Source organism: Parasteatoda tepidariorum, chromosome 5, assembly GCF_982258835.1.
Source record: "Parasteatoda tepidariorum strain Cologne lab strain chromosome 5, Ptep-v5.0, whole genome shotgun sequence".
Classification (NCBI taxonomy): domain Eukaryota; kingdom Metazoa; phylum Arthropoda; class Arachnida; order Araneae; family Theridiidae; genus Parasteatoda; species Parasteatoda tepidariorum.
This window is the reverse complement of record NC_141759.1, coordinates 102,136,458-102,190,559: the sequence shown is the minus strand read 5'-3', so window position 1 is coordinate 102,190,559 and position 54,102 is coordinate 102,136,458. Positions and strand designations below refer to the sequence as shown.

At 30.0% G+C, this 54,102-nt stretch overlaps 1 protein-coding gene across 2 annotated transcripts; it reads left to right on the top strand.

Annotated features, from left to right (window-relative positions):
* The first annotated feature begins 9,418 nt into the window (after nt 1–9,418).
* Nucleotides 9,419–42,974, top strand: LOC107451375 (uncharacterized). Of its 2 annotated transcripts, XM_087164656.1 has the most exons (13): nt 9,424–9,698; nt 12,858–12,899; nt 18,090–21,579; nt 22,750–22,841; nt 24,892–24,956; nt 26,158–26,222; nt 27,162–27,225; nt 28,511–28,646; nt 30,908–31,025; nt 32,411–32,456; nt 35,604–35,732; nt 38,443–38,538; nt 41,134–42,974. In XM_087164656.1, exons 3-13 carry the CDS (start codon nt 18,098–18,100, stop codon nt 41,254–41,256), a joined length of 4,416 nt encoding a protein of 1,471 aa, XP_087020782.1. In that variant the 5' UTR covers nt 9,424–9,698; nt 12,858–12,899; nt 18,090–18,097; the 3' UTR covers nt 41,257–42,974. The 2 variants fall into 2 exon arrangements, with proteins under 2 accessions (XP_087020781.1, XP_087020782.1); XM_087164655.1 differs by lacking the exon at nt 12,858–12,899 and having other exon boundaries at nt 9,419–9,698.
* The last annotated feature ends 11,128 nt before the right edge of the window (nt 42,975–54,102 follow it).

Below are 54,102 nucleotides of genomic sequence, written 5' to 3'. Positions count from 1 at the left end.
GATTTTATAAGATACATGATCATTAAATTGATTCCTAAATGTTTTGATTAAGATTATTAAATACACTGAATGTTTCTAGAACATCATCCTCTCTAACACATCATGATTTGAAGTGTTTTCTATTACTTTTCTGGCTGATTTTAACTATTGGACTGACACTACCTACGATACTTTAATGTTTTATATAACTATCATTGAAATTTATGAAATGGGCCAAAAAATAACTAAATTATAAATACCTTTGAAATTGAAGCGATTCATTCTAGCTGCACTAAGGTATCGTAAAAAAATTGAATGAGAATAAAAAATAGCAATGAATTTAAAACTTTTTTTGTGGAATCATAAAGATTAATAATAAAGATTATAATAAGAGAATAATCCAGATTCTCTCGGTACTGCAGCATATCCTTGCCGTTTGATGATTTAATAAAATTAAAAAGAGCTGTCGTTTTTCTGTCGGAACTTGCAAATAAATCTCTGTGCATGTGAACGAACGTCGACGTTAAGGGAGATATGGTAGGTAGGTTGGAAATTATTATTATTATTTTACGTCGCAATAGAGCTGCACAATGGGTAATTGGCGACGATCTGGGAAACATCCCTGAAGATGCCATCGAAGACATGCTATCGCAATTTTGATCCTCTGCACAGGAGATGGCTTCTCTGCTAAAGTAGTCTGATGACCTGCGCGCGAAGTTGGGCACTTTATGATAGAACACTTTATCAAGGACCGATCCCGCGCAACCTCGGTCCCTACGCAGGCTGATCAAAGTGGTAACCGCCCGCTTACTGACCGCGACCGGTGATGCTTGACTTCGGTGTTCTACTGGGTCTTTACGATTAGTCCACTGCTAGACTAAGGGGAAAAAAGGTGAGTTTAAGAGAAGATGAGTTCTAAAATGTTGTTGTGTTTAAATTGGGTATACTATAGCCTACGTCACAGATCGTGTTATTCCTACTAAATTTAACTAGTAAACATCATTTTCTGCGAACCTGATTTCTAGCAACAAGTAAAAGCATCAAACGAAGTGTCTTGTTATAAGTCGCTACTCGCCAGGTTGGAATTGTATTAGTCTAGTTCCTTTGGAAATAATTTATATTGTTGTTTTACCGAAGTTTATGAATTTAGTAAGCATATTTAAAACTCAGTTTATTAATTAAACTAAAAGGTAAATGTTATTCCTAGTAAGTGGAAGTAGTTGTGCTTTTTTCATATTATACCCAATTGTATTCCTTGTTCTCGATAAAATCATGCGTAGAATATTTTAGCTGGTATGCTACACGCGCATATGCGGAGCAATGCTCTTGATGCCTTTTGTGCATTAACCTAATAAAATACGCGTACAAATCCAGTAATAAACCCTTGATAAATTAACGTGTGTGCATAATCACAAGTATGAAAGCAGCATTAGAATTTTGTATGCTTCAATTTATTCATTTTTTTTTTAAAAATAGTTTAATATTATAAACCTTTATACAATAGAACTCCGAGATCCAGAATTAGTCTGAAGGTGCGACGAAATAAAAATTGTAAAACCCGATTAATATGTGTCGAAGGTTCATAGTCCGACAATTACAAGATGAGCTCTCTGCCACGATATATATATATAGTGAATTCGCGATAACTCGAATCTGATAGGACTGACGAAAAACTTCGACATATCGGAAGTTCGACTTACCGTTAGTTTCGGTTTTGGACTTTCAAAATATTGTCGGATTATTTAATTAATGCTTATTTACAAATCTTCTAAATGCTTACAATATTTAAGATCATTTTTCTGACAAGCCATTTACGATAAGACTGTTTGAAGCACTTTAAGATACCCTGGTCCATCGGCTGCAACTTTGCTGTTGTGTTTGGCGGGAGAAACTGCAAGTTTACTGCTTTCAAATTAGGTAGATCACTATGCGCTGAGCATTTATCCATAAAGAGTATCAGTTTTCTTTTCTTAGCGAAGAATTTCCGATCCAATTTTCTTACATAGTCTTCAAATAATACTGATGTCATCCAAAACTTTTTGTTAGACTTGTAATCCAAAGGATACGTTTTTACATTCTTGAAACATCGGGGATTTCGGTATTTTCCGATAGCAAGTAAGGGCAATTTCTCTGTCCCAGACGCATTTCCTCCAACTAGGAGAGTCAAACGTTCCTTGCTCATTTTACCGCCTGAGCAGTTTTCATCCTTAAACATCATAGTCTTATTTGGAAGACATTTAAAGAATAAACCCATTTCATCAATATTGAGAACATCATTTTCACTGTATCCTTGAAGTAAATTTGGTAACGTTTCATTTAACCACTGTTCACATACTTCAAGAGGGACAGCTTTAGCTTCTCCATGAAGAGTGCGAAAGACATTGTGTGTGAGTTGCAAAGGAAGGGACAAGATATCAGCTCCTAGGTTTTTTTCTTGCTTCAAAAGATCCAACAAAAAAAAACGAGTTAAAGGGAGTAAAATTTGAGTAATCGAGAATAATTAACATGAAATTGAAGATAAAAGGGTCGGGACCTCATAAAAAAAATCGAGTTATAGTAATATTCGAGTTATCGTACTTCGAGTTATAGTGAATTGACTGTATATATATATATATATATATATATATATATATATATATATATATATATATATATATATATATATATATATATATATATATATATATATATATATATATAGATATATATATATATATAGATATATATAGATAGATAGATAGATAGATAGATTTGAGCTAAATTGCTAATTAATTAGTGATGAGGATATTTTAAGTAACTAAATTATACACAAAAACTTATTTTCTCTGAATATGCATATCTTTTTTTTTTGACGGATTCAGGCTTCTGACCCCCAAAATATAGTGGTTGGCCGCACTCTAGGAAATATGGTACCCATAGGCTGGTCAGGAAAGCGGCTCAAAGATTGGACCATCAATGTTAATTTTACTTTTTACATATTTCGTTATATCTCGAGATTTTAGAATGAAAAAATGTTGTGCATAATTATAAAATTCGTTTATTCAAAAATAATTCCATGCCGAAAAAAAATTCTTTATTTTGATATGTAAAAATGTAAAATTATATTCTTTAAAATAGCGTAAAAAAATTTTATACCTTACAATTTAAAATTTCTTCGAATATTATTAAATAAAATAATATAAAATGAAATAAAGATTTATTCTACTAATCAAGTTATTATATCGAATTTTTATAACTTCTGCATTTGGAGGTAAGAATAGGTAATTAATTCGACAGTAGACACCAGAAAGATAAGAAAAAATAAGCAAAAATATCGCTCAAATGATGAAATTCTCGTTTATTCTTAACTCAAAATGTATTCATGGAATCTCTCTGGTCCCATATCTCAAAAATAAGCTCACCAACTTAATGCATAACAAAATTAAAAGTGAAAAAAAAAAAAAAGAATTCTAAAATAATTATCAATCAGCAGCGGTTGTCATAGCAACGCATGCAATGACGATCCATGCGCACTGTTTACTATTACTCTTGATTATTGTAGTTAAAAGCGGGAGGACGCCATCAAGTCTAAACCAAAACCCATTTTGCCACTGGGTAATAAAAAATAATAAATATTTAGTAAGGTGATTACGTGAAATAAGGAAAATATTTCTCGTCTGTGAACTTTTTATACTGGACACAGCTCGAGCTGCTTGCTTAAGTAAATGGATACAGCTGAAAATACATATTTATGAAAATCGACATATGAATGGAACGGAAAAGGGAGATAAATTTTCCACGGAACTAAAAGCTCAGAAAGCATTAAACCTTACGGCAATCTTGCGTCGGAGTTTTCTTTTTACTATCACGATAATGTTTGCCCCAAAACCTCGTTTCAATAACTCAAAAATATTGCAATTACGAACAGTAAAATTATTTTTAAGTTGAAAATTATTTTTAAAAAGTCACTTAGGTGAGAAAAAAAAGTGAATGATAAATCTTTTTATCATAGTTGTCATTATAAGGTAAACAGAAATACATCCAGATAGCAAAATAAGGTTTCTTTTAACTCAGCTAAAACCTTTTAATGTAAACCTAGAAAGGTTTGTTAAGCGGTTTGCGTGTAAACCTTTTAATCTTAAAACGAGATCGGTCACAATTTGATCTATGTCCCGCAGTGGACTGATCGTTAAGACGCGGTTCCCAGCAGATCACCGAAGTCAAGCATCACTGGCTGCGGTCAGTGTGCGGGTGGGTGACCACTTGGATCAGTCTGCGTAGGGACCGAGGGTATGCGGTATGGGTCCTCGTTAAACTGTTCTACCGTAAAGTGCTCGACTTCGCGTGCAGGTCGTCGGGCTACCGAAGCAGGGGTACCATCCCCTCTGCATAGGATCAAAACTGTGATGGCATGTCTTCGGATCATCCTCAGGGATGTTTCCCAGACCGTCGCCAATAGCCCATTGTGCAGCTCTAGTATGACGTAAATGAACAAATCAAATCAATCACAATTTGCTCTATTCTACGCACATTACCCTCATCCAAAACCTTGGAAAACAACCTTCTATATTAAAACCCTGGGCCGGGATAGCCTGGTCGGTAGGGCACTGGGCCCATATCCAAGAGGTCGTGGGTTCGATCCTCGCCGGCCGAAGACTCCCCGTGTAGTAAATGATGACTGATGCACGTTAAATCTGTCGAGTCTCAAAGTCCTCCATGTTCCCACAACAAATCAATACTTCTGGGGGTACTGATCCAGGAGTTTCCTTGTCTTCTGGATTGGTTCGAAATTACAAGGCTACGGAGTTGAACGTAAGTAGTCGTAAACCCATGAAATTGGGTCGGCTGTCCAACGACGGTTATAAAATAAAATATATTAAAACCCTAAATCCTTTAATAAAACTAGTCTCAAGATGAAAATAATCTTAAATCAAAGAAATTATAAGTTTTTTTTCCCCGCGAAGTCTTGTATGCTTACCTAAAATTCACCTAGTCTTGAAATTTTAATGAACAATGCAATTTGATCCTATTGCAATTGATCCTAGTGTGACGTCAGCTAAGACGTCATTTTGGACCTAAGTGGCCATTTTACCTAAGTAACAATACTTTTTAAAAAAAGGCATTAAAAAATATTTTTTAACCCTTTAAGGATGAAAGGTTTGAAACTGCAATATTTTTGCTTGATTGAAAAAAAGGGTTTGGTTTTAGAACAAACATTTTCATGACTATAAAAAAAAAAAATTCCGGGGCAAGGTTGCCGTAATGTTACATGCTTTCTGAGCAATGCGAAAAGTTTTTTTCCAAAGGAACGAAATAATGCAAATACAAACCATTTAAGCAAAAATATTAATAAATGTTAAAAAAAATTTCGAAAGAACCTCACTCAAGGGAAGGTAAATAAACGAACAAAATACCTTATTCTTTTATTGTTTTCTAATGTCCTGTAAAATATAGTTTTATAGTATGCGAAAACCTTCTTTCAAGGTTTTTACGTAATCACCAATTGGATTTGAAAGGTAAGAAAAATATTTCCTGTCAATGAACTTTTTATTCTGGACACAGCTCAAATTGCGTGTTTAAGAAAATGGACACAGCATTAAGTTGGTGAGTTTATTTTTGAGATATGGGACCAGAGAGGTCCCCTAAATACTTCTTGAGTTGTGAATAAAAGAGAATTTCATCGAACGATATTTTTGTTTTAATTAAGAATCAGAAATTCTAACCTACAGTTCAAACTGGATCGTTTTCAATACTAGTTCAGATCAATATTGCAAACAAAGAGGGTCCAAACTTATTGACACGGTCCCAAAAGTTAGAGTTGAAGCAAGAAAAAAAAACGATGCCAAGGCCTAAACTTACAGAGGCTGAAAAAGTCAAAGCCAAAGAACGGAGACGGAAATACCCTAAGCGTTACACACAAACGGGAAAACGAAAAGATTCCGTTTGCAAACGCAAGCATGAAGCCCGTCCCTCACAAAAGTACCAAAGTGGTTGAGAGAATTGAACCCTTCTGAAGTGCGAATGGTGGCTCTCCGAACCCCTTTCATGCAAATACTGGAACTGGATGTTGATCACCAGTTAGAGATAAAAGGATCCATTGTCAACTTACAAAATAACTTGCACAAGACCGTAGACTGTCTTCCATGCAATGTAAGTGATTCATTCACTATTCATGTAAAACTGAGAAAAAAAGCCAAGCTATCAAATCATATTTCATATATGAACTTGTGAATCCGAAACGGATATATGATACAGCTTACAATCTCTTGCAGCTTACAAGACCATTGCACCAATCTGAAAATGTTAATATTGATCTCGATTGGCTGTTCAGTGTCTATTAAGTCATCAAAAGAATTTACACAGAATCAGGGTCAGAATACCAGACTAGCCATGGCCTGAGACCCCCAATGATTAGGGTCCCCCTTAAAATGGACTTTTTGAAAATAAATTTTAAAAAGTTACGAAAAACAGTGATTTTTCAAAATGTTACGATTATTTTTTAGTTCTAATTTAATAAAATAAAGTAAAATTTAATTTATTATTATTTATTTTTATTTTACACGCGCTTTCTTAAATGAAAAGATTCATAAATACTTTTATATTTGAATAAATAAAAAATATACGAGAAAAAAATGCAATATGAGGCACCAAAAATTTGAATGGCCTAGGGCCCCGTGTACGCCTTATCCGCCCCGGCACAGAATGTGTCTGAACTGCATTCAAATATGTCTGCGAAATTGTTCAAGATTAAAACACAAGGTTGCTTTTCAAAAAAAAATTAATTAGACAACAACCATTTTGTAGTGAATCGTATTTTTATTTTTACCTGGTGGTAAATTTCTTTAAATTATCAAATTCAACCTCACGAAAAGTGTTAAATAACAGATATTGGTTTAAAAATTCAAATAGCAGAAATTTTGAATTGAAAAATAATTCCTTGCAAATGAATTAATAAACGAAGGGATTGATTGTCTTACAAGCATGTACAAGGCTGTCAACTACCACACTTTTTACAAATTATTTTATTTATTTCCGTTTCGTTTTCATCATTCAGGTATTGATTTCTTGAAAATAAATATGATGTTGCAGCACTCAGAATATGTCGACTTTTATCGATTTTAGTAATTAAAGATAAGTTTTTGTTAACGGATAAATTAATACTTTAATTTCTCTAAATTTTTTATTATAAGATTTCGTTTTAATTCACTTGACAAATTATAAAAACCCTAAACTAAACTTTGAATATAAATATTGTTAGATTGTGAGTGTGGGGAAAATAGATATCGACAATGTCAACCTTCATCTATGATAAGGTACTCAATCATAGAAGCGAATTAATATGTCTTATGTACTAGTAAATTGGAATTTTATTATTGTAATGGTCGACACACTACAGTACTTCCCCACCAGAATTATATATGCTATAGAATTCAAAGAACGGATATCACTAGCAGATTCATTGCTGTTTTGTGAAAAGCCATGAGAGCTGTATTAAGATCACCGTACTTTTGCTGATCGTGATAGCTGTATAAAGTTCACGGTCGTGCTTGCTCCTCTGTTGCTATTAGAAGTCAAGTATATGCAGGACGATAGAGTGTGATAGAGACTGAGTCGCAAGAGCACGAGGAGGTGGTTAATGTCGCAGTCACAAGTAACAAGTCAACTGTTCAATGTGGACAATCCATCGAAGTAAGCGTGTTCACATAACGCCAGAAAGTTACCAATGTGGGGAGAGAAGCTATGTCAGCCTTCTATGTAAAGGTACCCCATCGTGAAATCTAGTTAACAAGTCTTATATACTAGAAAATTGGAATTGTATTTTTGTTGTGGTAGACGCATTAACAGTGGTTTATTTTCTTATATTAAGATGAATTTTATTTCAATGTGGTAAGTTTGGTGTTTGCAATGCTCCAATTTAATATTCTTCTAAATTCCGCCTCTGCACTGCAATTGTTTATTCCTTATTAAATAAAATTGAAATAATTTAAATTGAAATAATTTAAATTGAAATTAGCTATCGCTACGCTCGAATATCCCATCTGGGAAGTAGACCGGTTCCATGCCGTGACCCTTCACCTGTCCCTCTCCTCCTCTTCTCAGTTGTGTAGGAAGTTACTAACGATATTTTCCCTTTTCTATATATTTTTCGTTTTTAATTGTCAGAAATATTTTTTTTTAATTTTCACGACGCTTTCTTTTAGAACTACATCCCATATAGTTTTCAGTTCCATATAGTTTCCTAACTTAAAAGTTTTTAATCTATTTGAAAATCAACAGGGAAACTGACGTATTTCCTTCTCCAATGACTCTTCCCACGCTATAAGTAAAAGCATGCGAAGTTGTGCCATAGGTAGAGAGTTCTGCTCTACGCCACCTGTAGCCGATTAAGATCCCTAATAGTATCCTAACTTAAAAAGATTTAACTCATTTGAAAATCGAAACAGAAACTAACTTATTTCCTGCTCCTAGGACATCCACACGCTAATAGTGAAAGCATGCAAAATATTGCCATAGGTAGACAGTTCTGCTCTACACCACCTACAGCCCATTCCGATTGCAAATATCTAAATTAATCTATAATTAGTGTCACACAATGAACTGATCGTTAAGACTCGGTTCCCAGCAGATCACTGAAGTCAAACATCACTGGTTGCATGAAACATCACTGTGCAAGTGGGTGACCAATTGGATCAGTCTGCGTAAAGACCGATGGTGTGCGGTATTGGTCCTCGTTTAATTGTTCTACCGTAAATTGCTCGACTTCGCGAGCAGGTCGTCAGGCTACCGAAGCGGGGGTCCCATCCCCTCTGCAAAGGATCAAAATTGTGATGGCATGTCTTCGGATCATCCTCAAGGATGTTTCCCGAACCGTCGCCAATAGCCCATTTTGCAGCTCTAGTGCGACGTAAATTAACAAACAAACAAACAAACATTGCGCAGCTCCAGTGTGACGTAAATGAACTACAGCAACAACAACTGTAATTAATATAAAACGAATGATTAAAAATACCCGAATGTATCCTTTTAGTATTTTTGTTTCAGATTATAATCCTTAAAAAATGAATTAATTTTAAGAACTTGTAGGGGGCTGCTCCTAAGTTTATGAACCCCGCTGTTCGTAAATGCTGTTTTAGTTCATTTACGTCGCACTAGAGCTGCACAATGGACTATTGGCGACGGTCTGGGAAACATCCCTGAGGATGATCCGAAGACATGCCATCACAATTTCCTGTTCGTAAATGACTTTCATGCATTACGGACAAAGGGGCCATTTTCTCTACTTAAGATATGCTGAATTCGATTTCGGAGATGAAGCTCTAATTGAAGGAATCTCATTCGCACCTCCTTGTACCATATTTCAGCAGTGAGAATGGCCCTATAATTGTTTGCGTGCAAAGCTTCCCAGTCTGGATTTCGCATTATTGCTTCTGTGCTAATTACAAATTTATTAAAAAATGAGTGGCAACAGTTTTCTATCAACAATGTTATTTATCATCAACAGTGGTTAGGACGTAGAAATATTCAGTATATATCTGAAAATTTAATATTTTTATAAAGTTAAGTATGTTTAATTCATGTACATTAAAGTTTCTGATTTAAACTTTAAGAAAGATTTACCAGAAGCTGGTTAAATTTTTTCTACAAAAACATGATCGTCATGAGGAATTATATAAACTCTTAAACAAATCTCATCTACCCTTGCAGTTACATGAAAAATTCTCATTATTGGAGATTTTAAGGTAAGAATTTAACTGTGCTCAAATGTCACTATCAGTTTTTATTTTTTCCTGAAATGAACTAATGTTATGAAATATATTTACCTTATAATTGTCCTCATGAAAGTGTTTACTTGTTGATCATGAATACCATCCTGCATAAGGTTGTAATTTTTATGATTTCACATTAATTAACTGGTTTTTTAAAATAATTTGCATCGCAGTGCTGCTGGATTACATAATCAAGACATGCAGACACTATTATCGATTCAGCAGTAATTGCACAATCTATTAAAAAAAATGAAAATTTATGGTAAGAAAGGTAATAATTTTTTTTTCTTCCTTGTAGCTGTTAGACATCCTGATTGTATAAAATTCCTGCATCTAAAATACAAAGTTGTTACACAAAGCTGAAGGTTTAAAATACATAGTGCAATTTTATTGCTTTAAAAATTCCTCTTTAGAGCATTTATTTTATAGTAAATCTTATCACTTCCAAATGTTTATAAAGTTATTGTTTTTAAATTCGGTATGGAATAATAACCTGCTTGGCTTACTCTTGTGACAACTATTCCTGTTTTGTGTTATATTTAATATATATTACAAAGTTTATTTCTCTTCCACTATTGCAGTATAGGAAAATATTGTACCCATTCCTATTTTTTACATAAAAAGATGTTTTAATTCCCTCAAGATAAAGTATTGAGAAAGAAGTTTATTGCTTGTTATGCCAGTTGTGGGGATATTTCCATATCGTGAGATGTCGTGCCAACTACAATTGCCAAGGTGCTAAATAGACTTTTAACTTGCAAATTTTTTGGAAAAAAAAAACATGTAAGTGTTTGTCTGAAGGTGGCTACAAGTTATATCTTTCAAATTGATCCCTTTCTGTGATCTTTTATTTAGTTTCTCGCATGCCGCTGCCCGGAAAGTTGCCAAGACTTGGCTATTATTCTGCCACAGATCACAATATGGAAATCCCCACCCCCCAAGATCGTTACCATAATTTGCTCATTTCCTAAACAAATTTGTGTGAAATAATGCAACCTAGTGTTATTGGGGTTCATTAAAATATTTTTTTTAAAATCTAAATCCATGGCTTTTAAAGTTCAAAATATAACATTGTGTGTAATTAAGAAAAGTAAAAAAAAAAAAAAAAAAAAACACTTACAATGTCAAGATATTAGAACCACATAATATGTGTCCATTTAATTTGTCACTTATTATTGCAAACTTTAATAAAAAAAATTATTAAATGTAGTTCTTTAATCTTCACTGATGGGCAAAATTAAAAGATGTAAAACATTCCTCCTTAAAAATCACAGAAAACTAGCACAATTAGGTGCCATATAATATCAGCGTTGCGCTGGTATCACCTACACCAGCGGAAGGCATAAAAGTCTGCATCCAGTTGTTCTGCTAATTCCACTCTGCATTACAATTGTGTCTTTTATCGTTTTGCTGTTTTTTTTAAAATATTTATTTTATTTTATTTTACTGTTCTTGTGTAATTGAGTTCCAGAATTGTGTTTTAGACTTCAAAACTTGTCGAAAACTTCCAAAAACCTGTTTCTTTTATAAATTGGTGACATTTTATTAGATACTAAATCATGCAATATATTTGCATTACATGCTACTATAATTATAGTTTATATTATATATTACATGTAAAAAATGTAGTTAAAATTATTGAAACTGTATTGGTTTTTCTAATGGAAATCTTAATACTTTAAGGCACATATTATAACTACTCAGTTTATTTTACATATAATAACTATGAGTTATTAATTAATTTTAATCTAAATACTTATTTATTTTAATTTTTCCATGTTAAAATTTAGACAAACTCTTAAGTTAAGTAAAATTAAAGTGTTCACCAATAATTCTGATTCAAGGTTTAATTTTTTTATTTTATTGATTCTTAAAATATATGTTGTTATTAATTCTAACCTTGGAAGCATCTGACCATGCAATAAGACTTTGGAGGACATTCAAGTAGCCTTGGAGAAATTTTTGGTCTAAAAAAATTTAAACAGAATTTTTTATTAAAAAATAAGTGGCTTTTCAAAAGTTTACCCTGTAAAAAAAAAAAAAAAAAAAAAACATCTATGTCAATTTGTGTATTTATTAGTTCAAATTCCTGAAGTTTATAAGTGAGACCTTGTATTTAGTAGATTATTACTATTTCACTATTACTATTTGATTATTTTATAATGCATATGCTCATTCAAAATTGGATGAAATTAAATAAAAAAATTCTATTTATAAACTTCGTTTTTCAAAAATATTTCGAAAAGATTGTTGTACTGAAAGAAAAAAGCTAAAATGTTTGGAAAATTTTTTTTGCCACCCTGATTGCATGGACCACCCAGAGTAACTTTTAATGTAATGATTGGATCTTCTAGCATTCGTTCTAAATGATTCTAGGAGGATCTAAAATATACTAATTAATTAGTGTAGACGATATTCTAAGTTACGAAATCAGATGTAAAATTGTACTTTCCCTGAATAAACATACTTTTTTTCCCGATGGATTAATAACCCCGAAAAGTATGATGTACCGAAAAGTATGATGTATTTCCTCTACTTATGACCTATTTCTAACAAATTATTAAATCATGGTTTGAGAAGAAATTAATAAATTGATAGTTAAAAATTATTGTTTAAATTGATTGTTTTAATCATTTACACCCTAATATAGAAAAACCCAAATTTTTTTTTTCCTTTTTTTTATTTCTTCCTAAAAAAATCACTCTCATTTGCTCGTGCTATAATATATTGTTCGGTGCAAAAACATTTTCCTAAATTTTCTTTTTCAACTAAGCATATAGCATTAAGACTCTATTTATTTATTTATTTTTGGTTTTTCTAGATATCAGATAATTTAGAGTTATTCTAGATAAGCATGTCAGATTGAGACTCTTTTGAGTTATTCAGGATATGAGATCATTTTGGAATTATTCTGAAAAAGGCATCTAAGATCAAGACTTTTTTTTTTTTTTTTTTTTTTTTTTTAGTTATTCTAAAATTTTAAGTTCCTTAATCCTTTGCAGTTTAATTTTAACGTATTTTCTATTGAAAATGGGAATACATAATTTTCTTATGATCTGAACATTATGAAAAAAAAACAGCCTTATGAAGCCTGAAACCTAAAGGTAAATTTTTTTTCTTCTAAATTTCTAGACAATGTGAAGAATATATGTATCCTATCCAGTAAACAAAAAGGTGAGTTGACTGAAAAAAAGTTATCTCTCTTTTTTGAAATTTATATGTATATATATCGTTAATTTATGTGTCGTTGTATGCACATACATGATTAGTACACATTATATCAGTACAGTACAGAACCCGTTATCCGGAAATCAAAAAACCGGAACGAAATTCGATAAATTTTCCCGCCATTTAAAAAAAAAAATTGTTTTTCTTCATAAGATTTTAGGATTTTTCTTTCTTTTTTGAAAGATGTTCACCTTACCATCATTTTGGAAATAATCGTTAGTGTATTACTTCATCGTTTTTTCTTATTTTCAAGATTATTTCCAAAATTTTTTTTTTTTAGTTGGTTTTAACAATAAAAAAACGGCTTTTTGTAGCGATACCGAAAACCGGATAATCGGTTCCCTACTGTACATGCCCAAGCACACGTGAGTACATTGTATATACAGAAGTAGAATGAATAAATTTTACTTCTACTTATGTACGTTGATACATGTATTTTTTATTTTCTATTTTTTGCTTAGTATGTTTTATTTTGCATTTTTTGGTTAATTTGTTCTATTTTCTTTTTTAAAAAAAATACCCAAAAAATGCTTTTTTAATGCTCTTTACACTAATTCATGAATTTTTTTTTGCTTTAGCTATATTAATACAATATTAGAAAGCTCTCCTTTTAGCAGATATAATCTTTTGAGCTTTTGACAAGATTATATCTTTTCCTTATTTTGCTTTTCAGCTTTTTACTTTTTTTTTTTTAAATTTTAAATTTATTTTTTATTTTCTTTACTAATATTTTATTTATTAATAAATTTTTCTTCTTCTCTCTTATTTCTTCCTTGTATTTCTTTTCCTTGCACATGTGTGTGTGTCTATATATATATATATATATATATATATATATTGTATATATATATATATTGTATATATATATATATTGTATATATATATATATTGTATATATATATATTGTATATATATATATATATATATATATATATATATATATATATATATATATATATATACATACACAGTAGGGAACCGATTATCCGGAATGATTGGGACCATCGCTATTCCGGATAACTGATTTTTCCGGTTTTCTGAATCGCTACAAAAAGCCGTTTTTCTTATCGTTACTTACTTACTTACTTGATGAAGTAATACACTAATGATTATTTCCAAAATGATGGTAAGGTAATCTTTCAAAAAAGAAAGAAAAATCCGAAAATCTTATGAGGAAAAAAAAAATTATTTTTTTTAAATGGCGAGAAAATTTATCGAATTTCGTTCCGGTTTTTTGGTTTTCTGATTTACGAATAACGGGTTCTGTACTGTATATATAAGTTCAAATTGTAGAATAAAACAAAGAAAAATTATAGACATATGAAAAAAAAGGGGGGAAATAATAAGTAAAAAAAATGACAAACAACAGTTAAAAAAAAAGAAAATGAAATGAAACTTATTGTTTTTCTTAACTTTCTTCGTGTTTTCTTGTATTTATTTATTATATATATATATATATATACATATATATATATATACAGGTTCAAAATAATCAAATGTATAAAAATTACAGAACTATGAAAAAGCGAAAAAGAAAAGTAATAAAATCCGGAGAAGAAAAAAAAATTGTATCAATATAGCCAAAGCAAAATATATCAATACAATAGTGTGAGGAGCACTCAAAAAATTTTACAACAAATATAATGGAACTCAATAAGTAAAAATACACGTAAAAATAAAATTTAAAGAATAAAAATCAGAAGAAAGCATAAAATATAATCTGTAAAGTGACTCGCAAATTCAAATGAGCTTATATAAACGGAAATTTTTCAAGAATAATTTAAAATAGCACAATTGAGAAGCACAAATTCGGGTAAAAGCGTAAATAGAGGGGTTTTGTTTTAAATTGCGTTCTTACTGTAGTACCTACTGAAGTGCGTTTGATTTGTTAGTACTAATTTTGTTAATAGTATGGTCCCGAAAATGGGTGTGCGCAAGGTTATATTATACTGGATAATTTAAAGTAATTGACAGTTAATAATTTTAGAAAATTAACTTTTATTTAAGAAAAAAATAAAATAGAAAAGCGAAAGAAACATGAATTTGCACCAGGGTTCGTGATTTTTTTTTTTTAAAAATTGAAAAAAATCAAAAAATTTTTTATTTAAATCGGATTTTTTTTATTTAAATCCGAATTTTTTTATTCAAATACAAATTGCTTATTCAAATTAATTTTTTACTAAAAAAACTTTGTAAATGTTTAATCAAAATTAAGTTAATATTAAAACTACATTATAATAATATTTTAGAAGCTCTAACTACCTGAAACAATTTTTCATTATAATACATAACTTTAAATGCATAACAACTATTTTGAAACAAATGCATGATTCAAATTTAAAGACTAGATGAAATGGAGAATTTAAAGAATACCATTTAAACAAAGTTTCAATTACCAAACCCTAATTTTAATTTAAAATTGTGATTTCTTTTTTTTTTCTCTTGATTTTTGGAATGACAAAATAAATATAACAGATTGTGTTTATAAATGTAGTCATTCATCAAAAAATAAATAAATATTTAATCTATATTTTTTTATATTAAAATATTCATTTTTAATCCTGTATCAAAATAGATAAGTTAAACTAAAAAAAAAAATTTATTTTTAAATTTTTTCATAGAAAATCTGATATTGTTAAAGATACTGTAAACATATTGAGGAGAAAAAAAATACTTAAATGTTTACTTTAATCTGTACTTTCAATCTCAAAAATCAAAAGATTTTTAAAAATGTAATTTCAAATTTGTTGGAATTTAACACATACCAAGAAAAAAAGTAATTTCGTTAACTAAAATTAATTAATGCAGCATTTTATTTAAAATAAATTTTAAAACTAGGAAAGGAAATAATAAAAGTAGGGGAGAGTCGGTTAGCCCTGCCAAGAAGGTACCCTCGCCCACTGTCAATTTCATATGTCAGAATATTTTTTCAAGTCAATGGGCCATCGGACATTAATTGTTATATTAAAAAAATATTATTTTCAAAGTTTCACATATTTATGATAAAATTTGTGGTACACTCAAGTATTTGATATACTCAAGTATGTGTGATAAAAATGATAAATTAGGTTTATCTATTGTGAATAAATTGGTCATTTTCATTTACACCTGAAAAAACAGTCAAAAAACATAATTTTTGTAACTGGGCAGGGCTACCCGACACATTTTGAAAAGAACTGAAAAACATGTTTTTTTTTAAATTTCTGTTTTTTTAAGTTGAACTATTCTTTTTCTGGTTTATTCTTTTTGCATTATTTAATTAGATGATAAAACAATAGAAACATACAAAAATATTGATTATTACTCAATATTATACAGAAATATAACCAATACTCCTTAAGTGGGCGGGGCTACCCGACTCTCCCCTATCAATAATTTAAAACACTACTTTTTAACTTTTTAAGTAAATATATGTATATAAAAAAATCAGGTGATTTAAATCAATGATTTTTTTAAAAAAATAATTTTATTTAGATCAAGCTGATTTTCCGCAGGGCTTTTAAAATTTCGATATTTTAGCACGATATTATTACGAATCGCAAGCAAAGAATCACTCATTTAGATAACCATTTTTGACGTGGTTTATTTGTGCGGATTTCATTGCAAATCCAATTATTTTTCTATCATTATTTTGGTAATTATTACTACACATTTCTACAAGTCCCGACTTTTTTTATTCGCTGTTGCGATACTTTTAATTTCGAATCCCGCAACTAAATACATCACTCTTTGACGGGCTTTATTTTCCCATGATTTAAAAAAAATTCTGATATTTTTTATTCTATAGTTTAACCGAACGCGAGTTTAAATCGCGCATTAAAATAATTACTTTTTAACTGCTCTATCTGTGCCAATTTTAACATAAATATAAGAGGTTTTTTGGACGTGTTTTTTCATTCTTTCCTGTAATTGACGCATTTTCACTTGTGATTTTGAATATCCTGATATTTTAACACAATATTACAACTCGTGAAATTCAAATCTGTTTGAAATTTTTTTTATAACTTCAAGTAATTGTGTATCTTAGCAAAATCAACACCTTTCCGAAAAGGATAAATGAAAAATCATACGTTTTTATTCTTCTCACAATTTGAAAAGCACACATCACATTTTCTATTTATGTAATTTAAAAGTCGCACTCAGCTATGTGTATTCAAACAATTTTAAAATAACACATCGCTATTTGTTGATGTAAAAATCAGAAAAGGAAGAACACCGCTTGGGTGATTCAAAACTGATAGTTATTTTCCCTAAGTTTAATACTGCCCAGAACAGCAACTTCTGTCGAAAGACTGTTTTCTAGAGTGAATTTGGCCTGTTCAAAATTACAGAGCAGTCTTTGAACAAAATCAATAGATTTTTCATTTAATGGCTTGAAAAAGCTATCACATGATCAGGTAGATAAAATTATCACAATAATTAAAAATTTTGCAAATTGCAGGATGGATACCCTTAAGAAATTTTTTTAACTATTTTCTACCTACTTCAACTATTTCATGTCATTTATGATTATATGCTGGGAAATAATTTGTATATCATTAAATCATTGAAAGAATTAACTCCTGTCCATCTTTTGAAAACATTTACTATTTAAACAAAAACGTAACAGACAAGATTAAGCGAAACATTAATGTTTTGAAAATGAACAGAACATTTAAACCTCTTCACTCGGAAGAGATCATTCAACTTCTGCTTACATATAATATAAACTACAGTTATGTCACTGTTACGGTTAAATTTTAAAGTCTAATAGTTTATCGACAGTTATTGCATACGTAAAAAAAGCTTTATTTTATGTATGTAAATTTTTTTTCTTCCAGTTTTAAACAGTTTGACATGTTACTGGGGCCCAAAACATTTCTGCACCCAGGGGCCCTGCTTGATGTTTAGACGGTCCTGTAAATATGTATTATTAACATTATAAAAATAACAATTGTGACATAATAAGACAATACAAATGAGAAAACAAAAGATGCAGGAATTATAGATCAAGCTTTAAATTTGTTATATTCTACCTCTTAATCTGTTCATGAGTTATTAATTTTTTTCTAATTAAATTACTTGTAATATTGATAAGGTTAGATTAAATGAATTACACTATTCATAGTTTATTAAATCATTTTTACATCTTTTCAGGTTAAACTATGGATCCTGATGAAAACTTTAAAGGAAGTGAAGTAAAAGGATGTTCAAATATTGATGAGCAAGAAAATAATGATGAAGGGCAAGGTGAAAACCCCCCAGAAGAGATGAACGTTGAAGCTATAGATGACACTAATTATGTTACCATAGCAGTGCGCGATGAGGATGATCAAAATGGAGAGCAAGTTTATGGTTATCTGGACACTAGAAGTGCCACACTATTTGTACAGAATCATCTTGAAGGTGGCTCTCCACAACTCTTTCTAACGCAAAATGAAGATGGCAATGAAATTTTTGTTGTCATGAACGAAAACGGTCACGCAGTGCTACAGCAAGATGTAGTTTTAGAATCAGTACAGAACCTAAGGAGTGGTGATGGCACTGGAATAAATTGTCCAGCTCTGGAGTTGGGTGAATGTTCTGGTGAAAATTCAGGTGCTACTGGTGTAGATATTAAATCAAAAACTGATTGTGCTGGGGAAGATAGTGACATTTCTGAAACTGCTGTATGGGCTATAAGAGACAATGTTCCTGGACAAGAGAACGCAACCGAAATGGTCTTCATCCCCGCACAATCAATTATTTCATCTCAACTCATAGCTGATAATGACCCTAATCATCGATTGCATTTATCTGCTAATGAACCTTCTACTAGTAACAATGCACTTCTGTTGAACCAACCTCCAGACGTTGCCAGGAGTATTTCGGAAAATTCGGTTATCGTGTCGAAGCATTTTTCCGATGTCGAATCCCCTTCCGAAATAGAAGAAAGAGGGAATGAGGAAGATTTAGATAATCCTCTATCTGTTGATGACGATACTAATGATCGCCTTACACAAGATTCAGACCAAACCGGCTCTCAATATTCATTATATTCTGGTTCCCGAACTATCGACAATGCGGTATCTGTTATACATTCTCCTTCTTCTTACAATAGCTTAAACGGCAATGGTTTCACCTCTCTAAAAGGTAGGGAATTTGATGACAGAAAAGAATTTAATCATGAAGAGGCATCTCATCTTGAAGATTCTTATACTGGAAATAGCTCCCCGGAGCAGTCTTTCCATTTGACATCTGATAATAAATTATTAATTGATGAGGATAGTAATACTATGTCTTCTCAGACGAGTGGCCTTGATCTTAGCAAAGATTCTAAAGTACGGTATTCTATACCTGCCTGTGATACTCAATTTCCTAATGAAGAACTTAAAAGTGTTCCAGAATCACCAGTGCCAAAAGATAGAATAGAAGAAGATTCAGATGTTTCCATTGACCGTATTTCTAGCAAAGCGTCATCTGTTATTGTTGCAATGGATGAAGAATCTAAAGGAAGAATTGATGGGCATGATGACGACTCGACATTGGAGAAAGACGATTCATCGAATGCAGAAACCACAGAAATAGATGTTTCTGAGAAAGAAATGCCGTTGAATGAAGTATTAGCGCATCCTGGTGAAAAAGAATCTGACAAGGATGAATGTGCAATTGAAATTGATGCTTTATCAGAAGACATCTTTGAGTCAAATTCTGAAGAAATGCAGAGGTGCTCTGAAGAGGCTAATTTTCTTTATAATAATGATCCTTTGGGTGAAAAGAAGGCTTATAATCGCCGCAAAAGGGATATTCCTTCTGCCTTCAACCAAGAGTGTTTGCTCCCCAAAAAGAAATTTAGAATACAGCCGGATATCGAGCAGGAGATAGCTGAAATTTGTGAATCTGGAAATAATTTTCATAACATCGTAAAGGGAATGGATTATGATTCTCTGCCCTCTAAAAAAAGTCAAAACGAAAGTAACGGAGGATTATCCAGCGTGCAAGCGAATGTAGAATCGAACATTGTATTGAAGGAAATAGATTGTAATTATCTCTCTGTGAAAAGATTCCAAAATAAAATGGAAAATGGCAATGAACAAGATGAATTATCTGATTCACTTGCAGAGAATGCAGAGTCAGGCATTATGTTAAAGGAAATTGATGAAGAGCATATTTCTGTTAAAAATTGCCAAAATGAGATTGAAAATGGAGATGTTTCTAATGAAGTATCTGAAGAACTGAACACAGAATTGAGTGAAAGTTCAGATACTGGTGATAGCACTGAATCACCTTCTGTGAGAAAATCAAGTGCATCTGAAGTTCCTTCTGAACAAAATAGTGTTACACAAGCTCCGCAAGTTAGCTCCCTGCAGCAAAATGGCGAAGAAGATGAAATAGAAAAATCTGTTGCTCAAAGTAATCATGAGAAGGTGACCAGCACTCCAATTAATGAAAAAAGGAACCTGGATGTTTTTGACTTGTCCCCCGACGACACCTTCGTCCTTCCCCCAAAAATTACTTACACTTCTAGAAAGAGAAAAAGAAGTCCCTCTCCTGAAGAAGAAGAACTCAATGTCCAAAAAATCAATAGTGAACTCTTCTCCAACAGTGGAGAAATTAGTGACAGCTCTAAAGATCTTAGTGTCGTAAATAGTGACACTTCTGAGATAGCAAATGAGAGTGAGCAAAGCGTGCAAATTGACGATGATGATTTTATATCTCCTGTAAATATTAAAATTTCTGCGAATTATACTCGTAAAAGAAAAAGCATGCCCCCTGTGGTGCGGGAAGTGAGGACTCGCAGTTTAAGACCTCGTCATTCTGCTGCCAGTGATTCTTCAGAGATCGATTCTCAAACCGAATCTGTGTCGGCTGTGGGTAAGACAAACAGTGAAAATGAAGCTAACAATGAAGAGCTTAACTGGGGTAATATATTATTGAGCACTTCATTTCGAACGCCATCAGATTCTAATAGTTCGTTAGACCCTAAATCTCCTAAAAGGAAATCTAGTGCTAAACTTAAGAAGGAAAGGGTGACCAAATCTCCAGCATCAAAAAGTGAAGAACAGTGGGAAAAATTTATAAAAAGCTCTTCCCCTAAAAAGGTAAAAAGCATAGAAAAGAAGATCAGGGATAAGGTAAAGAAGCAAGTTCGAACTTTGTGTAATTCTGAAAAGTTTATCTCCCAGTTCGATTTGTCTTCGACGACCGAGATTCCTAGTCCTCCTCCCAGAAAGAGAAAAAGTTCTAAAAAGGAGCCGGTAAATAACAATAAAAAGCAGACACCGGTGAGTTCCTCTAAATCACGGCGAAGCGCCCGAGTGGATGAGAATGAAGAGCTCTCTTCTAAAGTTTCAGGAACTAAGTTCGTGAATGATAAACAACCTACCACAATAATGACAGCTTCTAATAACAGCCCTAACACCAGTAATAGTAGCATAAATTCAAGGGTGAGTTCAGGTGAAATAAAAGATTTCAACTGTTCTAACTGCTCTTTCTCTACGAATAAAGTGAACAATCTGATAATGCACATGAAATTTTGTGCTCATAAAGAGCCACCCGGTCGATTGTTGGATTATAGCGTCAATGATATGGATCGCCGACAAAGGATTCGAGGGGAAGATGGGATAGAAAATTGTCGAGACAGGAGCAAGAGTTACTTATCGAATGGGTCTGTTGATTAATAATGCTGTTTACTTGCTGGTCTGAAAAGTTTAATTGAGGAACATGATAAGGAGGCACTGGAGAAACTTTTCATCTCAAAGTTTATCTCCATTAGTGTATTAAAGTTTAAGAGATAAGTGAGTTTAGCTAAACCATAAAGTTTTAAATGCTGAAACAAAAATGTTTTCAACCTTGTAGCGGAATTTTTTCGGGCTGTCAGCAACTAAACTCTCTAGCCAAAATATCTTTCTGCAAGATACTTTTAAATATAACAAACATATATGTTACTAATTTAAAATAACAAATACGCTGTGTTTTAAAAAAATAACTGTATAATTGTTTTTAATTGAACATGTAATAATTCTTTATTTTAATATTATGGATGATATTCTCGCATTGTACAAATTATTTGTGTGTTTTTTCCAAATTATTAAATTTTGTAAATAATCATCACAGTAAAAAAAGTAATTAAAAATCATGAATTCCGTAGTAGTAATAACCGTAAAAAATATCGACGATGAAATCGTGCAAATCGGACTCCTCAAACGAGTGTTTCATTTCGATATTAGGTTGTTGTAATAAATAATATTGTATTAAAAGATTATCGGATTTAAAAACTATGCATTAGCAATAGGAATAACAGCCAAAAATCCGATAGCATTATAGCCTTTAAAAGGAAATACTCAAATGCCGGATTCGAATTTTCCATATTGGTTTGAAATATATCGGGATATTTAAAAACCACGGGAGAATCGATATCAATAACTGCCGAAATGCAATCAAAACATTGCGTTGATTTACAATGCTATCGGCGTAAATTGAGTGTGTCAAAAAGTGAGATTCAAAACGCATGATTCAAATATGTGTACATTTTTGTAGAAGAGAATTTTTGTGAATTTTTTTACTTTTCAAAAGAAAAATCTTTCTGCTTTTCAAAATGCAAACAAGTTATGGCAAGCAGTGGGGAAGTAATCCTGCAATAATTTCTTTGCACTTTGATATTTTGAAAACATTTTTTCAGCATTTGACACTTCATAGTTCCCCTGAACTCACTTTTGTCTGAACTTTTAACTTTCTCACTTCACAAATTCTTCATTTAAGCTTTTCGACTGTCATGCTTTTACAAATTAAATAATTGTGAATTTATCTTTTTCAAACTTGCGTTTACTTCTTACAGAGACAGTAATGAGGCATCTTGTTCCACTGCTCGAGAACATGTCCTAGAGGATTCTGATGATGACACTGATAAAGATGATCGGCTACAAAAAAGTAAGTGTATTTGGCACACATATTTTTACAATGGTGCATAAAAGTTTATAATATACATTAAATTTCTATTGGGTTAGTAAGAAAATAATTTCAGTTTTTATACTGTGAAATAAAGTTCAAATTTTTTTTACACAAAAATCAAACTTCTATTTTATGGTCTTTTGCCTTCTTTCTGTTAGCTTTATGATCTTTGGCTCATGAAACGGTCCTTATGAACAGAAAACTCTACCAAGTGTATTCAATGTCTTCTTTATTCAAGAAAGTTTAACCATTTGTAAATGTTTTTACTTAGTTTCAAAAAAGTTTTGTAAATCAATGATGGTGCAAGTTTGGGGCTATGTGGAGTAATCATGCTCCACCATGATAATTCAAGATTATTTTGTAAACTTTGAAGTAAATGTTAATGGAATAATGAGAGTCACCAAGCTCCAGTGATTTCATAAGTGTTGCTCAAAATGTGAGAAATCATTGTGATATGTGTGTCTCCCATTTAACCCTGATCTTGTACTATCATTTATTTTGAAACTTTCAAAACTTTTTAACCTCAAATCACACTTTGTATAGTTTTTTTTTTCTGATTAAGACCAGACGTTCTATGAGTATGGCATTCTCAAAAAGATGGAATCAGTAGGTCATCAAACAAAATGGAAAATATGTGACTGATTAAAGTAAATTTGTGTAGAAAAAATTGAGTTTTACTTAGCATTGAAACTACTTTCATGCAAACCCAATGTTTTACAAAACTTATTTTCATAGCTGCCAACTCTACTGGATTTTCCAGTGAACTACTGGATTTTACTAGTTTCTACTGGTTTTAAAAATAACTTAATAATTCAATGTACTTATATTAAATTCATTTTTTTTTTAAAAATTTGATAGGTTTTGATACTAATTTTAATGAAAATAACTCACGTGAAACTCTAAAGAACACAGTGCCATACAATTTTTAAATCCTGAAATGGGTATTAAAGTATTTTCTTATGAAAAGCATTTCTCTTAAAGATTAACAATTTTAATTACAAATACATAGCTGCCAACTCTACTGGATTTTGCCAGTTTCTCCTAATCTACTGGTTTAATTAAAATTCTCTTGGTTCTTTTATGTTTAAGAAAATTCCCTAAAATTGAGAATGTTTCCTAAAAAAATCCCTATTGAAATAGAATTGTTGTACAGATTATTGCTTGCTTGAATATTTAACTAAGTATTACTGATACATAATGACGCGAACCCCACTTATACAAATCAGTTCAATACTTTTTTTGTTCTAAAATGTTTAGTTTATTGTTATTTAGAACTCTCTTTTTAAATTAATTAAAAAAATCTTATGACTATCTTTGATGAATTAAATGCCTATTAATATTCAAAATTATGAGTTAACATAATACATAACATTTCAAGTATGTTTAATGTCTATCATAACTGGAAAATATTGCAGTTTTTCTATTTTGGTGACTATAAAAATCCCTAGAATTACCTATGTGTAAAATATTTAGTACATTTTATGCAACAATTATCATGGAATTTATATTATCTCGTAAAATCTACTGGATTTTTTCCTATCCATGTTTGCAGCTATGCATGGTTGCTATGAATAGCATAACATAACACAGCTATATCGGTTCCATACTATTTTCAATATAATTCCAATCTTGATCTGTCTTATTTAAACAAACATATTTCTAATATCCAATCTGAAACACTTGCATAATGATAATAAAAAGAATATTAAATGGAACTGCACTTATAATTGATGTGTAATATATTTCTAAATGTCTGAAATAAGCTTACAAAATAAAGAAATAAACAGTCCAGAAAAGGAAGAAAAAACACATCTTTTTGCAGAGCATTAAAACTTGAACTTTCCCTTCTGAATCATTTTCATTTTTCATCCTCTTTTAAACTTGTAGTCAGACACATTTCAATACTTGCAATTCATTTTAGTTATCACACTTGCATGATAAATTTTTTTTTCTTACTTGTTTCTTTCAGTAACATATTTACAATTGTTCACTTTTGAATTTCAAAACTTATTATTTTCTTTTTCTCCAGGATTTGGTTATAAAGAGAAGGCTGTTGTATGGGTTCAAATCAAAGACCGCTATTGGCCAGCAGTGGTGAGTTATTATATTCATAATAATATTTTTTTTTGTTACTAGGTTGTAATTACAATGGGCCAAAACTAGGACTGGCATTACATCCATAAGAAACCTGTACTGCCAGGACACTAAAAAAAAAACAAAAGAAACTGTATAGTTTGTCTAAGCTAAGAACTCCTCTTGCCACAAAGTCTGAGACCGTCTGGTGCTATGGAAACAAGAATGGCACATTTTATGGAGGGTAGCTTCTTTCTAGGACTAAAACAATAGACCGAAGAAAGAGATTCCCTTTCTCTTGCCGATCTTAGCCGAAATCACTCCAAAACAGTGACCCGGTACCCCTACTTAAAATAATCATACCTCGTAAATAGGAACTCAACCAGATGAATGTCTGGGGGAGTTCTTATTTTAGACAAACTATATGAAATGGAAGAAAATGAAAAGTAACCAATATAATTTTACAAAAAGTATTATAAGAATAACTTAAATTTAAATAAATTACATTTAATGTAGAACTAGAAAGTTAAAAGCTTTACATATCTAAACAAAAAAATGAAATTATTGTTTCTTTATTCATTTTATTTTATTAATATATTTATTTCAGTTTTATACAGAATTCAAAATCTATACTAAAGTAGTGATTTTTAAACTATTTTCATGTTTATTTCAGAATCGGTTTGAACATTTATACTTAACAGTATTTAATTATCAAAAGTATATGTTTAGGTTGTAATTTATTAACATTGATTAAATTTGTTTATGATGTTTTTACAGACTTTTATATAGTTATAAAATTAGTTTTACTATGCTGATTTATGTAAAATATTGAAGAGTTACGGTTATTTTAAGTTAATAAATTCATTAATTTTGTTACTCTTTTCAATTGTTTGAAAAGAAAAATTGAGTATTTGTAAAAGAGGTTGTTTGTTTGTACATTTTTGACTCTTTTTAGTCATAAATTATCAGATTCGTGTTGTTTATTAATGAACTTTAGGTATTTATGCATTAATAAATCACCTTAAAATATGTAACATGTATTTATAATTACATGTTGGAAGTTAAACTTTGTCCAATATGACTATGTTGTTATTCAGCTCTACCATTTTCGGCAGACTGGGTGGTGAGAAGGAATTCAATTTGTTAATGAATAAATAATGCATTCAAAGTTATAATTTTTTTGTATATTGTACCTGGATCTCATAAAGAATTTTCATTATAGATATGGCGATTCAGTAGGCGCAAGGCTCATGTCTTTTTAATCACTTCATCATTAACTTATGAAAAGTAAGAGATACTTATTTATAATACAGTGGAGCATCGTTTATACGACGATCACTTATACGACGTTTACATTTATACGACGTTTTAGTGTGGTCCCAAATCATTTCTATTCATTTTAATGTAGAAATATATCGTTTATACGACACACAGAATCGGTTATACGTCGGTTTTTAGATTTTGTTCACGTTTATTTAATTTTTTTCTTGTGTATTTTAAAAAAGGGCGTAATTTGCCAACATGAATGATACAGAAAAGGGTGCCAACAAGAATGCTTGGATGACGACCGTAATTTTTACTAGATGACTGAAAAAACTAAACAATGTTATGAAGAGGCAAAAACGAAAAATTTTGCTATTCATCAACCAATGTCCAGCGCACCCATCGATACTAATTATTTTGGAAAATGTTAAAGCTCTCTTTTTTCCTGCAAATTGCACAAGTGCACTTCAGCCATTAGATTTGGTCGTGATTAGAAATCTACAATTGCATCATACAAGTTGAAAGCAATAAGTTCAACTCGCTATTCAAAGCATTGTAGAGACTAATAGCAAGAAAATATAATTAAAGCTAAAGTACATTCAAATTGCTCACTGCAATTTTTCTTCTTTGGTTATTTGTTTGTTTTGCTTTGTCTAATTTAGAAATTTATGTAAATCAACACGTTAAACATTAAAATTAACTGAAAACAGAGTAAGTTTCAGTTTTAGAAGTAAAAATCGATTATACGACGTTATCGTTTATACGACGTTTTTCGGTGGTCCCTTCGGCGTCATATAAACGATGTTCCGCTGTATATTTAATGTGTCATTTGTATTCCAATTCCATCTGATAAACTTGTTTGACTATTCATTTATACATACTGGTTAAAATCAAAAGTCTTATTAATAAATCCATCTAACCAATTCTATTCAATCTTACATATTTTATTTCTTTTTATTGCAGATTAAAAGTGACTATTGATAGGCTACATTCCTTTGATGATGCGAAATATAATAATAAATTATTAGTAAGTACATTTCACTTGTTTTTTAAACTTTCTGCTGTAACAAATGAATGAACTTTTTTAAAATAAAATTAACCCAGTCCTTCTGCAGAAAAGCAGAAATTCGCTTTATTCTCTCAATTTTTAAGATTTCCGACAATATTCCTGAAATGTACTTTTTTAAGGGTCTAATTATTATGCCCCCCCCCCCCCCGCCATAGCTGCGGAAACCCAAGTCTCCCTAATGATAGCTGTGCTTGGAACAAGCTTTTTTCCCTTCACTAATCTCCCGAGAAAGAATGGTATGAGGAAGGAAATGGTTGGAGCTTCGACAGGTGCACCATTGCCTTGACAACTGCAACTTCCACTGTAGAGCAGAAAGGATGTGGTTCTTGGTTGTTAAGTTCTAAGTAGTTTAATTTCAGCCGTCGATATTTGATCTGGGTGTATTATAGTTCTCTTTACTCCGTTAGTTCTTTTTTTTGACTGTGCACATACAGGGGTCTGTCCAGGCTTTATTTACTACTGTTTAGCGGTACCTTCACAAATTCAACGTTAGGAAAAACGGTAGTTTCACAAATTCAATTTTAGGAAAAACGGTAGTTTCACAAAATACTTTTTCTTAAAATTTTATTTTTGCGTCTCTAAACAATAAATCCATATTTTTGTGTTGATTTTTTAATATAATTTTTCACAAACTATGTCTAAATTTTCACAAAATAGGTACCTCTCAGAAAAACCTAGACAAACCCTTGACATATTATCCGTGCACATATTTGTTTTTCATTTACTTGTGTCCTTTTCACGTATTGCACCATAAGATGAGTATATTTTAACTTCTCCACTTTCATGCCTGTTACCCAGAACCAAAAATTCCCCCCATAATCAAAATGTTAACTTCAGACTCTTGTCACATGAAATAACGCTTTTTTTATGAATAACATGCTATTCTCCTGTAAGTTTGCAACTGACTGAAGTTAAGCTTATCTTTAGCCAGCACCCTCTCTGTCAATAACAATAAGTCAAAATGGAGCAAATTACAGTGTTATAAAAATAAAACTCATTTTCTTAATGTTTAAAAAGTTACTCCAACGCTGTTTTATCTGGGCTCATAAAAATGTGCAAAAATTAGGAATTAATTGTTGATTTTTATCTAAATGGAAAAATCTCGTCAAGTTAGGGATTTTCAAAAATGTCTGTTGGAGACGGACCAATTAAAATGTGCAGAGACAAGTAATATCTTTCATTTACTCACCCTTTGGACCAGTGACTAAATTTTCCCCTGATTATATATTTTTCTCTCTGTTAGAAAGAAGCTGGCAGTTTTCCTGACAAAGACAACTTCCTGAAAGCAGTCCAGAAATGTCAATCATACCTCAATAAAGTTTGCATACGAGGTCAAAGAGGAATCAACATTAGAAATTTCTTCAAAATTCCTGAAAATGGTAAATAATTTTTTCATTTATTTGGGTTATTTGAAATTCGGCTTGTCTGAAACTCTACCAGTATTTGAAAAACAATATTTACCATTTATTTTTCAGTCTAGCTTTCATCCAGTCATTTTATAATCTGACACAACATACACTCCGGCCAAGCACCTAGCTTTGTTTTTCAGAGCTCTATCTTTTAACAGCCATGACAGGAATGCCACTCAATTTTTGGCCCGGTCAAATGTCAAAAACAGCACCCGAGCTGCTATGATTCTCTCTGAACTTCCACACCCTAACTAGCTAAAAGACTTTCAGTTACAGCAGATTTAACATATACACGCCAGTATATATGTTGAAACTGTGCGTTTGTATATACACCAGTTGTTTGATCAACTACCAGGATCAAACCCCTGGCTTTCTGCTAGAGAAGTGAGCAATGGCTTAACCGACTGCCGACTATTGTCGGAGTCTCATTTGCTACTGGAATGTCATTTGCTAGTCCTATACTTGTTTGTCTTGCATACAAAGTTTCTGTTGCAACAGTTATAGTTGTATCTTTAAAATGAAATGAGGAAATGTATCTTCATATCTCTCCATTGATTAATTAATTATTGTCATTATTACTTACTTAATTAATAATAACAGCCCATTTCATTATTTATTACTTGATATACATATGTTTATTTACATTGCATATTTTTCCATCATAGAGTGTTTCAAAATCACTGGGAATTTAATAATATATAGAAATACCAGGTTACTCGTTTTTTATTTTATTTATTTACTTTTTAATTTTCCGAATATCAAATTTGTTTCCTAGATTTCCTTGTGCAAAATAAAAATCAGACCATCCAGAATAACTTTTGATTTAATGATCGGATCTTCACGATTTAGGACCCACTCTTAATGGTTCAAAAGGGTAAGCTGGCATATGCTAATTAATTAATGCAGACGATATTTTAAATTACAGAATCAGACACAAAAACTTACTTTTTCTGAACAAACATGCCTTTTTTTCAACGGATTTGGATTTCTGACCCCAAAATATTCAAAAGGTTCTCGAGGTATGGCAAAACACGCAATAAGTAAACTTAACATTAAGAGGTTCAACCTTTGGATCGCTCTCCTGACCAAATTATGGTGTCCCTATTTCCCAGATTGCTGCTGTCCCCGAAACTTTGAAGATTAAGAATCCAACTATGTAAAAAAAAAAATTATGTTTATTTGTAGAAAGTGCCGACTGGGTGGCCGTGTGGTTAGCATGCCTGACTGCGGAGCTGGTGGTTGCGGGTTTGAAACCTGCTTAGGGCATGGATGCTTCTTTCTCTCTCTCTCTCTGTTCTATGTCCTTTCTCCTTTGTGTGCGTGAATGTGTCCCGCCCTATAAACGTGTGTTCTGGCATTCCTGGCCATTGGGACAATGCATCCCAAGTGTCTGCCATAAGCTAATTCAATGCAAAAATTAAATTTTAATGAATATTTATTTTATTTAATAAAAATTTTGAACTGTAAGGTATACAATTTTTTGTGTCATTTTAAGGAATATAATTTTACATGATAAATTTGAACAAAGTCAGTAGAATAGTTACTGATAAATTAAAATTTAAGAAGAAAAAAGACAACTTTTTAAAATTCGATTTCTTAGGAACTATTCAACTGATTTTATTCAAATTTTGCCATTTAAAATAATGCTCGTTAAGAGATGTTAGAAATTCTGTACCTTACAATTCAAAACTTTTTCGCCTTCAGTAAATAAAATAATAAATATTTACAGAAAGTTATTTTTTACATGGAATTATCTTTGGAAAAATGAATTTTATAATTGGGTGGAAAAATTTTCAAAGTTCTTCAGATATAGTTAAATACGCAAAATAAAAAGTAAAATTTACATTAAGGGGGTCCAAACTTAGGGGCGCTCTCCTTATCAAACAATGGGGACCCTAATTCCCAGATTGCTGTTACCCCACATATTTTGGGGGTCAGAAATCCAAATCCATTGAAAAAAGGGTATGTTTATTCAGAGAAAGTACATTACTGTGTCTGAATTTGTTGCTAAAAATGATGTCTGCATTAATTAATTAGCATACTCGAGGTTATCATACCCTCAAACCATTAAGAATTAGTCCTAGAATGTGAAGTTCCGATCATTAGATCATAAATTATTCAGGGTGGTTCCTTTTTTTTAAAATTCCACACTGTTGATATACAAGACACACAGAATTCAAATGCTAAACTAATCATAATGCTGTCTAAAAGTTTAATATATTTCTTTCCAGTGGAATTCTCAGACAGTGATAGTGAGTGTAAAGATGATGATGTTATTATAGAGGAGCATGTTTATCTTGATTTAGATACATCTTCGGAGGAAGATTCTGCAAAAGACTATTTGAATATGTGAGTTCATCCAATTTTATTTCTTTAGATGAAACCATCATAGATTATATAAATTATAATTATTGCATAATGGTTGAATAAATTTGCTGAAATGGAAATGCACATCTTGACAAAAATCAAATGATTGCATGCATTTTTACTAAATAGAAAGGAAATGTGAGCAATTCCATGATACAAAAAACATGACTAACAGCATTTCTGCATAAATTTTTTTTTAGTAATTATTTTAGATGTAAAATTAACATTTTTATTTCTTAAGTATTTTGTTATAATAAAAAAAATTTTGTTTCAGTTTTAATATAGCCTGTATTTGTAACATCAGACATACAAAAATTGTATCATCAGTCAAAAGAACTTTTTCTCTGTTAGCCATTTTCTATGTATCATTTCATGTGTAGCACTATTGTCTGGTTAATGTGGAGTTTTTTTTTTTAAAAATTTTTCTTGAAAAAATATAATCCCATTATTGGTTATAAAAGATGTAGAATTTCAAAATAAAAATATGTTTTGCTACATTTCTTTTCTATGTAACATCAGTCTCATTTTTTATTTTTATCAAACATCAGTCAAACATATTTTTTTCCCCTTTTTTCTTTTATCCGTAATAATTGGCTATTTAGAAACATCCCATTAAAAAAAAAAATTTAAAAAAAAAAGAAATTAATATTTATCATTATAAAGAGCTTTAAAAAATAAAAACTATCAAAATGTAATATCGGTCACCATGGAATTGTATTAAATTTTATCTCATATTTGTTTAAAAACAGATTTCTTTTACTTTAAAAGCTCACATAATAAACATACAGTTTCTACATAACTACAATTTGGAAAAATGTCATCTAATTATTTCACTCGTGAAAAGTCAGTATACTCATTTAAGTAATAATTTCAAATTTGTGATACAAACACTGCACAAAGAAAACGGGGAACCTTATAAGAAAAAGAAGAAACAAGTCATTAAAACATGTTTTTTTAATGGGTCTAATAAAAGAATTGTTCCTGGCTTTCTATACATTCGTAAAAGTGTTTAAATTTTCCACAAAATTTAAAAAGTAATAAATTTAAAATGTAACTAAATGAAGAAGAAAGGTGTCACAAGAAATAAGTAAAAAAAAATCATAATAAAATTAGTTACAGAATGCTTAATTGTTTTTGAACTCAAATGATATTTTTTAAATGTAACGATAAAGATATTTAAATTTTTCTAACTTGTAAAATTTATTTTTTTTAAAAATAAATTTGTTATACTTTTATAAACTGTGTAATATTTTCATTAATTTATTTATTTTTAAATTTAAAATTACCTTCAATTTAATTTGTTTTTTAAAGAATATGAATCCTGTCATGTGATTATTAAAAAATATGCAACTTATTGTTATTTTTAGGAAACCCAAAGAATGTGCTGAGTACATATTGCAAGGCAAACTAGATGTAAGTCTCATACTACCTAATTTATTTCAAAAATAAAAATTTTTAGTATTTCACTATTTTTATAAACTGTTTTATTTCTAATATCTTCCTTGAAAAAAAGAAATTCGATATTCCTGTGTTAATAATACTTTTCTGTTATTTTTATTATGTTATTCTGAGTTAAAGCTTGTCTCATTAATTCAATTTACAGAAAATTCGTGTTATCCTCAATCATCATTTTCCAGAGCCCTCAAAAAACTTTATTCAGTGCATTTCTGACAAATCTTGTATTGTACAATACACACACAAAGAAAAAGAGAAAACACTGTATAAATTTTGATCTAATGATTGAATTATCACATACTTGTTGTGATGTCATAATAGGCATTACATATTTCTTAGCTTTTAAAATTTCTTTGATTTCCTAAATTCATTTTTTTAAAAATCATTCTTAATCAAATTTTAATAGACTTAAACCAATTATTTAACTTTTACACCCCTTTATATTTATATATGATGAATTAACCTAGTGTTTTGAAAACACATATGTAATTGATTTAATTCTTTTATGATTATTGATAAAAAAAATAACTGAGGGAAAAAAAACTGGTACCAGACTCTAGCATTTGAATAAAACTTGTAAATTAATCTTGTTTAACTTATTGAACTATCTAACTCTAATATTTACTGGTATTTAGACATTACTCCCATAATTAAAATGCTCTTTATTAAAATGTACTTTGTTAATGGCCTACACATGGTAAGCATTAATCTTAAGACAAAAAGACAGAGAATAATACAATTTTAGGCTGAAAGCTGAAGGAAAAAACCTATTCATAATTGACAATAGCAATATGTAGCCATTGTAAATAAAGTTCTAGCTTCTATATTATAATAATTCTATTGTAACATGGTTAAAGTTTTTGAAAAATACTCTTTACTTAAAAAATTTTGTTTCCAATTTTGTCTTTCTCGATATCATATTTGTTGTTCAATTTTTTACAAAAGTTTCAGTTCAAATATTTATAGTTTTTTATTACTATGATTTCTGTGTAAATTAGTTTCAGTTTTTAATTACCATATTAGATTGTTAATGTATGACTAATATGACTGATTCTTAATAAGCCATGTTTTCTTGAAACTTCCTATTTTCTTGCAAAATATTGATTTAATGTACTTGAATGTTATAAAACCTGCATGATAAACCTTTGCCTGATAAAATTTTGTCTTTTGCATAATTTAATACTTGACACATTTTTTGTATATATATATATATATATATATATATATATATATATATATATATATATATATATATATATATATATATATATATATATATATATATATATATATATATATATATATATTGATGTGTGAAATTGTTATTTGATGAAATAACTATTGACAACTCAGTTAAGTATGTAAAATTATTGAATTCTACAATTTAACTAGATATTCTATAGGATAATGAATACTTAACCGTGAAATTAAGAAATGCGGCACTAGAAAGTTCTTTGATCTGATTCTAGCCACATTAATCAGTTTTTAACCCCTTATAGCTACTTTGTTAAATCGTGTGTGTACGCTTTATTCCATTGCTTTTAGACGTTGTTATTATAATGAGCAATAATAAATTATACCATCTGCAATAGGGATAAAATCTATTTTTGGCAAGATTTTAGCTATATAGGATTCATTAATTTATCAAATAACTTTGAAATTTTTTATTTTTCAACTTTAACAGTTTATCATTAGTTAATTCATAGAATTACCAGGTAAAGTATGAAAATCTATTATATACTTTAACTGACTTGTCTAGTTATTTCATGAAATACCTAAATATGCTGTTAAATAACTGAATTATACACTTTAATGGTAATATATATGTTACCGTTAAAGTATGAAATTCGTTATTTTATAGAATACCTAGTTAATCCATGAAATAACTGATCGTGTCCGTTAAAGTGTAAAACTCTCTTGTATTTCACGGTTTAACTAGTTATTTCATAGAATAACGATCTGCAGCCCGTTAAAGTTTAAAATAATCTATATCATAATCATATATCTCGCACGACAGATACATTTATCTTCCACCCCTACTGCATTTATGAACTATTCAATAAAAAATGTTTTTGTTTTAGAAATAATGTTCTTTGTAATTCCAAGTGTCATTTTAGTAATCCTTGTTGTGACAAATGATTTTCTCGTACGTTTCCATAAATACCATTTATACGCTGCATAAATTAGATAAATTGCTTCTTATTCATTCTAATTGTCTATCATTAGTTTATTTATAGAATACCTAGTTATTTCATTTTAGATCATATGTTTATTTTACACTTTAACTGTCCCTCATTAGTTAATTTATAGAATACCTAGTTATTTCATAGAATAACTAGTTAAAGTGTCAAATTAATAACATATTACACACTTTAACGGACACGGTCAGTTATTTCATGGAATAACTAGGTATTATATGAAATAGCTGCATCATATACTTTAACGGTAACATATATATAGAGAGAGAAAGAGCATAATAAATAAATTACAAAAACGAAGAAAATTAAAAACAATAAGTTTTATTTACTGCGCATAAACTGCAAGTAAATAAAACTCATAAAATAAGTTCAAACTGTAGAAAAAACATGGAGAAAATAACAGTAAAATGAAAAAGGAAAAATAATAATTTTAAAAAAAATCTGAAAAAAAGCAGTAAAAAAAATTTATAAAAATCCGGAAAATAAAGAGATATAATCTTTTTATCAGCTACAACGATTATATCCTACTTGATATATTTTGCTTTGGCTATATTGATACAATATTAGATAGTACTCCTTTTTGCGGATATAATCGTGTGAGCTGATGCAAAATAATATCTTTTATTTTCCGGATTTTTATAATTTTTTTTTCTTTTTCCCTTTTTTCATTGTAATTTTTTCCATGTTTTCTCTACATATTGAACTTTTATATATAATATATATATATAGATACACATATATGATGAAATATTGCCTTTGTATAGAAAAAATGTCATTCGGAACCTTTTTTTAGAATTTTCACGGAAAGGAATTTTGTCTTATTGATATTTTGTAGATTACAACAGTTAAGGAATGTTATGAACCTTTAAAAGGACATTCTCATTTTATGCCTTTATTTATCCCTTAGGAACGCCTTCTTTCAATTTATAGAGAAGAAATACCTAGTGAGTCTCATAAAAATTTCCTTAATAAGTCTCCAAAAGATAGGCTTCGTTATGTCCCCAGCTTTGGACCTTTTCACAAAGACAATAATATGGTAAGTATTGATAAGTTTTTAATTGACAATTCTCCTACTTGACTCTATAAACTGGAGCCATCTCACATAGTTTCTCTTCTTTCTCTATTGAAGTCTATCAGGTGCACAATACTTCCATTAAGTCACGTTTAATGTTTTTAATGTACAATGCCCTAGAAAGAAAGAAAAGCGAATCAACCTGAATAACTTTTGACATAATGATTAAATTTCCAAGTACTGGAACTTAAACTTAATAGTGACCTCAAATGTGCTAAATATTTTGCGTGGATCATATTTTATAAAATCAGACACAAAAACCTATTGTTTTGGAATTAACGTACCTTTTATTTAACTGTTTTAGGTTTCTGATCCCCAAAAAAGCAGGGGTCGCCACAATTAGTTTGATCAGAACAGCGGCCGAAAGTGTTGAACCCTTAAAGTTATTTATGCATTTTGTATATTTCATAATGCCCATTATGATTGAACAATAATAGTAATTGGATGTGTACTTTCCTTAATGAAAGAATATAAATCAATTCATTCAAAAATTATCTAGAATTTTCCACCCTCTGAAATTGAACCGAAAAATCTCTCGATTTTTTTATGATGGCTAATATAATCAAGAAAAGAGTTCTTTGTCAGAAACTAGTTATTTTATCATTTCGTGTAAAGTTTTTGAAAATTATTTTGCATTTTTTTATTGTATATAGTGCTTAAAAATACAAGGTCCGGCTATTAATTTCCAGGACTCATAGAATAACTCAGAAGAAAATAAAATTAAACGCATAGCCATGTAATATTATTCGAAGTAATCCCCATCAGCCGTAATGCACGTCTGTGCTCGGCTGTACAAATTTCGGAAAGAAGTTTTAAAGTCCTCTTTCGGAATGCTCTTTAATAGTGACGTTACAGTCTTCTTGATGGCTTCGACATCTTGAATTCTTGTCCCCTTCAGCGAATTTTTCAGCTTAGGAAACAGTCTGCTGGTGCTAGGTCTGGAGAGTATGGTGGATGAATCTTAACGACACCATGCTGCTGGGTTAAGAATAGCCGCACAGGCAGAGCAATGTGTGGAAGCGAACTTTTTCAATTGCTTCGGGCGTGCGTAACGACTGCGGCCAACCTGTGTGTGGATCATCTTCCACGCTTTTGCGCAGTCCCGAAAGCTTTTAAACCATTCAAAAGTTCTTGAGCGACATAATGCTTCCTCGCCGTAAACTTGTTTTAACAATTTGTAGGTTTCCGCAGCTGTCTTGCCCAATTTGAAGCAACATTTAATGTTTATTCTTGCTCCATTTTCACTTCGACAACAGGAATTTAAGAGCTACGTTTTAATGCGCCTTTCTACGAGAACCACTTACTTCAGCATGGTGCCGATTGCACTGCACATACGCAAGAAAGCACTCTTCAATATGCAATCATTAGCGCCATCTTCCGGCTTTTCGTTCTCCTACAGTTACGTCAGTCCTGGAAATTAATAGCCGGACCTTGTATATTTTGAATGCTTTAAAGATACTTATTATTTGTTGAGAGATTTGGCTATACACCCTGATTATTCTACTAAGAATTATTTATTAACCAAAAATTCATGATTATAGTTTTTTTTTCTTTGTATAAGACTTGTTTTGGCCTTTGCTAATGGTGGAGGTCTGTTATACAGTAAAATCTATTATCTGAATTTACGGAAGTCCCACCCATTCTGGGTGCAAGACTTTCCACTCCTTCAAGTCATTAAGATTAAATTAAATGAGCAATGCCCTGTTACAGAATCACGGTGATATTGTTACAGAGTTCTTGCAGAAAGATTTTTCTTTTGAAAAGTGAAAATATTTTGTCTTTATTTCTGCAGAAATTTACACGTAACATTTGAACATTTAGATAATCACTTTTTGAAACCCTCAATTTACTCTGATGGTACAGTACAGAACCCGTTATCCGGAAATCAGAAAACCGGAAAACCAAAAAACCGGAACGAAAATCGATAAATTTTCCCACCATTATAAAAAAAAAAAATTTTTTTCCTTATAAAATTTTAGGATTTTTCGTTCTTTTTTGAAAGATGTTTACCATACCATCATTTTGGAAATAATTATTAGTGTATTGCTCCATCGTTTTTTCCACTTTTTAAGATCATTTCCAAAAAAAAATTTTTTTTAGTTGTGTTTAACAATGAAAAAACGGCTTTTTGTAGCGATTCAGAAAACCGGAAAAATCAGTTATCCGGAATAGCGATGGTCCCGATCGTTCCGGATAATCGGTTCCCTACTGTATTGTAAATCGATGTAAAGTTTTGATTGTACGATATTATTTATTACAGCAACCTAATCTCGAAACGAAGCGAGCATTTGAATAATCCGATTTGCGTGATTTCGTCGTTTATCTTTTTTGGAGGGTGCAATTACTACTATAGATTTCATGATTTTTAATTACTTTTTTATTGTGATGATTATTTACAAAATCCAAGGAAGGAAATAATTTGTGCACCCCTCCCCCTAACAAAATGCAAGAATATCGCTCAGAATATTAGAATAAAAAATTATTGCATGCTCAATTAAAAAATAAAATATGTAGTTTTTTAGTAAACACAGTGCTTTTGTTACTTTAAAGTAGTAACATATATGTTTGCTGTAAAGTGTTCTCTTCGTTTTACTTTATTTATTTTATTATTACAATTATTGCTATGCTTCTGTATGTTGTTTTTCTTTCATTGCGTATTTTATTTTTTTTGCAGGATAGAATATTCAATTATCTTGAAAATTTATTTGAAACAAATGCAGGGGAGGAACCTTTTAAAAATTCATATATTTATGAAGTATGGATTCCTGAGGTAAAAACTTTTATTACTCTAATTTATTTTTTAAATTATTCAGTGTCTAATTATATTTTTTAATGTTTTGAAGATAAGTATTGCTAATTTGAAATTTCAATTAAAGTTGATGTTGTTTTAATAATAATCCACAGCATAAGAGTCTTAATTAAATAGTCCTTGTTTATTTTATTTTTTTAATATCTTGAGAATAAGCATTGTTTCTAAAGAGCTTCTGTTAAAATTAATTTTTTTAAGTAACAGTCAATTATGTTATTCTTTAGATGAAATTATTAATTTTTTAAAATTTTGAAAATAGGCATTGCTAAAAGCAAATTTCTGTTTAAATTAATGTTATTTTAATGACATTTCATAGTTTGCCCCCTTATTCCACTGAATTGTACTCCTCGATTCACATTTTTTGTACCCCTTCAATCTTTATATGAATTCTGGCGGTTTCTGTAATACGACTGTAACATTAGATCCAGTGGTTGGAAGTAGCACACTGTAAGTAGTACTAGCAAGTAGTAGAAACTACTGTAATTGCTACTTTTTTTGTATTTAGCAGTGTAGTATTTACTACTTCTTTAAAATAATTTTTTAGCTCACATTCTGATGTTAGAAAACAACATTATGATTCCTGTGTTTCTGATGAATCAGGAAACATACTTTTTAAAAAAAGAAAAACAATCGAGGAGAAACCAGTACCTTGATCGAATTTTGTTTTCGTACCTTAGAGTCCTTAATTAAATTATTCTTTTTTTTTTTTTTTTTTGGAATAAGCATTGCTAGTAGCAAATTTATGTTCAAATCAATGTTGTTTCAATAACATTCCATAGTATACTCTCTTGATCAACATTTTAAAAAATAATTTCAAATTTTTCTTTTATAAAAATGGTAACTTCTAGTTAAAATCTTTTTTCCCCCTCTAGTTGGACTATAATGAACAGCATATTTATTCTCTATAAGAAAATCGTCTTTCTTTTCCATTGAATTAAAGATTTAAAAAAATTCCAAACCACCCAATTCAATTCCCAAAGACTTTCTGGTATTTTCTTTCGTTTTTTTGTACAAAAAATAGTTTGTATTTTAAATTTTTAGAGGAGTTTTTTTATAGAACCATTTATTATATTTTTGAAAGGTTTTCAAAATTGTTTTATTCACTTCTATATGTTCCATAACACAATTATGTTTACCAAAGACTTTATTTCCCGCTTTTTGTGGAACTATTTATCTTATTTCCCAAAGATTTGGTAAAAAGTTTTCTTCGTTCATACTTTAATAAAAATCATTGCCATTGTTTTGTAAAATCTGTAAAATTTTTGTCTTCATAAGCTTTAAAAATTATGCATTTTCTTGTCTAAACAATTAAAAATGTTTGTTTTCTCAAATTTTGAATGATGCATACAGTTACAGTCATGGATTGCATTTCTTATTGAAATGAAATTTATGGGTGAGAGTTAAACAAAAATATGAATAGAACAGAAATCCTGTTGAAAACTGTTTATAAATAGGCAGTAAAGTTATGGAATGCCTATCATTATTCTATATCCATGTTAATCATTTAATAAGGCATAATTATCTTCAATAGATGTATGAGAAGTGCTTAATATTTTGAAATCAACTTTACAGCAAAGTAATATTGAAAAGTAAAAACTTTTAAACCCTACGGAATTTTTAATTTCAAATTTGTCTAATCCGGTAAATACAGTCAGACTTCTATTGAACGAACTTCCATTTTGCGAGAAGAAATTTTTTTTTAGAGAAACCAAGAACATTTTAGAAATTTCTTCATAAAATGACTTCCAAATCGCGAAGTAAATTTTCTATTTATCGAACTTTTCATTGCGTTCCTCTTTCCCTATTTCCCAAAATATTTCAGAACATTTCAAACTTGTTAATGCATTCTATAAGGAACATTTATTTTCGAAGCCACTTAAATTTTAGAGAAAGCAGTAAAATTCCTTTCCCTCTTTCTTTGCATTTCAATCTAAAACCTCAGACAAAACTGATTTTTTTTCAGCATCAATTAAACTTAAGAAAGCATGTAGTAATGTATATTTAAAATTAGTTTCATATTAAATATATCTATAATTTTATACCTACATTTATCTTTTTTTTAGTTGAAAATGTATGTAGCCTGATAGTGTAACACTGGATAATGTTTGTGCTCTATTCTTGCTTTCCATGCAGAATTCTTTTATGGTTAAGATTTATAAAATAAATAGTAGATACTAATTTACAAGATAATGGCTTATCAATTGCTATTTTAATTACGTGTAGGGTTTATGAATTTAAAACCTGTTTTGTGTTGTTAAGTGTTTCAAAAGGTGATTTTCTATTTAACGTATTTTCCATATAACGAACTTATTATCGGGATTTAGCGACTTTGTTAAATAGAGGTTTGAGTGTACATTAATATTTTAAAACCCTTCTCTTAATTACAAACGGCAGCTTACGTCTAAGTGTATTTGTGAAATTTGTATTTTAAATTTTTTTCCCAATAAGTGTATATGTTCTGGTTTGTAAAATCAAATTTTCTCAGTACAAATGTGATCTTAATACATGGTGGGCAAGTGAAAAAATAAAAACTAATTTTTTTAAAATCTTTTACAGGCATTAATAAATGCCCTGTCAGTTGTGAAAAATATGAATTTGGAAGACGCAGAAACTATATTTTATAGCATCCAGGTAGACGACAAAGCGCGAGCGGATAATGACAGATTAGAAAGTGTGTGACGTCCCTCTCCCCCATCAAGGGTGCTTTCTTCTGAGGATTTTTATTCTTATTAACCCTTGTAACAACCATTTACAAGTGTTTCTTTTTCTTTTTTTTTTGTTCTTTTTACTTATGTGTCATTCAGTGTTTTGAGTGTCTCTCACATGTTTGTAAATTGTTCCATTCACATATTAGTGTAACTTGTGGTGACTAATTTTAGCTAGCATTTTTTTTTTTTTTTTCATCATTGGACGTTTACATCACAATCCATTACAGGGTGCCCGAAAAATAAGGGAAAATGTCTCGAGAAATTTGCGTCCGATCAAAAATCTAAAACGTGCAAGTTAAATATTTTCAAAAAGATGAATTTAATTCCACTTGCCACCCTCCTCAGTAGTAGAAATTAAAAAAATTCTGTAACTATTACTTGTCTGCATATTTTCACTGGTTCATTTACAAGTTTCTATTGGGTTTTGTTTTGTTTTTTAAAAAAAAATTAAAATACAAAGAATATGTATTATACACGGTTATCCTGAAATATACTATCCTGCGGGGGGGGGGGGAAAGAAAGTCAAAAATCCAAAACATATGTTCCTTTTATATTCTTTGCTAGTCCTCTGACAATATTTTTTGTCATGGACCTAATCAAATTTTTTTAACTAAGGGACCAATGTTGTTTTCTAGCCCTGCTACTTAACCTCTTAAATTGGGATAAGGGCAATTTTAAATGGGAATCCCTATTTATTTTTTTATTGCAGTTTTGGATTCCTCAGAAAAAATAATAAACAATTTGTCCTACAGGTATTTGCATTTGAATTCACGGATAGCTCTATAATCACCAAATGAATATGTGTTAGTGTTGTTTAAAATTGAGGGTAAATTGATTGTTTAAAATTAAAAAATTTTGAAATGCATGTCCATACCTGCCAAGTCTTGTGTTTTTTAATGAAGACTTCTGTATTTTACAACTATTTCCTGTTTGCCTGTATATTCTCAGTTTTCTCCGTATTTGTTAAAGAAGGTTTTTTTTATTTTAAAAAAACGAATTTTGGCGATAAAATAACCGCAAATGGCAAAAATACTTCTCTTATGTGGCAATTAGTGCTGCAGTATGCTGAGTGTTTATAGTTTAAGTAATTATAAATAATTGTTTAAAAAAATCTTCTTTAGATTAAGATTTACATAAATACTTTTTACTTCGCTAAATATAAGTGCTTGCATTATTTTAAATTTTGACTTACATAATTATGCATGATGTATCAAAACTTTACGCGTAGCCCAAAAAATGTCGTTAGTAAAATCTCCTTTATTTTATTTCTCCAATGATGGCAGGTATGCATGTCGTAGTAAAAATATAATAATAACACTAATCTAATGACACCAATGTCAAACCCATTCTACGCTGAGGCAAGGATAACTCACTGGGGAGGTGGTCAAGTTTGGTATTGTTGAATACATCTTTTGGTGTTATTTCACAATTCCCATTCTCTCTCTCTCTCTCTTTTTTTTTTTTTTTTTTTTGCATGAATAAATATGTATATTTCTGAGATATTTGTCTGGTTTTATACTTTTTGGACACCCTGTATGTCATTTTTTAAAGGAGTAGAATTTGATTGCTTGGATATATTTTTTAACATCATCATCTCTTAGCTTGAGTTATTTCATTGCGAAAGTCTATTTCGCAGTATTATTTCATGTTTGGTATAGAGTTTTACAGCTTTGTTAATGAGATTTGTAATACTTTGCTCTAAGTTTATCATTGTTTGCTTTTGTGTCTATTTTTTTAAAAAAAAAAAACATACTGTGCATCATTTTGTTTATGTTTGACAATTACATTATTTGTATATACCCAAATCATTTAAGAACTTTTATTGATATAAAAACATTGAGAAATCATCTTTTAAATGCTGTTTATATGTGCGTATTTTATAGTGTTCATGCATAAAATTTTAAATACTCTTTATAGTATAATTCAATGGGAATTGAATTTATGTTGTTTCTTTTAATAAGGTTTTGAAGTTAAGTGAATAAAAAAAAAATTTCAATTTAATATAACAGAGGATATGAGGTGAGCTCATATGCTATTCATACCATCATATTAACATCATTTATTGATAGATCTATATCATCAACTATATTTCAAGCTATGGAGATATAACTTCTGTTTTTCCACCCTTTATAAACTGCAGTAGATAAGTTTTAGTGCTCTCTGAAGAATTAGAATTCCACAAATATTTTAATTTCCTTATTAGTAATCTAATGTAAGGGGCCATTCAAATATTACATAAGTATATTCATTGTACTTATTTTCAAATATTCTCGTGTCCCCTTGTTAGCAAAAATAAGCAGTTCACTAACTGCCATCCCATTCTTTAATAAGACAGGATGCATAGCGTTTTTAAAAAGTGCTTAAAGGTGCTTATTTTTGTTTTTTAAAAGCCCTTGCAAGTGCTTTTTTCATTGCATATTTTTAAAAAGTGCTTATTGTTCTATTCAACGTTTTCACAATTAATTCCAACCTCGATCTATTTCGGCTTATTGTCAGTCCATAGGGTATGAAAACGCCATCGTTTTACATAATTAAAAATTTCATGGTTTTTGACAATCGTTAAAAACAATGCCATTTTTTTTTTTCATATGCCAGTTGAAACAAGATAAAACCGTCAATTGCGCTCCCGTGCCATAGGTCCTGAGTTCGATCCTCGGGCCGGGCAAGATTGACTCAGCCTTTCATTCCTTCAGTGGGTCGATAAATGAGTACCAAGCATGCTTGGGAGCTAAACACTGAGGGTTCCGCTTTTGGCTGACCACCTGACCAGAGCATCTGCTCCTGCACCCCAGAGCCCAAGATCAAGAAAACTGAGATGGGCACAGTAGGCCTTGGCCCTGTATGGGCTGTCGCGCCACTGAGTTTAGTTAAGTTTTGTAGTTTAAAACCGTAAATTGTCAAAAACTTTCCAACCCTGCCTAATTATATTTTTTTAAGTGCTTAAAAATATTTTTTGAGCGCTTGAAAAGTGCTTAAAAGGTGCTTATTTTTTGTTGAATAATTTGGCTACGCACCCTGTAAGAAAGATTACAACATTCTTCCCCTCCTGGTCCCTTGCTCAATTAAATTTTTGAATCTTATTGGTACTTGCCTTTCCATAATTAATATTTTTATCATTGCTAATGCACTGGATTTAAATTGTTTCTTCTGTTTTTGTTTTTAAAAATGTTCTTATGTTGATTACGTACTATTTAATTTTGATTATACATAGATTATTTATATTTTTTTTCCACAACTTCTTATTTATAAAAAAAAAATGCTTTATTTACATATCTACTAAATTCCCTTTGTGCTACTTTCTTTTTAATCACATTTCTGGTTTTGACAATATATGGCAATTAAATACATTTAGAGTTCACATAATTTAAATCACCTGATTTTTTTTGTAATAAAAATAAATTATAAATGTTTACTGAAGTTTGAGATTTTATTTGTAATTCTAATTTACTTTTTATTAAGTTAATTTTATTAATTTTCCTTTAAAAAAATTCTAGAAAAGTATGGAATAATTTTTTTTTTTTGTATGAATCCTGGTGAACTTTTGAAACTATTGGACGACATTTTTTTCTTTTCCTGAATTTTATTCCTAATTTAAAAAATTTTGCTTGCATTTTTTTTTCATTTACTTGTTTTTATTTCACCTTTAAATAAAATTTGTAAATGGAACAGTTTTAATGTCTTAAGTAAGCATTGCTTATGCCTCTCCTCCCTCCTTCTCAGGAAAAATTAGCCAATTACAGATTCCCCCATGCCGTAAAGTGTGTGCGTAATATTTAAATGGCTCCTCAAATCAAAATTTTAAAGTATAAGTTATTTTGGATAGTCCTCTTAACATATCCTTTTTAAAATAAATGGCATTGCTTACAATCTGATACATAATGTTAATTCGAAAAAGTAGTAATTGCTGTCAAACTCCGTTATCTGCTTCTTGGTTCAAATTTTTTCCTGACAACTTTGTTAAAATTAATTTTTCAACATTACACAAGCCATTTTTTTTTTTTTTTAAATTTCCCTTAGATCCTGTTAAATCAAAGTTCATAATAAACTTTTTTGTCTGTATTAGTTCATTTCGAATATTGAAATATAGTTAAAGAATAAAAGATAAAGAAGCTGAAAAAAACCTTCTATTACTATTTTCTGCAGGCAGGATTCAAGTTTGAGATCTTTTTTCTAAGAAGGTACTTTGTTGGCAATTCTTTTACTGTTCATGCTTTTAAAACTAAGTTTTGTTTATGAACTTTATTATTAATATTTTAAGGTAAGTTAAGGATTTTTTTTAAATCATTTTTATTTATTTATATTGCTTAGAGTATCAAATCAAAAAAATAAGGTTGCAATTTTTCCCCACTAATGAAATCTTTAAAATTTGAGACCCAAAGTTTTCACAAAAAATTTGACTTACTATGTTAGCAATTCTTTTAAATGTGGATACTTAAAAAAACTGAAGATAAGTTAAGAAAAATGTACTTATTGTCTGCCATTTTATAATTATTTTTGCTTTATTTCTAAAGTAAGGAAATAATTTTGCACCACTACTTTAATTTTAAACATAATTGAATAATGTAATGTTTTAGTTTTATGAAATTTAATTATTTTACTAAATTTAGAATTTAATGAAAGATTTTATTAATTATTTTATGCCACTAATATTTCAAATAAAACTAATTGATTTATCAAATTATCTTTTTCTATTTATAATTTTCTTTTTCCCTGTATCATTTGTATGTTTTGACTTTATGTTGATTTATAATATCTTAATATAATTTGGCTTTATGACTTGAGTAAAATATTAAATGCTCAAAATATTATATTTTATGTGCAATACATTTGAAATTCAATTTTGTTGCTGCTTTAAAATGTAGGTCAACTTATGTGTATATATTTTAATTTGATATTTTAAATGTTCTTTTTGTTTCTCATTTTATTACTTTTTAAATTCATTATATTTAGTAACATTACATGGAAATGTTTAATTCTCTAATTATAAATTCCTTTTTTAAAAACACGAGCATCAGATTTGAGTACATATTATATTAATCTAAAAATAAATTTTTAAAAAATATTCAAAATTATGCTAGATTCCAAATCTTAAATGATCTTTACTACATACATCATGCTTGGATATGAGTGTTAAACAAAATTGTTTTTAAAAAGCGCAAATATTTTTTGTTCTGAAATATAGTTAAAATATTTGGTGTGTATAAATATACTTTTATATTACTTATTTAATTGCTCATTAAAAATTGTACTTAACTCTAAAACCCTCAAAGCTTTATGGTTTTGGAGAAAATTGTATATAATTTCCCCTTCATTTCTTTCTAATTGAAGAACATGGGAAATACTGGGTTTTTTTGTGTCGTGGAGTTTGGCAAGAAATGCAAATTAGTGCTCAAAGAATTAATCGAAAGTTATTTTCAATATTTATCACTAATGATCATGACCCCCATTTTAACATGAAACTGTACAAATTCATTTTGGCCAAAAAAGAAAATTAAAAGAAAGGTTGCAAAAGAATCTTTTTTTCTTTCTTTCATTTTGTTTTAAACAGTTCTAAAAATTGTTATAATTCACTCCCATGTTTGAATTCTTATTCATTTCTACCAGAAACTTTTTTTTTTTTTTTTTTGTCTCCTAAATTTTAGAATGTTTTATCATGTTCTATATACAGGGTATCCGCACACCTGGAAAGTCATGAAAAATCACGGAAAGTCATGGATTTCGGCATTGAACAAAATTTGTCCTGAAATGTCATGATTTTAACTATTTTTTTAAAAAAATATCATGGATTTAGGTCACCGAAAAATCTCATTTTTAAAATGGAATTCCCCCCTTCGCCATTTCACAGTGTTCCGATGTTCCAAATATCGGAATCTGTAGCGAATTCCCCACTCATAGTCATATTTTATTAAAATAAAAAAAAATTTTATCCTGTTATTTGAAAATTATGGTCTTCTTTCAAAAACTGAAAAAAAAGAACATCATATCTAGATCTTATCTTTTAAACTTCTGTGATTTCAGAATTTTTTATTTATTTATCATTCATTTTATCAATTTAAAATTCTAGTTTAGAATGTAGCAGATACCCTGTATATATAATGGTTTGGTTTTACTAAATAATTTATATTTATTAAATTGAACCTAATTCTATAAATGACAAAAAAAAATGTTCTTATTTTAAAAAATATTTTTATTATAAATATTTTTAAAAATTAAATTAGTGCTTTGTAAAAAATATTCATTTTATATTACTTGCTATTACTTTTTATTTTTTAATAAATGTGAGATTTGTAAAGTTATTTTAATATACCTATTTCAATCCTAGTGCATTTAAAATTGTATATTAAAAATGCGGTTTAGGTTATAAAAATTGTCTGCAAAATAGATAATTTTTATTATATTAAGATATTCCTAAAAACTGTGGGAAAATTGCAATTATATATTTATTTTGTCTGTATATTTTTTATGTTATATTTTGTGGATTCTCTTCTGAAACTTCAACAATTGTTATTGAAATATTTCATACCAAATTGTCTTAATTAATGAATCATAACCTTTTTCTTGTATGTCTTATATATCATTGTTTGTTAATGTTGAAAGAATCTTCATTGTTTATATCGTAAAGTGTGTTTAGTTGATGAAGTGCATCAACTTGAAGAAGAGAAAAAAAATCACCCATTTTATTTATCTTGTGCCGATAAAAGAATGAATATATAAATGTACATGTTTTAATAATGTTTGAAAGTGGTTCCTTGTTAATCCTCCAACTGTTAATCCTTTAGATGAAGGTTAATTACTTTACTTGATGTATCACTTTTCATTAGCATGGGAGAAATCAGTTTGCTTTTCAAGAAAGGACATAAGTTCCCGGCCTTTTACGTATCACGACCCACTTTGCAAGTCTTTCAATATCCAAAAAAAGTATTTATAAATTTGTCCCATTTTAAACCTTTCATTATTTTTGTCATAATATGCTCCTATAACTATACCTTTAAGTTTTTGAAACTGACTTAATAATTCAATGTATTTATACTAAATTCATTTGTTTTTTAAATTGGATATGTTTTTATACTAATTTTGATTAAAATAACTCATGTAAAAATCTAATGAACACATCCCCATACAATTTTTGAATCGTGAAATGGGTATTAAAGTATTTTCTTATGAAAAACGCTTCTTTTAAAGATCAACAATTTTAACTGCAAATACATAGTTGCCAACTCTACTGGATTTTGCCAGTTTCTCCTAATCTACTGGTTTAATTAAAATTCTCCTGGTTTTTGTACAGATTAGAAAATTTCCTTAAATTGAGTAAGTTTCCTAAAAAATTCCCCATTGAAATAGAAATTTTGTACAGATTATAGAAACCAGTCAAAAACTTTTTTTGTTCTAAAATGTATTTATTTTTATTCACAACTCTCTTTTTAAATAAATTTAAAAAAGTCTTTTAAGTATCTTTAATGAATTAAATGCCTATTGATATTTCAAAATTATGAATAAACATAATACATAACATTTCAAGCATGTTTAATGTCAATCATAACTGGAAAATATTGCAGTTTATCTATTTTGGGGACTATAAAAATGCCTGTGTGTAAAATATTTAGTGCATTAATGCAACAATTATCATGAAATTTGTATTGTTTCATAAAAAAATCTATTTGATTTTTTTTTATGTCCATGTTGGCAGCTATGTGAATAATATATGTTGAGAACCAAACTAAAAATATATATATATATATATATAAATTTTATTGAGTACTTAATATTAATTTTTTAATATAGTTTGTTAACAGCCTACCTCCTTGAAACTCCCTTAAATACCTATAATTTTGCTCTATAAGTCTTCACCACCCTAGTCGAGAGCCTATAGGCTGAGAAGAATGCTCAGAGGATTTAAAATTATTGTTGTCTTGTATTAAAATACCTGACAACACTTTTCCGTTGCGTAAAATTAAAGCGACTTGCTTGCTATCCAAGAAACTTTGGAATCTTCAAGGGAATAGTATAACCTTAAGTATTTTCCCTTTTGACGATATGGAGAAAATTATTCTTTGAATTTAAAAGCAATCGTCCTAGATGAATCAATTGCCGAAACTATATCAATCTATATTTCTATTTTGATCAGCTGTTTCTATGATTATAATACAATGACTCAATTCAAAGTTTTATTTACAAATCTGTATATATTGTAAATTGGTTAAAAAAAAGAGTTTTAAAAAAATATATTTAGAAAGTTTTTCACTAAATGGGTAGAAGAAATTATAGAGATTACTGTAAAATACGATGAAATTGAAAATAAATGGAACTTTGATAATTTCAGACGATTTTATTATAGCCCGATCCCACACTGTTCTTAGTGGATCACGCAGTTAACGGTCACTGAACGAGTTGGTATCCACTTTGATCAGTCTGCGAAGTGACTGAGGGTGAGCAGATGCTCATTAAACTTTTTTACCTTAAAGTGCTAGACTTCGCGCACAGGTCGTCGGGCTACTTCCCCAATTGATCAAAATTGATCCCGCTGATCGGGCTACTTCCCCGCTGATCAAAATTGCGATGGCAGGCTGTCTTGGGATCATCCTGTCAGGATGTTTCTCAGACCGTCAGCAATAGCCCATTATGCAGCTCAAGTGCAACGTAAACCAAGTACTATTACTATCCTCCTCGAGGTCAGTTGAAAATGTTGCACTGATGGAAACTTCTCGTAGAGCATGATATTACAATTGGTATTCATTAAAGGGGGTGAGAATTATTCAGGGTTTGACAACTACAAAAGATGCAACAACAGACTTGCCAACTACAAAATGGTTTATTTGATTCTCTATTAAAAGATTTCGACACAAACCTACTACGTCATTGTGGTTGGCAAGTCCACGTTGTAAGTTTCCATCCTCTTAAATATAACTTGTATTCCCCCTCTGAATTTACTGTCAAATTTTGTTAGACTCCAGATGGCTATATATAACGACCCTCGTGTTTCGGGCGGAAGTGTTAGCTAAGAAAAAAATACTTTACTAATTTAACAAAGTAAATAAGAATTTGTTAACTAACAGAAAAACTAATATTCTTTCTTCTTTATTAATATTTATGTAAAAGTACCCTTTTCCTGAGTGAGAAATGCATTACTAATAACACATAATAACAAATAACACATGGCTAGCATTTTCGTCAAGATTACTGCCAGGGTGCGTAACGTTTTTAAAAAGTGCTTAAAGGTGCTTTTTTTATTCGGGATTTGTAAAAAGTGCTTAATTTTCTATCTTTTAAAAAAAGATTTTTTCCTTGCCGTGTCGATTGTCGTTCGTTCTAAATTACAAAAAAAATGCATGATTTATTAGAAACTAGTTATTTTATCATGATTATGTAAAGTTTTTGAAAATATTTGGAATTTTATTGATTTTATGTTTATAAATTAAGAACTTTAAACGAAAGAGGAAAAAAACATTTTATTACTGCACAGATCCTAATTATATATATATATATATAATATTTTTTTTTTTTTAAGTGATTAAAAATATTTTTTGAGTGCTTAAAAGGTGCTTAATTTTTGTTGAAAAAATCATTCTACGCCCCCTGATTCTGCAGTCATTGAGGCTATACATTTCTTAAAATTCTTAGTCAAAAAATAAGTTTTTTTTAGAGCGTCTCCTATGTTCAAGGTGTCTTACATTTATAGTGTGGTAACATCAAAAGAAAGTATGGTTTAAAAAATTTCTTTATAACCTTTTCTAAATCAAGTAAATAAATTTCCAGTCGCTCTATTGGAATGCAGGGTTCAGTGCAGACGTACTAATGGAATTTGGGTCTGTGGATCGGTCGTACTAAAGAGAAGTAAATCCCTTGTATCTAAAGTGGTTAGCTACCCATGATTAAACTAAATATTTGCATGCTTGAATTCATAACTGTGTTTATTTTTTAAATGACTTTTTTTTTTTATTTGGCGGGAACCACTCTTACATTATTGTATGTCGTGTTTTAAAATGCTTTTACCTATTTTGTGTTTGTCCATTTACTTGTAATAAATTTTATTTCATTACTCCTCCGTTTATTTGTCTTAAAATGGTCTCATTACACTTTTTTAATTTAATAGAGGGCTAAGCTCCATGTTCGCTACCGCTCTCCAACCCCGAAGATTACTTCTCAATAATTGTTGTTTTTTGACAGATCGAATATTAAATACTATTTTTGCTTGCATCTCATTGTGCGTGAAGCTAATCGTTAAGTTTTAAATCATTTAACAGATCTCTTTAACTGTACTTTATAACAGTACTTTTCATATTTTATTTTATAACCGTCGCTAACACTAGATTGCCTAAGGAAGTCATTTTCACTGCTTTTAATTTCAATTAGAAAAACAATGATGTTTATAATGACACAATTTCTTAGAATTTTGTGATTTTTTGTACAACATATAATTTTTTTAATTGTTAATATTTACTAATAACTTGTTAAATAACTGTAAATAATATAAAAAATGTTAAAAATTAATTTTAAACAAATTTATTTACGCATTCACAATCCTGTCATTTTGACTGCTTTTAGGCAATATAGGTATATACTAATTTTCTGTCTTTCTAGTGTTAAACAGCCGACCCAATTTTCGGGGTTACGACTACTTATATTCAACTCCGTAGCTTTGTCATGTTGAACCCAATCCAGAAGACAATGGAACTTCTGGATCAAGTACGGGGAGAAATCTACCTTCGTGGAGGACTTTTTTGGTGGAACTAACCAGCATTTGCGTTATATGAGAGAAAAACCACGAAAACCTCACACGGTAAACCTGACAGCAAGGGGACTCTAACCCATAATCCTTCTACCACTGAGGATATTTCACGTCAGCACTGTGGTCTGTGCAAGCAGGATGCGGATTCGTATCGACCAGCCATCTCGGGATTCGAACCCGGCTCACCTCATTGGATGGCGAACGCTCTATCCCCAGAGCAATGCTTATTTGTAGAAAAATAATAATTATAAAACAGTTAATAAGATTAGACCACCTTTCTAAATAACTTTATCTTAAAATGTAGCTCTGAATTGCATTATAATATGAAAACAGCAATTCTTTTAGTTTTGAATGGTTATAGGAATTAAAAGCGTAACAATAGCAATACAGGAAAATAATTTGAAATTAAGAACACAAAAATATTTATAGAAAAACAATATATTATGACTTTTATTAATTTTATGCTGTTGACAACCAAATCAACATGGAAATGAATGAGGAAAAACTGGATCCTACCACGTGATTTTCCGGCCAATAAAAATGCACGGACAACAATGGAAAACTGCAATATCATCAATAGATTTCTATATACAGTAAGAAATCATTTTGAGCTAATTAACCCTTTGCTTACAATAAGTGTACCAGAATGGCTTTATCATGCTAAGTGCCGTATGCAAAAGATTAAGAAATTAAAATCAGGCATTTCAAAATATTTACACTTCTAGCGATGAAAACTGCTTTGAAATAATAATAAACCTTTAATCCTTCCAAAATTAGCGGCTAGGATTAGAGATGTTTTTTTTTTTCCTATGTGGATTTTCCTAAACAATTATACAAAACAATTTACGTATTTTTTTTAAAGTGTCTTGTAAATTAAGAATTGAAATGTTAGCTGCTTCGTGTTTTCATACACAAAGTGTTAAAAAATTACTCTCGTTAAATAATGGCTTTAGGATTTTTGAAAGAAGGAAAAATAAACACACTGAAGTTGCCAGCAGTCAAGTAAGGGAGAAAAAGTGTTATTAATTTTTTGCGATTCATTATCAAGATCAATCAGAGGTGCCGATCATTATTTTCTTCGTCCACCAGTTGGATTGAATTTGATGCTGTTAATCCCAGTTGTATCATGATAACTTCGATATGATTTACATTTAATTAGATTTTAACTTAAAAAAGTTACTACCTAAAGCATTAATAAAAAATTAGTATTAATATGTGTAGTATGCATTTTTCTTAGTTAAGATGTTAAAAAATTTTATTAATGATAGCTAAAAGATACTGTTTAAATTAACTTAATAATGAATTAACCTTTATTATACTGCTGGAATCATAATTAAAAAAATGCACGTTTAGGGCTAAAAAAGAAATACTTCTTTTTAGACTAGGGCTTATCATTGACATTCTGAGGGATTTGAATCAAGTTTTTTTCTGTCGGATAGGACCAAGAGAGCCGTGGTGGCTCAGGGGATAGAGCGTTCACCTTTCAATGTTGTGAATCCGGTTCGAATCGCAGCGATGGCTGGTCGATACGAATTCCACACCCAGCTCGCACCGACAACAGTGCTGACGTGAAATATCCTCAGTGGCAGACGGATCATGGATTAGAGTCCCCTTGCCGTCAGACTAACCGTGGAAGATTTCCCCCTCCTTGTAAAAAAAATGCGGGTTAGTTTCATCAGAAAGTCCTCCACGAAGGCAAATTTCTCCCAATACTTACTTGATCCAGGAGTTCTTCGGAGTTGAACCCAAAATTGGGTCGGCTGTGACCCCAAAATTGGGTCGGCTGTTTAACGACGGTTATGAAATAAAATAATAGGACCAAGAAATATGTGGCTTTTACTAGGTAACGCCTCTTCTAAATTTTATTAAGATGGTCTTATATCATTTTAACCCCCTCCCCCCTTTTTTTTTCTTCTTCTTTTTCCTCTGATTCAGCTGAACAGAGATAGGTCACAGTTTAAGAATGCTTTTATTATTTCTTAAATAATAATGTGTGATACCTAACTTGTACAGTTTTTCCCCTCAACTATTTTGGATGATTCTGAAAATATACATTTTTACCAATAATAAAATATCCAAGTTTACACACAA

What these genes read in the sequence shown, in the direction of transcription:
- LOC107451375 (XM_087164655.1), top strand. Translation starts at nt 18,098, where the DNA reads ATGGATCCTGATGAAAACTTTAAAGGAAGTGAAGTAAAAGGATGTTCA. An exon ending in CTTCAAAATTCCTGAAAATG is followed by an intron (nt 28,647 to 30,907) that starts GTAAATAATTTT and finishes ATTTCTTTCCAG; the next exon opens with TGGAATTCTCAGACAGTGAT. An exon ending in TATTGCAAGGCAAACTAGAT is followed by an intron (nt 32,457 to 35,603) that starts GTAAGTCTCATA and finishes TTTATCCCTTAG; the next exon opens with GAACGCCTTCTTTCAATTTA.